At 37.4% G+C, this 60,312-nt stretch overlaps 9 protein-coding genes and 1 pseudogene across 9 annotated transcripts in view; all 10 read right to left on the bottom strand.

Annotated features, from left to right (window-relative positions):
* Positions 1-92, bottom strand: part of LOC128383902 (uncharacterized) — a 1,666-nt gene extending 1,574 nt beyond the window's left edge. Inside the window, exon 1 of the mRNA XM_053343487.1 lies at positions 38-92. Coding sequence (XP_053199462.1) covers positions 38-92 — 55 coding nt within the window. The remainder of the gene's footprint in view (positions 1-37) is intronic.
* Positions 93-2,060: 1,968 nt separating this feature from the next.
* LOC128383846 (uncharacterized) lies at positions 2,061-3,604 on the bottom strand. The gene is made up of 5 exons (XM_053343435.1): positions 3,547-3,604; positions 2,700-3,407; positions 2,449-2,571; positions 2,316-2,359; positions 2,061-2,174 (listed from the first exon to the last, which is right to left on the bottom strand). Exons 1-5 carry the CDS (start codon positions 3,602-3,604, stop codon positions 2,061-2,063), a joined length of 1,047 nt encoding a protein of 348 aa, XP_053199410.1.
* A 2,025-nt stretch (positions 3,605-5,629) lies between these two features.
* On the bottom strand, positions 5,630-7,126 carry LOC128383790 (uncharacterized). The gene is made up of 5 exons (XM_053343375.1): positions 7,069-7,126; positions 6,242-6,952; positions 6,008-6,130; positions 5,885-5,928; positions 5,630-5,746 (listed from the first exon to the last, which is right to left on the bottom strand). The coding sequence occupies exons 1-5, from the start codon at positions 7,124-7,126 to the stop codon at positions 5,630-5,632; spliced, it is 1,053 nt and encodes a 350-aa protein (XP_053199350.1).
* Positions 7,127-16,548: 9,422 nt separating this feature from the next.
* Positions 16,549-17,999, bottom strand: LOC128383423 (uncharacterized). The gene is made up of 5 exons (XM_053343048.1): positions 17,945-17,999; positions 17,166-17,861; positions 16,929-17,048; positions 16,794-16,837; positions 16,549-16,668 (listed from the first exon to the last, which is right to left on the bottom strand). Exons 1-5 carry the CDS (start codon positions 17,997-17,999, stop codon positions 16,549-16,551), a joined length of 1,035 nt encoding a protein of 344 aa, XP_053199023.1.
* Positions 18,000-19,956: 1,957 nt separating this feature from the next.
* On the bottom strand, positions 19,957-21,501 carry LOC128383855 (uncharacterized). Its single transcript, XM_053343443.1, has 5 exons — positions 21,444-21,501; positions 20,597-21,304; positions 20,346-20,468; positions 20,215-20,258; positions 19,957-20,073 (listed from the first exon to the last, which is right to left on the bottom strand). The coding sequence occupies exons 1-5, from the start codon at positions 21,499-21,501 to the stop codon at positions 19,957-19,959; spliced, it is 1,050 nt and encodes a 349-aa protein (XP_053199418.1).
* Positions 21,502-23,598: 2,097 nt separating this feature from the next.
* On the bottom strand, positions 23,599-25,104 carry LOC128383777 (uncharacterized). The gene is made up of 5 exons (XM_053343364.1): positions 25,047-25,104; positions 24,220-24,930; positions 23,968-24,090; positions 23,845-23,888; positions 23,599-23,715 (listed from the first exon to the last, which is right to left on the bottom strand). The coding sequence occupies exons 1-5, from the start codon at positions 25,102-25,104 to the stop codon at positions 23,599-23,601; spliced, it is 1,053 nt and encodes a 350-aa protein (XP_053199339.1).
* A 4,079-nt stretch (positions 25,105-29,183) lies between these two features.
* LOC128383363 (uncharacterized) lies at positions 29,184-30,701 on the bottom strand. The gene is made up of 5 exons (XM_053342990.1): positions 30,647-30,701; positions 29,808-30,518; positions 29,578-29,700; positions 29,458-29,498; positions 29,184-29,294 (listed from the first exon to the last, which is right to left on the bottom strand). Exons 1-5 carry the CDS (start codon positions 30,699-30,701, stop codon positions 29,184-29,186), a joined length of 1,041 nt encoding a protein of 346 aa, XP_053198965.1.
* Positions 30,702-45,199: 14,498 nt separating this feature from the next.
* LOC128383361 (uncharacterized) lies at positions 45,200-46,704 on the bottom strand (annotated as a pseudogene).
* Positions 46,705-50,373: 3,669 nt separating this feature from the next.
* LOC128383787 (uncharacterized) lies at positions 50,374-51,922 on the bottom strand. Its single transcript, XM_053343372.1, has 5 exons — positions 51,865-51,922; positions 51,007-51,717; positions 50,756-50,878; positions 50,633-50,676; positions 50,374-50,490 (listed from the first exon to the last, which is right to left on the bottom strand). The coding sequence occupies exons 1-5, from the start codon at positions 51,920-51,922 to the stop codon at positions 50,374-50,376; spliced, it is 1,053 nt and encodes a 350-aa protein (XP_053199347.1).
* Positions 51,923-54,113: 2,191 nt separating this feature from the next.
* Positions 54,114-55,634, bottom strand: LOC128383425 (uncharacterized). Its single transcript, XM_053343049.1, has 5 exons — positions 55,580-55,634; positions 54,747-55,445; positions 54,504-54,623; positions 54,368-54,411; positions 54,114-54,230 (listed from the first exon to the last, which is right to left on the bottom strand). Exons 1-5 carry the CDS (start codon positions 55,632-55,634, stop codon positions 54,114-54,116), a joined length of 1,035 nt encoding a protein of 344 aa, XP_053199024.1.
* Between the last annotated feature and the right edge of the window lie 4,678 nt (positions 55,635-60,312).

A 60,312-nucleotide genomic window follows, 5' to 3' on the forward strand; every position in this document is an offset into this window, starting at 1 on the left:
TTCAGTTTAATCAGTGAATATTTCAAAAGCGACTCACCCATTCTCCCCACAAACAGACATGTGAGATAGAGAACAAACACTGGAGATGTCATCGTGTTCAACTTGCCGTGTGAAGTGAAAAGATCATTTACTGTTCTCCACTGCTCATAGACAAGACTGCTTTTGATTGGCCAACTTGAAGTGACACTGTATAGGAAACATGCTCACATGTTCATTACCATCGCTGGTTTTTTTTTTGGTCCTTTGTTTTTTTAAGAAGATTAACAGTGGGGAGAGATTTACAGTATGAATAACATACTGAACATGAAGAACATGCTTCATATCTTTGCGTTAGATTTAATATCACTGAAAAATAAACAACCACAATATCCAACATAAATACACCAGTAACAAGACACAGTGGAATCTCTTCATGTTCAGTATACATATTAACATTTGGTAATGAACAGGAAACCATTTTTAATCTAGAATTGATAATTTCTTTAAAGCTGTAATGTGGAGAAACAACATTGCACTCTGTGTTGTTTTGAAGAGATGTTTTTCTACAATATACATACAAGGTATGAAGCTTTGATCATCAAGGGCTGCGTGATTATTCTAAATAAGATCATAATGTTGATTCAGACATTATGCAGTCTGCATAGTGAGGAGATCCAGTGCATCAGGATTTCACTGATAACAATAAAAATGTGTTTAGACTTGTTTCAACCCAGAAATGGTCAGGAAAGACAAAGACATGTGTCTCCCCCTAGTAGTGACAAACATGCTGTGCTTGTAGTGTAAGAAGTTTTGCAGTTAGTTTTGTGGAAATGAATTCAAAGACAGTGATGAAGGTCAAAAGCGCCTACATTACAACCACAGGAAACACTGAAACACCCGTAGCTGGAGCCGTAAAAAGACTGTGGCGGATATGACTCATTATCTAACGTGAACTTAAGATGTGATTCTGCTCAACATTACAAAAATATATCTATATTTATAAGTATTTGTAAAAAAAAAAAAGATCACTCACTGACTTCATGCTACTGTCCTTCATGCTGTGCTACCTGCTGTGACTTTACACTGCTGGAGGCAGAAATGCAACAACAACAGATTTATGATCAAGATGAACTATGGAACCAAATGTGAGACTGGCAGTTTGTTTATTATTAATTTGTTTTGATAGTGCTTTTAAGTTCAGTTTTTACTGAACATATGTGCACTTTATGATGGTTAAAGATGGGCAGTGTGAAATGTGTTGGTTGATAGCAGTGTGTTTATGTGGTATAGGTATTGTGTGTGTACGGGTGACAGTCTGTATGTATGTAGTATGTGATATGTAATTCTAACATCACATATTACTGTGTGCAAGACAATTAGCATCAGGACAATTGTATCTTAACTCTTACCATATTTGTTTGTTTCTGCTGTGATATGACACACACATATGCATGAGTTACACCACTGGGAGGCAGGTGCGCACACACACACTCTTTCCAATATTAATTTAACCCAAACAGTTACACTGACAACTAACAGAGCTTCAGATCATTAGAAAAAACCTTCTTGTTCCACTTTACTTTGTAGTCCTAGAACAACTGACTCTGTATCTGGATTTAATACATGCAAACATCATCTCATGCTCACAGTCTTCACAATTTAAATGTTTATTTGATTATTTACAAAAAAATGTTCACACAATACAAAAACACATACATGCCAAATGAATAAAATCAATGCAGATAAAAGAAAAAAGTCTAATACAATCTTGATCCTAAAAAAACACAAATACATTCTGCACTATAGATCAAACCATTTACTGGTAAAGACACAACAATCATTATATTCACACAGTATTAATAAAAATAGCTTGAGATATAGTTTATTTGAATGTTAAAAAATGTTATAAAATGTTGTGGTACAGATATTCTGCTTCAGATCACACACACAAAAAATAGTATCCTAAAAAAATACAAAAGTACAGCAAGAAATGAAAGAAGCTGTTAAAACTTTTTTTTCAAACCTAAAAGTAAATCTATGTCACACCTCCAAAGAGACACTACACAAAAGAAACAGTTCTACTACTTTACGCTGTAGTACACACATTCACTCCAGGTTTGGTCCTTCTGTCTTCGTCTGTTGGTCAGGTTTACACTTACAGCAGCATAATACAGCTTGTCTCCATCTTTGTAACCCTGGTAACAAAGTATATATCAGTACATTATGAATGATATTGACACAAAAACACTGTCCAAAAACAGTTCAATGTTGCACTGGATGTTAAAAAATTACATCAGCAGAAATTAAACAAGTAATTAATACATTTAATTTTTTACCTTTGCATTGACTGTGAAGGGAGCTGAATTTCTTGCTTGAGATCCTGGTTGTGAAACACAATTTTTTTTTTATTCCAATGCCATGTTCAATTGAATGCAAGGGTAATGAATGCAAGCAGATATAAATATTTACCTGTAGATTGCAAGCTGTTTCTCTTCATCTTGTACATTGAGAAAGCCAGTAAAACACTGAGGATGGTGGTGAAAGCCAAAGCTCCACTCACAAAATAGAACAAGACAGGAGAGTCTACCTCATCTGTAGAGAGTCACATATAATGAGATATTACACAACTCTCTGATTTATCTCTATTTTGATGTTAAGTTAAATTAGAGAGTAGTCATGTCTTTATCAGATGAAACAATTTATGCTAGAAAGTTACTTACTGCCAACTTCCAGCTTGGTCCCGTCTCCAAACAGTATCTGTCCACATGAGGCGACAGCACAGTAGTAGGTCCCAGCATGAGAAAGATTCAGACTCTTCATCGGCAAGTTGTAGACACAGGTGTGTGTTTGTGTGTTGGTGTTCCTCTCACACTGATCATTCCTGCCTCCATGTGTGTAAATGAGTCCTGGATGAGATTCTTCAGAGTTTTTGAACCAGTAAACACTGTGTTCTCCATCATCACAGGTCCCAGTGTGTACTGTACAGTTCAGAGTCACAGAGCCTCCTGGCTGGATGCTCTCAGATGCCGACTGATGCACCAAAGCTTGGATGTTCAAACCTGAACTCTTTACACTGACAATGATGTTCTTTGAAAATTCAAACGTGTATAAAAAGCAACAAATGCAGTAATATGTAGCTGAGTCTGAAATGTGTAAATCTGTGATCATCAAGTGATTTGTACCCTGTTCGGTGTCCAGTGTGAAGCGTGGATTATTCTTGAATTCATCATAGAAAGTGCCATTCATGTCAAATGTATAGAATGTGGAGATGAGCCTTGGTTTCTGTCCCAGAGTTTGCTTATACCAGTAAAGCCTTGCCGCTACATCACCTTTATCGGAACATTGCAACGTTACACTGTCGCCAACATTAGCTGATATAAAATCACTGTCTTGAGGAACAGTAGATGTGAGATTCAGAGCAGTCTGAGCTGAAATGAGAAATGAAGCAAATGTATTATTAGTAAGTTAGTGATATGATTTGTAATTAGTACATTCAAGATATTACAATAATTTGTATGAGAAGAGACCATGAAGACAGAAGTTTAAGTAAAAGAAAAAAAAACTCACCTGTTTCACCCAAAAACAGACATGTGAGATAGAGAGCAAACATTGTAGATGTCATCATGTTCAACTTGCTGACTGAAATGCAAAGAGCACTGATCTTTTCTTCACTCTTCTGAGACAAGAATGCATTCCATTGGCCAATCTGAAGTCATACCGCATGTCCTACTTAAGAAACATTACCACATGTGACCTAAAATGTCAAGTGCGCTTCTTGACTATATTCATATGATGACACAAATGTGTAACAGTTATCCATGTCAGCATTAAATGTAAAGTCACTTAAAATATAATATCCAGTACAAACATGTAGGAGAACACAGTGGACAGATTTGTTAAATACCTGCTGTACACTAGAAACACAGCACTCAGTAGCTAGATGTGATTGTAACTCAATGAGGAAGATTTTTAGAGTATATCGTTTCTTATACAACCCACATACAAATAGCCACATGCTTTCTTTTAAATGATCTAACTGTGGACAGCACTGTTTCTGAACAGAGATGTCTCTGTTTTTCTAATGTGTTTGTTTGATGCTTTGAGAATCATAATTTACATGTATCTCCATTTTAGTGGACTGGCAGCAGAAGTCAAATAAAGTCAGTTCAATCAGCAGAATGTGGACATAAAGTTAGACAGGTTTTTTCTTTTGTAACTGCAGCTTTTCATCTTTCAAAGTCAAAATAATAATTCGCTTGATAAGGACCTGCTGTTTTGAGTGTTGAATGGGTTTGGACTACTCTTCTGAGATTGCAAACACATTTATATCCTGTTCAAACTACAAGATGTGTTTCTTTTGACATACACTGATTTCACCAAAACATTAAAACCACTGACAGGTTAAGTGAACAACTTATGGGTCAAGGTATCCCCAAAATGGCAGGTATTGTGGGGTCTTCTCGGCATGCAGTGGTCAGTTCCTACTAAAAGCAGTCCAAGAAAGGAGAACTGGTGAACTGACAACAGGATCATTGGCACCCAGTGCTCACTGATACACATGGGAAGCAAAGGTTAGCCCATATGGTCCAATCCAACTGTCACACAGATTGCTGAAGAAGTTAATACTGACTGTGATAGACTGGTGTCAGAACACACAGTGCATAACAGCTTGCTGTGTACAGGGCTGCATAGACACACAGTCAGTGTTCCTATGCTGACATCTGTCCACTGCTGAAAGCAACTACAATGGGCATGTGTGCATCAGAACTGAACCATGGAGCAATGGAAGAAGGAGGCCTGGTTTGATAAATCATATTTTCTTGAACATCATTTTGATGGTGGGATTGAGTGCAACATTTACCTGAAGAAGAGATGGCAGCAGGATGCACTATGGGAAGAAGGCAAGCAGGTGGAGGCAGTGTGATGGTCTGAGCGATTCTGATACCAGTCATGTGGATTTCACTTTGACACCAAGGACGTGCACAAGTATGGGCTATTGTTGCCCATACTTGTGCCCATTTGCCCTCTTTGGCTGAACTGCCCCCCCCCCTCCCCTCCCCGGATGGAAAAAAAAAAAATAAAACATATTAATTTAACTGTTGCAAAAATGTATAACCACTGTATTTCCCAAAAGCCTTTCCCCTCTTAAACCTGATTTGACATCACTGTGAAAGCAAAACAGCAGCAGCAGCAGCTTCAGTCCTCCATCAGTGTGTAACTGGATGTGTTCAGTCACAGTGCTGCTGTTCACGCCGATCATGATGAAGCGGCAATTAATGCTACATGGGAATGAATTCACACCCATAGACAATATCACAAGGACAAAGTGTTCCATAATCAATTTATTTATTATTTGATCATGGTTGCATGAAATGTATATGAAAGTACTTATATTGTTAAACCATTACATGTGAAATAATCAGTTGGAAGACAAAGACATGAGTCAGTTGTGTAGCATTAATTAATCAGTTTAGACATACACTAGCTAAAGGACATTTTTTCAGTATATTTTCAAGTATTAAAATTGTCTCAGTATGTTAAATACATGTTGTTGTTTTCTTGTACACCTCAAAATCAACCGCTGAAACTACATTATACTTTGAAAAAAAGAATCTTACTTAAAAAGCAGAAAAGCTCCAGTGTAAAGCTACTACTTTACACTGGAGTACACACATTCATTGTTGGAGTTGTTCTTCACTCTTCTTGATCTGTTGGGCAGCTTCACACTTAAAGCAGCATAATGCATGTTGTCTGTGCCTTGGTGACCCTGCTAACATATGTAAAAGTTGATAATAGTATGGATCTCAACAAATATAAAACTAATGTCCAGAAAACTCCTCAATAATAACTGACAATGCAAAAATTGGGTTTAGGTATTAATTCCAATGTTTAAAATAAGTTTTACCTCGCCATTTGTTGTGGAGGGAGCAGAAAGTGTTGCTTCAGACTCTGTTTGTGAAAACAGAAAAAGTAATTTTATTCCAAAGCCATGTTCAGTTAACATAAACTGTTAGATATAAACAGTTACCTGTAGATTGAAAGCTGTTTCTCTTCATCTTGTACATTGAGAAAGCCAGTAAAACACTGAGGATGGTGGTGAACGCCAAAGCTCCACTCAAGAAATACACCAAGACAAGAGAGTCTACCTCATCTGTAGAGAGTCACATATAATGAGATATTACACAGCTCTCTGATTTATTTCTATTTTGATGCCAATTAGCGAGTAATCATCAGATGAAATGTCTGGTAGAAAGTTACTTACCACCAACATCCAGCTTGGTCCCGTTTCCAAACAGTATCTGTCCACATGAGGCGACAGCACAGTAGTAGGTCCCAGCATGAGAAAGATTCAGACTCTTCATCGGCAAGTTGTAGACACAGGTGTGTGTTTGTGTGTTGGCGTTCCTCTCACACCGATCATTCCTGCCTCCATGTGTGTAAATGAGTACTGGATGAGATTCTTCAGAGTTTTTGAACCAGTAAACACTGTGTTCTCCATCATCACAGGTCCCAGTGTGTACTGTACAGTTCAGAGTCACAGAGCCTCCTGGCTGGATGCTTTTAGATGCCGACTGATGCACTAAAGCTTGGATGTTTAAACCTGAACCCTTTACATTGAGAGGAGTTCCCTTCACAAATTTTAACATCATTGAATTACCACATGCACAGTAGTAAGTAGCCGAGTCTGAAATCTGCAAATCTGTGATTGTCAAGTGATTTTTACCATTTTCAGTGTCCAGTGTGAAGCGTGGATTGTTCTCGAATTCATTATAAAAAATGCCCTTCTTGTCAAATGTGTAGACAGTGGAGATGAGCCTTGGTCTCTGTCCGACAGTTTGCTTATACCAGTAAAGCCTTGTTGTATCATCATCTTCACAGTAACATTGTAAAGTTACACTGCCACCAACATTAGCTGATATAAAACCACTCTCTTGATGAACAGATGAGTTGAGTTTTAGAGCAGTTGTCTGAGCTGAAGCGAAATGAGAAATAAAGCAAAAGTTTTGTTGGAATACAATTCATTGTAATCAGTACAATATTACAATCACTCTTTAAGATACAATTTGGAGTCATAAAAACACAACTCACCCCATTTGCCCACGAACAGACATGTGAGATAAAGAGCAAACACTGGAGATGTCATCATGTTCAACTTGATGTGTGAAATGAAAAGAGCACTGATCTTTGCCTCACTCTTCAGAGACAAGACTGCATTTGATTGGCCAACATATTCTACTAAGGAAACACGGCCACATGTTAACTGCCATCTATAACGTGAAGTTTGTTTCTTGACTGTATTCACATGACGATATATACATGTAAAAACAAACCTAACAGCTCACCATCTTGGCATTAAAATGAAATTGAATAGTAATTAAATATCTAGTACAGACACTGTAGTACAGACATGCAGCAGAACACAAAGTACAAGCTTGAACATTTACTAAATCACCCGATGAAGTACACTAGAAACACGTGATGGTACAGATTATGATCTAACTGTGTTTTGTCCTGAATAAGCAGAACATTGTTTCTGAATTCCATTTACCTCCATTTTAGTGGTCTGGCAGTAGAAATAAAATAAAGTTGGTTCAGTCAGCAGAATATGGACAGAAAGTGAGACAGGTTTTTTCCTTTGTTACTGCAGCTTTTCATCTTTCTGTGTCAAAATAATCAGACAAATTTGGCTTGACAAGGATCTGCTGTTTGAGTGTTTAAGATGTTTTGGTTAAATGGATACTCTTCTGAAAGTGTGAACGTGCTTATATCCTGCTGAAAACCACAAACTGTTTTTCTCCTCTACATACATTTATAGTCAAAAAAGTGCCAAAGACAATTTAGAATTCATAACCATTGTATTTCATAAAAAGTTTTTCACTCTTAAACCTACAACACAACAGCAGCAGCAGCTTCAGTCCTCCATCAGTGTGTAACTGGATGTGTTCAGTCACAGTGCTGCTGTACACTCAGATGCAGTCCAGTATACAGTCAATGCAGTGATGTGTGGTGAGTCAGAGTAATGCACATAAAGCAGAGTGGGGCAGCCACCAATTGTGCAAGTTCTCCCATTTAAAAAGATGAGAGAGGCCTGTAATTTTCATCCAAGAATCCAAGGATCAAGAATCCAGGAAATCACATTGTAGGATTTTTAATGAATTAATTGGTAAATTCCTTGGCCTCAGCCTGAATCTGCAATAGGTAAGCAGCTTGGTGTGAAGAAATCAACTGTGGGAGCAATTATTAGAAAATGGAACACATACAAGACCACTGATAATCTCCCTCGATCTGGGGCTCCACGCAAGATCTCACCCCGTGGGGTCAAAATGATCACAAGAATGGTGAGCAAAAATCTCAGAACCACACGGGGGGACCTAGTGAATGACCTGCAGAGAGCTGGGACCAAAGTAACAAAGGCTACCATCAGTAACACACTACGCCACCAGGGACTCAAATCCTGCAGTGCCAGACGTGTCCCCTCGCTTAAGCCAGTACATGTCCAGGCCTGTCTGAAGTTTGCTAGAGAGCATTTGGATGATCCAGAAAAGGATTGGGAGAATGTCATATGGTCAGATGAAACCAAAATAGAACTTTTTGGTAAAAACTCAACTTGTTGTGTTTGGAGGAGAAAGAATGCTGAGTTGCATCCAAAGAACAAGCATGGGGGTGGAAACATCATGCTTTGGGGCTGTTTTTCTGCAAAGGGACCAGGACGACTGATCCGTGTAAAGGAAAGAATGAATGGGGCCATGTATCGTGAGATTTTGAGTGAAAACCTCCTTCCATCAGCAAGGTACGGTGGCCCTGAAGGGCAAACGACACCAACAAAAAGGAAAACACAACGACATTAACAAAAACACAACGACATTAACAAAAACACAACGACAAAAAGGAAAACACAACGACAAAAAGGAAAACACAACGACATTAACAAAAACACAACGACATTAACAAAAACACAACGACATTAACAAAAACACAACGACATTAACAAAAACACAACGACATTAACAAAAACACAACGACAAAAAGGAAAACACGACAAGAAAGAAAACACAACGACAAAAAGGAAAACACAACGACATTAACAAAAACACAACGACATTAACAAAAACACAACGACAAGAAGGAAAACACAACGACATTAACAAAAACACAACGACATTAACAAAAACACAACGACATTAACAAAAACACAACGACATTAACAAAAACACAACGACATTAACAAAAACACAACGACATTAACAAAAACACAACGACATTAACTCCTAACGGAAAGGGTAGGTACCTGCTATGACAAGGATAATTGCTGATTGGACAAAAGCACGTCCGTCTTTTTAACAGGTGGGAAAGGCTGCTTTACGCCATACCAGGTAGTTTAGTGAATGCACGTCCATATATATATATCTGATGATCTCCACCTGCTTAATCCAAGCATGATGCCTCATGTTGTGAAGTACAATTGTGGGATCCGAAATACTGGACACCATATTCTGTATACATGTTCAAATAAAAATAAATAAATAAAAAGTCACCCGACACGGGATTTGAACCAACTGCAAAAAATTCCCAGCCTAATGATTTACCATAAGGCCACGTAGCTATACAACAAGTATTTGTCATAAAGTGATATAATTACTGTTGAATTAAAAATCACGTTTGCATAGCCACGACTGTCAACACACCACGGCCAAATTAACTTGTGACCACTGTTATTGCAATGATAACACTCTAACACCTTACAGGTCCAGCTTGTTGCACCTCTGAAAAACATTTCACGATGATCAAAGATCACGTCTGGTAAAGATGGTCTAGGAAAATCACGCATTTGATGTTTTAGACACGTTTATGTCCATCAGTCCGTGTGTTGTAAATCATGTTGGAGCAACAGTGTGTAAAATAAAACAATTTGAGTCGAGCGGAGTAACGTGTGGCATATAGGATATCCACACATATTGGCATACTCAGTTATAAAATCATTCATCACATCACTTGTTGATATGAAGAAGTTTAGACTGAATGGATAGTGGGTAGTGGAGCGAGGAAAGCAATATGACCAAATATGAAATTGATTACCTGGTATGGCGTAAAGCAGCCTTTCCCACCTGTTAAAAAGACGGACGTGCTTTTGTCCAATCAGCAATTATCCTTGTCATAGCAGGTACCTACCCTTTCCGTTAGGAGTTAATGTCGTTGTGTTTTTCTTCTTGTCGTTGTGTTTTCCTTTTTGTCGTTGTGTTTTCCTTTTTGTCGTTGTGTTTTCCTTTTTGTCGTTGTGTTTTTGTTAATGTCGTTGTGTTTTCCTTTTTGTCGTTGTGTTTTTGTTAATGTCGTTGTGTTTTCCTTTTTGTCGTTGTGTTTTTGTTAATGTCGTTGTGTTTTTGTTAATGTCGTTGTGTTTTCCTTTTTGTCGTTGTGTTTTTGTTAATGTCGTTGTGTTTTTGTTAATGTCGTTGTGTTTTTGTTAATGTCGTTGTGTTTTTCTTTTTGTCGTTGTGTTTTTGTTAATGTCGTTGTGTTTTCCTTTTTGTCGTTGTGTTTTTGTTAATGTCGTTGTGTTTTCCTTTTTGTTGGTGTCGTTTGCCCTTCAGGGCCACCGTAGCAAGGGCATTGAAGATGAAACGTGGCTGGGTCTTTCAGCACGACGATGATCCCAAACACACACCGCCCGGGCAACGAAGGAGTGGCTTCGAAGCATTTCAAGGTCCTGGTGTTCTCCATCATCACAGGTCCCAGTGTGTACTGTACAGTTCAGAGTCACAGAGCCTCCTGGCTGGATGCTCTCAGATGCCGACTGATGCACCAAAGCTCGGATGTTTAAACCTGAACCCTTGACACTTAGAGTCATGCCCCCTACAAATTCGAACATTAATGAAGCCCTTCTTGCACAGTAGTAAGTAGCTGAGTCTGAGAAGTGCAAATCTGAGATCATCAAGTGATTTTTACCAATTGCAGTATCCAGTTTGAAGCGTGGATTTTGCCCAAATTCATCATGAAAAGTGCCATTTCTATTAAACACATATAGGGTGGACATGAGCCTTGGTATCTGTCCAAGAGTTTGCTTATACCAGTAAACCCTTGTTGCAGAGTCATCTTTGTAGAAACATTGTAAAGTCACACTTTCACCAACATTAGCAGATATAAAACTGCTTTCTTGTTGAGATGAGGAAGATTTCTCATTAGTTGCTTGAGCTGATGTGAAATAAAAGACAAAGCAAATTAAGAATTAATTTAAAGTGACAAAATTCAGAAAAACTGGCACATTAAGAAATATGTACAACATTTGTACAAGTTCTTGTTACAAAACACCACTCACCCATTGTCCCCAAGAACAGAAATGCCAGATACAGAACAAGGTTTGTAGATGTCATCGTGTTCAAATCGCTGTGTTGAATGGAAAGAATCTCTATACTTCTCCTCTCTTTAGAGACAAGGCTGCAGTTGATTGGCCAGACAAGTCACATTGCATGTCCTTATTAGGAAACATAAACACATGCTTACTGAAACCTGCACTGTACACTTTTTCTTTAAATAGAATCACATGTTGAGAGGTATAGCAAGAACATAATGGTTCCTAATGTTGGCATATGTTTTTGAATCTCATAAAAATTGATGATCTTTATATACAGTAAACACACTAGTAACATAATAGTGTAAAGATATAATCAAACCCATTTCTGCTCAAACTGAAAGTACTCATCATGTTGAGCACATTAACAGGCTGGCATGATACTTTTCTAACTACAGTACTATTTGCCAGTTGTAGTCAGTATTTAACAAGAAAAAGTAATTTTATTTTTTATGACTTGTGACCTGTGAATAGGAAACATGTTCATTGCCTACCCAGATAGCATGCGAATGTGGGCCACTTGAGGCAATGATCCGGCACTGTAGGCATTCTTCTGGCCCGGACAAAACAGACGTGAACCTAAACTGGCCCATACATTTGGGCCAAATATCACAAAACGAATATGGCCCATCTTTGGCCGAAATATGGCAAGTATGGCAATGACTAATCCGGATGTGAGCCTAAAGAGGCCCACATATAAGGAAACATACTTGGCCCACCTTTGTTGAAACATATTTGGGCCAGTCTTGGCTGAACTGGTTTATTTGGTGTGTTTTTGGTTGACATCTGGCATTGTGATGGCTTGGTTATGGCCCACTGTTGGCAAACATGAGCGGACCGCCCAAGTGCCATCATTCCATGCTGTATGTGGGCCGGATGAACATGTCTGGTGTGGGCCAGATATGGGCCAAAAGAATTTTGCTATCTGGGTAGTAGGTTTGCATATAAAATAATTTGCCTTGGTGTTGTGCATAACAACCATAAATTGATTTGAGTAGGTTTTGTATCATGCTTGTGGTTACTAGTTGTGGAACGGTTCACAAAATCCACATTTCGGTTCATATCACGGCCTTGTGATCACGGTTTTCGGTTGGATTGGGTTTATGTTGTTCTTTTCTGGATGACATCATCAAGACAAGAGTGCAATACAGATTAATAAAACAAATCCTTAGTAGTTTAATACTAACCATATAACTTATAAATTAGTGCCTCAGAAGAATTAACATTATTTTACACACACTGACAGTGTGAACACAGACGGGGGTCCGGGATCCCCCCGGAGGAACACATCATCAGGAGAGATTCCCACCTGACCAGCCCTAACTGACAAAGGAAAATATTATAACAATATAAAGAGCTGTCACATGAAGACCATCGTGCATGCATGGTCCATAATACATGCATTAGTTAGATGAAGTTACTAGAAATGTCCTGTGCTACTTTGTTTTTCTCCATATTTTTAATATACGCATTGATTTATTTACAGCCGCTGCACGTCTCCTGATCAAACGGACCAATTTGCCTCACAATACTATAATACAACAAGCCAACTCTAAAATAAAATGTTTAACTTATCCCAGGCTACATTATATAGCCTATTTTTCAATTAGCACATTGCAGGATAAAAGAGAAAAACACAGAAGGAAACTGTTTTATTGATGCTGCTCAAATCCGCTTGTGGCACGTGAAATAATAATAATAATAATAATAATAATAATAATGATGATATTCTTCTTAGGAGATCAAGGTCACACGTCAACATGAAATGGGATCATTTATTCGTAACGCATCAACCGTCATGCTAATAATAAAAGTATATAGAGATTTACTTTGTAGAGATATTTTAGGTCCACACATGTTTGTGTATCCTACCATTTGTGTTATTGTGTAGTTTGGCTGCTTTGCTTTAATCAATCTGCATCTGGAGATGGTGAAGCTCTTTCAGGTCAGTAGCTACCGGTGCTCTGTTGGAAAGCTTGGCACAGAGCCAAAGCCTCCATCCTCCATAGGTCCCACGTATAATAATGTAACACCTCCGCATCATGCCAAACATCACTGGGTTACTGTGGCAAGGCTTATGTTGCACGTTTCATGAACCGAACAAACTGAACAATACATGCATGCCCCGAACCGTGACAGGTGTACCAAACGGGATGGATTTTTTTAATGAACCGTTCCACCCCTAGTGGTTACTGTAGAAGTCCACAGCAAAGCCCTACCGATACTGGAGTTTTGGGGCGGATGCGAAAACCGATATTAGGGAGTAAAACAATTACGATAACGAAATGTTGGCAGATCATTTTATGAATAATAAACATAATAAACATATTTTCAGTCATTAACCCTCAGTGTGTGTAATGACGGGTATAATATTCTACAGCTTATCATTTAACTTGACAATACATTTTCATTGTAATGTGGACAATACTCAGTTATATCAATCAATAAAGCCAGATGAAAGCAACCAGCTAACTAAACTACAAACATGCCTTAAGGACATAAAGGCCTGGATGACCTGCAACTTTCTGCTATTAAACTCTGAAAAAACTGAAGTTATTGTACTTGGCCCCAAACACCTTAGAAAAATATTGTCTAATCATTTAACTACTCTGGATGGCCTCCAGCACCACTGTAAGGAACCTAGGAGTTATATTTGACAAGGATTTGTTCTTCAATTTCCATATAAAACACATTTCAAGGACTGCATGATTTCATCTATAACATTGCAAAAATGAGACACATCCTGTTTCAAAATTATGCTGAAAAACTAGTCCATGCATTTATTACTTCTAGACTGGATTATTTTAATTCATTATTTTCAGTCTGCCCTAACAAGTCTCAAAAGACTCTCCAGCTGGTCCAGAATGCAGCTTGCACACATACTGACAAAAACTTTGAAGAGAGATCATATTACTCCCATCTTGGCTTCACTGCATTGGCTTCCTGTAAAATCCAGAATATAATTTAAAGTCCTTCTCCTAATGGTCAGGCTCCATCATATCTGAAAGAGCTCATGGTACCTTATATGTACCTACTAGAACACTGCGCTCCCAGGATTACTTGTGGTTCCTTGTATCTCTAAAACTAGAATGAGTGGCAGAGCCTTCAATTATCAGGCTCCTCTTCTGTGGAACCATCTACATTTAAGAGTAGGCTTAAAACTTTCCTTTTTGATAAAACATAAAGTTAAGGCTGGCCAGGCATGTCCTGGACCAGCTGCTGGTTTATGCTGCTATAGGCTTAGACTGCCGGGGGACTCCCATGATGCACTGAGCTCCTTTTAAAAACATAACCCAGTTGCAGTTGACACTAACTTTACATTGGGGGTTGCTGGAGCTCAATTGCTATTAATCACAAGATTGCTTCAGCCAATGTAAACAAGTCTTCCACGTTGAACAACTATTTATGTTGTTTGACCGTGTATGACGCATAAGAGCATTTTCTAATCTGGCACTATATATCCCCAGGAATCTGCAGGTCAACATCATGTATGAGGGCTTCCCAAAATGGTTACAAATTATTGTAAAAATGTTTAATGATATGAATGATCTAATGTTCCAAACATGAACATTGTCTCAAGGTCAAAGTATTCCATAATTACATTTATTTCACCATTACTGACAAATTATTCATGGAAATGCACAACACACATAATCAGGTTAAAACATTCAAGATCACTTTTTTCCATCATGATCCTCATACAATAGCTTCAGATTTAACCGATCTAAATATAGTTTTATGATCACAAAAATAAAGTTATATTAAAAGAAAACAGTATCAGCAGATACGTCATGTTAGGGCTGAACGATTTTAGGAAAAGATCTAATTGCGATTTTTCTGGCAGATATTGCGATTTCGATTTGATTCACGATTTCCTTCAAATCAAGCTTCAGTGCAATATTCACAATGTACAGTAACATTAAAACATTAAATGCTATTACTCCAATGCAAGGATAAAAACTAAAGACCAATGGCAGTTATTACAAATGAAGAACTAGAATAGTACTTAAAAAAAGTATGGCAAAAAATCCTTAATTGTATTAATTAAAAAAAAAAAAAGCTAAATAGAATACAACACAATTCCAAAAAAACTAAACAATGTTAAATAAGTAATAAGAAAAACTAAATTCAACAACTCTTTACTTTATTCAACCCTACTGTATATTAAGAAACCTGGACTATCTTTTTAAGTGAATTTGACAAGTAATGGTAATAAAATAAAACTCAAATATCTTTTTTTAAACAAAGGCTGACACCACACGTCAGGGTGAAGTGCAGAACAAATAAAATCCCAAAAATACTTAAATCAACAATAATACTCGCTTCCCTGACATCTTTACATCACTCAGCATTTACACTCTGCGTACAGCTGTGGGATGGCAACCTGGTTGAAGTAGGTGCGGGAGGGAATCATATATCTTCTGTCCAGCGTGCGGAGGAGGTTTTTAAATCTCTCTGTGTCTCCGCTGCTCTTATCATACGGAGTTACACTGGCAGAACATGCTGTAATTGTAGTCTGTTTGCTACAGTGGGCCTGAGTATCATTTTCACCGGACTTTTTCGTCATGCAAATGCTTGTGTTGATTTTTGAAATGCCGGTACAAATTGGTTGTATTTCCGCTGGATGTTGCAACTTTAGCGCGACAGGTTTTGCACAGTACCTGTTTCAGGTGCACGTCTGCAGCCTCAAACCCGAAACACTCCCAAATGACCGACGTGCTGGTTTTCTTGGGGATTAAATCCCCTAACTCCGCTTCAGGTCCAGCTAAAGCTATTTCTGAATAATTATAATTAAGGAGCCGGTTAATACTGATTGGTTAGCGTGACCTGTCCACGAGTAGCATGCCGCTTCTGATTGGTGAGCTTGGCAGGATGGTAGGGAGACGGCATGTATGTGTAAAATAGTTGACACAACAGATCCTGGGTCAGTCAGGAGCGCTGCAAAAACCGCAGCTTTGGCGATCACATGATCGCGCTGTCTGAAATCGCAATTTCGATCAGAAAACGATAAATCGTTCAGCCCTACGTCATGTATATTAAAGCACAATGACAAGCAACAAAGAGAGCGGATGGTCCTGATTGTTCCAATTACTAAAAATCACAGAGTTCACAACTTTTGAATGCAGATCATGAGGCACATATTGATCTCAAGACCTATATGTAAGACTAAAGTACATGATGAAATATATTCTAATAAAGTGTCATCTTACTCACAAGTTCTACATCTTTACACTAGAGTACACACATTCACTGTTGGTGTTGTTCCTTGATTTTCTTGATCTGTTGGCCACACTGGCATTGAAAGCAGCATAGTGAAGGTTGTCTGTGTCTTGGTGACCCTGCAAACAAAATATAGAAAATTAATTTACAGTGTGATTCAAACAATGTCCACAACACAAAAAATTATTGTGCTATGCAAATGTGTTTAAAAGGCAATGCAACAGTAAATTAAACCTGCATTCACCTCTGCATCTGCTGTGGATGGAGCTGCAAATCCATGTTGAGGCTCTGATCATGAAACAGAGAATAATCTTTTATTCAAAAGACAAAATTCCATGAATACAAGCTGTCATAAACAAGTGGTATCAATTGTCTGTACCTGACTGGCAGCTGTTTCTCTTCATCTTGTACATTGAGAAAGCCAGTAAAACACTGAGGATGGTGGTGAACGCCAAAGCTCCACTCAAGAAATACACCAAGACAAGAGAGTCTACCTCATCTGTAGAGAGTCAGATACCAGAAAATTAACTTTCAGCATGTTTTCAGTTTTATCCAAAGCTTGATGAGAGAGTAATACTATATCTGATGAGACAACATCTCCTAAAATATTACTTACCACCAACGTCCAGCTTGGTCCCGTCTCCAAACAGTATCTGTCCACATGAGGCGACAGCACAGTAGTAGGTCCCAGCATGAGAAAGATTCAGACTCTTCATCGGCAAGTTGTAGACACAGGTGTGTGTATGTGTGTTGGTGTTCCTCTCACACTGATCATTCCTGCCTCCATGTGTGTAAATGAGTCCTGGATGAGAGTCTTCAGAGTATTTGAACCAGTAAACACTGTGTTCTCCATCATCACAGGTCCCAGTGTGTACTGTACAGTTCAGAGTCACAGAGCCTCCTGGCTGGATGCTCTCAGATGCTGACTGATGTACCGAAGCTGAACGCTTTACATTGAGAGTAGTGCCCACCAAAACGTGGAACACACTTAAAGAGCAACTAAAACAGTAGTAAGTAGCTGAGTCTGAAATGTTCAAATCTGTGATCTTCAAGTGATTTTGACCATTTGTAGTATCCAGTGTGAAGCGTGAATTGTTCTTGAATTCATCATGCATAGTGCTTTTTAATTCATATTTATAGAAAGTAGAAATGAGCTTCATTTTCTGTCCCAGAGTTTGCTTATACCAGTAAAGTCTTGCAGCAACATTACCTTGATATAAACATTGCAAAGTTATCTCTTCACCAACATTAGCTGATATAAAACCACTGTCACGATGAACAGATGAGGACGATTTCAGATCAGTCAGCTGAGCTGAAGTGAAATAAGAGACCAAGTTAATTATTTGAATGTGATATAATTCAGTGTAATCAGTCAATATTTCAAAAGCGACTCACCCATTCTCCCCATGAACAGACATGTGAGATAGAGAACAAACACTGGAGATGTCATCGTGTTCAACTTGCCGTGTGAAGTGAAAAGATCATTTACTGTTCTCCACTGCTCATAGACAAGACTGCTTTTGATTGGCCAACCTGAAGTGACACTGTATAGGAAACATGCTCATTACCATCGCTGTTTTTTTTTTTGGTCCTTTGTTTTTTTAAGAAGATTAACAGTGGGGAGAGATTTACAGTATGAAGAACATACTGAACATGAAGAACATGCTTCATATCTTTGCATTAGATTTAATATCACTGAAAAATAAACAACCACAATATCCAACATAAATACACCAGTAACAAGACACAGTGGAATCTCTTCATGTTCAGTATACATATTAACATTTGGTAATGAACAGGAAACCATTTTTAATCTAGAATTGATAATTTCTTTAAAGCTGTAATGTGGAGAAACAACATTGCACTCTGTGTTGTTTTGAAGAGATGTTTTTCTACAATATACATACAAGGTATGAAGCTTTGATCATCAAGGGCTGCGTGATTATTCTAAATAAGATCATAATGTTGATTCAGACATTATGCAGTCTGCATAGTGAGGAGATCTAGTGCATCAGGATTTCACTGATAACAATAAAAATGTGTTTAGACTTGTTTCAACCCAGAAATGGTCAGGAAAGACAAAGACATGTGTCTCCCCCTAGTAGTGACAAACATGCTGTGCTTGTAGTGTAAGACGTTTTGCAGTTAGTTTTGTGGAAATGAATTCAAAGACAGTGATGAAGGTCAAAAGCGCCTACATTACAACCACAGGAAACACTGAAACACCCGTAGCTGGAGCCGTAAAAAGACTGTGGCGGATATGACTCATTATCTAACGTGAACTTAAGATATGATTCTGTTCAACATTACAAAAATATATCTATATTTATAAGTATTTGTAAAAAAAAATGATCACTCACTGACTTCATGCTACTGTCCTTCATGCTGTGCTACCTGCTGTGACTTTACACTGCTGGAGGCAGAAATGCAACAACAACTGATTTATGATCAAGATGAACTATGGAACAAAATGTGAGACTGACAGTTTGTTTATTATTAATTTGTTTTGATAGTGCTTTTAAGTTCAGTTTTTACTGAACATATGTGCACTTTATGATGGTTAAAGATTGGCAGTGTGAAATATGTTGGTTGATAGCAGTGTGTTTATGTGGTATAGGTATTGTGTGTGTACGGGTGACAGTCTGTATGTATGTAGTATGTGATATGTAATTCTAACATCACATATTACTGTGTGCAAGACAATTAGCATCAGGACAATTGTATCTTAACTCTTATCATATTTTTTTGTTTCTGCTGTGATATGACACACACATATGCATGAGTTACACCACTGGGAGGCAGGTGCGCACACACACTCTTTCCAATATTAATTTAACCCAAACAGTTACACTGACAACTAACAGAGCTTCAAATCATTAGAAGAAACCTTCTTGTTCCACTTTACTTTGTAGTCCTAGAACAACTGACTCTGTATCTGGATTTAATACACGCAAACATATCATCTCATGCTCACAGTCTTCACAATTTAAATGTTTATTTGATTATTTACAAAAAAATGTTCACACAATACAAAAACACATACATGCCAAATGAATAAAATCAATGCAGATAAAAGAAAAAAGTCTAATACAATCTTGATCCTAAAAAAACACAAATATATTCTGCACTATAGATCAAGCCATTTACTGGTAAAGACACAAAAACCATTATATTCACAGAGTATTAATAAAAATAGCTTGAGATAAACAGTTTATTTGAATGTTAAAAAATGTTATAAAATGTTATGGTACAGATATTCTGCTTCAGATCACACACACAAAAAATAGTATCCTAAAAAAATACAAAAGTACAGCAAGAAATGAAAGAAGCTATTAAAACTTTTTTTTCAAACCTAAAAGTAAATCTATGTTACACCTCCAAAGAGACACTACACAAAAGAAACAGTTCTACTGCTTTACGCTGTAGTACACACATTCACTCCAGGTTTGGTCCTTCTGTCTTCGTCTGTTGGTCAGGTTCACACTTACAGCAGCATAATACAGCTTGTCTCCATCTTTGTAACCCTGGTAACAAAGTATATATCAGTACATTATGAATGATATTGACACAAAAACACTGTCCAAAAACAGTTAAATGTTGCACTGGATGTTAAAAAATTACATCAGCAGAAATTAAACAAGTAATTAATACATTTAATTTTTTACCTTTGCATTGACTGTGAAGGGAGCTGAATTTCTTGCTTGAGATCCTGGTTGTGAAACACATTTTTTTTTATTCCAATGCCATGTTCAATTGAATGCAAGGGTAATGAATGCAAGCAGATATAAACAGTTACCTGTAGATTGCAAGCTGTTTATCTTCATCTTGTACATTGAGAAAGCCAGTAAAACACTGAGGATGGTGGTGAAAGCCAAAGCTCCACTCACAAAATAGAACAAGACAGGAGAGTCTACCTCATCTGTAGAGAGTCACATATAATGAGATATTACACAACTCTCTGATTTATCTCTATTTTGATGTTAAGTTAAATTAGCGAGTAATCATGTCTTTATCAGATGAAACAATTTATGCTAGAAAGTTACTTACTGCCAACATCCAGCTTGGTCCCGTTTCCAAACAGTATGTGTCCACATGAGGCGACAGCACAGTAGTAGGTCCCAGCATGAGAAAGATTCAGACTCTTCATCGGCAAGTTGTAGACACAGGTGTGTGTTTGTGTGTTGGTGTTCCTCTCACACTGATCATTCCTGCCTCCATGTGTGTAAATGAGTCCTGGATTAGATTCTTCAGAGTTTTTGAACCAGTAAACACTGTGTTCTCCATCATCACAGGTCCCAGTGTGTACTGTACAGTTCAGAGTCACAGAGCCTCCTGGCTGGATGCTCTCAGATGCCGACTGATGCACCAAAGCTTGGATGTTCAAACCTGAACTCTTTACACTGACAATGATGTTCTTTGAAAATTCAAACGTGTATAAAAAGCAACAAATGCAGTAATATGTAGCTGAGTCTGAAATGTGTAAATCTGTGATCATCAAGTGATTTGTACCCTGTTCGGTGTCCAGTGTGAAGCGTGGATTATTCTTGAATTCATCATAGAAAGTGCCATTCATGTCAAATGTATAGAATGTGGAGATGAGCCTTGGTTTCTGTCCCAGAGTTTGCTTATACCAGTAAAGCCTTGCCGCTACATCACCTTTATCGGAACATTGCAACGTTACACTGTCGCCAACATTAGCTGATATAAAATCACTGTCTTGAGGAACAGTAGATGTGAGTTTCAGAGCAGTCTGAGCTGAAATGAGAAATGAAGCAAATGTATCATTAGTAAGTTAGTGATATGATTTGTAATTAGTACATTCAAGATATTACAATAATTTGTATGAGAAGTGACCATGAAGACAGAAGTTTAAGTAAAAGGAAAAAAACCTCACCTGTTTCACCCAAAAACAGACATGTGAGATAGAGAGCAAACATTGTAGATGTCATCATGTTCAACTTGCTGACTGAAATGCAAAGAGCACTGATCTTTTCTTCACTCTTCTGAGACAAGAATGCATTCCATTGGCCAATCTGAAGTCATACCGCATGTCCTACTTAAGAAACATTACCACATGTGACCTAAAATGTCAAGTGCGCTTCTTGACTATATTCATATGATGACACAAATGTGTAACAGTTACCAATGTCAGCATTAAATGTAAAATCACTTAAAATGTAATATCCAGTACAAACATGTAGGAGAACACAGTGGACAGATTTGAATATTTGTTAAATACCTTCTGTACACTAGAAACACAGCACTCAGTAGCTTGATGTGATTGTAACTCAATGAAGAAGATTTTTAGAGTATATCGTTGTTATAAAACCCACATACAAATAGCCACATGCTTTCTTTTAAATGATCTAAGTGTGTTCAGCACTGTTTCTGAACAGAGATGTCTCTATTTTTCTAATGTGTTTGTTTGATGCTTTGAGAATCATAATTTACATGTATCTCCATTTTAGTGGACTGGCAGCAGAAGTCAAATAAAGTCAGTTCAATCAGCAGAATGTGGACATAAATTTAGACAGGTTTTTTCCTTTGTAACTGCAGCTTTTCATCTTTCAAAGTCAAAATAATAATTCGCTTGATAAGGACCTGCTGTTTTGAGTGTTGAATGGGTTTGGACTACTCTTCTGAGATTGCAAACACATCTATATCCTGTTGAAACTACAAGATGTTTTTCTTTTGACATACACTGATTTCACCAAAACATTAAAACCACTGACAGGTTAAGTGAACAACTTATGAGTCAAGGTATCTCCAAAATGGCAGGTATTGTGGGGTCTTCTCTGCATGCAGGGGTCAGTTCCTACTAAAAGCAGTCCAAGAAAGGAGAACTGGTGAACTGACAACAGGATCATTGGCACCCAGTGCTCACTGATATACATGGGAAGCAAAGGTTAGCCCATCTGGTCCAATCCTACTGTCACACAGATTGCTGAAGAAGTTAATACTGACTGTGATAGACAGGTGTCAGAACACACAGTGCATAACAGCTTGCTGTGTACAGGGCTGCAAAGACACACAGTCAGTGTTACTATGCTGACATCTGTCCACTGCTGAAAGCAACTACAATCAGCATGTGTGCATCAGAACTGAACCATGGAGCAATGGAAGAAGGAGGCCTGGTTTGATAAATCATATTTTCTTGAACATCATTTTGATGGTGGGATTGAGTGCAACATTTACCTGAAGAAGAGATGGCAGCAGGATGCACTATGGGAAGAAGGCAAGCAGGTGGAGGCAGTGTGATGGTCTGAGCGATTCTGATACCATTCATGTGGATTTCACTTTGACACCAAGGACGTGCACAAGTATGGGCTATTGTTGCCCATACTTGTGCCCATTTGCCCTCTTTGGCTGAGCTGCCCCTCCTCGCCCCTCCCCCAGATGGAAAAAAATGAAATAAAATGTATTAATTTAGCTGTTGTAAAAATGTATAACCACTGTACTTCCCAAAAGCCTTTCCCCTCTTAAACCTCATTTGACATCACTGTGAAAGCAAAACACTGGCAGCAGCAGCTTCAGTCCTCCATCAGTGTGTAACTGGATGTGTTCAGTCACAGTGCTGCTGTTCACGCCGATCATGATGAAGCGGCAATTAATGCTACATGGGAATGAATTCACACCCATAGACAATATCACAAGGACAAAGTTTTCCATAATCAACTTATATTATTTATTATTTGATCATGGTTGCATAAAATGTATATGAAAGTACTTATATTGTTAAACCATTACATGTGAAATAATCAGTTGGAATACAAAGCCATGAGTCAGTTGTGTAGCATTAATTGATCAGTTTAAACATACACTAGCTAAAGGACATTTTTTCAGTATATTTTCAAGTATTAAAATTGTCTCAGTATGTTAAATACATGTTGTTGTTTTCTTGTACACCTAAAACATATATCTTATATTTTGACTACACACCACAAGGAAGATATGAAAACATATTTATCTCAAAATCAACCGCTGAAAATACATTATACTTTGAAAAAAATAATCTTACTTAAAAAGCAGAAATGTAACATATAATTGTACTACTTTACACTGGAGTACACACATTCATTGTTGGAGTTGTTCTTCACTCTTCTTGATCTGTTGGGCAGCTTCACACTTAAAGCAGCATAATGCAGGTTGTCTGTGCCTTGGTGACCCTGCTAACAACATATGTAAAAGTTGATAATAGTATGGATCTTAACAAATATAAAACTAATTGTGAACTAAAACTGATAATACAAAAATTGGGTTTAGGTATTAACTCCGATGTTTAAAATAAGTTTTACCTCGCCATTTGTTGTGGAGGGAGCAGAAAGTGTTGCTTGAGACTCTGGTTGTGAAAACAGAAAAAGTAATTTTATTCCAAAGCCATGTTCAGTTAACATAAACTCTCAGATATAAACTGTTACCTGTAGATTGAAAGCTGTTTCTCTTCATCTTGTACATTGAGAAAGTCAGTAAAACACTGAGGATGGTGGTGAACGCCAAAGCTCCACTCAAGAAATACACCAAGACAAGAGAGTCTACCTCATCTGTAGAGAGTCACATATAATGAGATATTACACAACTCTCTGATTTATCTCTATTTTGATGTTAAGTTTCAATTAGATAGTAATCATATCTTTATCAGATGAGATATTGTCTGCTAGAAAGTTACTTACGCTCAACATCCAGCTTGGTCCCGTCTCCAAACAGTATGTGTCCACATGAGGCGACAGCACAGTAGTAGGTCCCAGCATGAGAAAGATTCAGACTCTTCATCGGCAAGTTGTAGACACAGGTGTGTGTTTGTGTGTTGGTGTTCCTCTCACACTGATCATTCCTGCCTCCATGTGTGTAAATGAGTCCTGGATGAGATTCTTCAGAGTTTTTGAACCAGTAAACACTGTGTTCTCCATCATCACAGGTCCCAGTGTGTACTGTACAGTTCAGAGTCACAGAGCCTCCTGGCTGGATGCTCTCAGATGCTGACTGATGCACCAAAGCTTGGATGTTAGAACCTGAACCCTTTATATTGAGAGGAGTTCCCTTCACAAATTTTAACATCATTGAATTACCACATGCACAGTAGTAGGTAGCCGAGTCTGAAATCTGCAAATCTGTCATTGTCAAGTGATTTTTACCATTTTCAGTGTCCAGTGTGAAGCGTGGATTGTTCTCGAATTCATTATAAAAAATGCCCTTCTTGTCAAATGTGTAGACAGTGGAGATGAGCCTCGGTCTCTGTCCGACAGTTTGCTTATACCAGTAAAGCCTTGTTGTATCATCATCTTCACAGTAACATTGTAAAGTTACACTGCCACCAACATTAGCTGATATAAAACCACTGTCTTGATGAACAGGTGAGTTGAGTTTTAGAGCAGTTGTCTGAGCTGAAGCGAAATGAGAAATAAATCAAAAGTTTTGTTGGAATACAATTCATTGTAATCAGTACAATATTACAATCACTCTTTAAGATACAATTTGGAGTCATAAAAACACAACTCACCCCATTTGCCCACGAACAGACATGTGAGATAAAGAGCAAACACTGGAGATGTCATCATGTTCAACTTGCTGTGTGAAATGAAAAGAGCACTGATCTTTGCCTCACTCTTCAGAGACAAGACTGCATTTGATTGGCCAACATATTCTACTAAGGAAACACGGCCACATGTTAACTGCCATCTATAACGTGAAGTTTGTTTCTTGACTGTATTCACATGAGGATATATATATGTAAAAACAAACCTAACAGCTCACCATCTTGGCATTAAAATGAAATTGAATAGTAATTAAATATCTAGTACAGACACTGTAGTACAGACATGCAGCAGAACACAAAGTACAAGCTTGAACATTTGCTAAATCACCCGATGAAGTACACCAGAAACACGTGATGGTACAGATTATGATCTAACTGTGTATTGTCCTGAATAAGCAGAACATTGTTTCTGAATTCCATTTACCTCCATTTTAGTGGTCTGGCAGTAGAAATAAAATAAAGTTGGTTCAGTCAGCAGAATATGGACAGAAAGTGAGACAGGTTTTTTCCTTTGTTACTGCAGCTTTTCATCTTTCTGTGTCAAAATAATCAGACAAATTTGGCTTGACAAGGATCTGCTGTTTGAGTGTTTAAGATGTTTTGGTTAAATGGATACTCTTCTGAAAGTGTGAACGTGCTTATATCCTGCTGAAAACCACAAACTGTTTTTCTCCTCTACATACATTTATAGTAAAAAAAGTGCCAAAGACAATTAAGAATTCATGACCATTGTATTTCCCAGAAAGGTTTTTCACTCTTAAACCTACAACACAACACAACAGCAGCAGCAGCTTCAGTCCTCCATCAGTGTGTAACTGGATGTGTTCAGTCACAGTGCTGCTGTGCACTCTGATGCAGTTCATTATACAGTCAATGCAGTGATGTGTGGTGAGTCAGAGTAATGCACATAAAGCACCTACAGTGGGGCAAAAAAGTATTTAGTCAGCCACCAATTGTGCAAGTTCTCCCACTTACAAAGATGAGAGAGGCCTGTAATTTTCATCATAGGTACACTTCAACTATGAGAGACAGAATGGGTGGAATGAATCCAGGAAATCACATTGTAGGATTTTTAATGAATTAATTGGTAAATTCCTTGGCCTCAGCCTGAATCTGCAATAGGTAAGCAGCTTGGTGTGAAGAAATCAACTGTGGGAGCAATTATTAGAAAATGGAACACATACAAGACCACTGATAATCTCCCTCGATCTGGGGCTCCACGCAAGATCTCACCCCGTGGGGTCAAAATGATCACAAGAATGGTGAGCAAAAATCCCAGAACCACACGGGGGACCTAGTGAATGACCTGCAGAGAGCTGGGACCAAAGTAACAAAGGCTACCATCAGTAACACACTACGCCACCAGGGACTCAAATCCTGCAGTGCCAGACGTGTCCCCTCGCTTAAGCCAGTACATGTCCAGGCCTGTCAGAAGTTTGCTAGAGAGCATTTGGATGATCCAGAAGAGGATTGGGAGAATGTCATATGGTCAGATGAAACCAAAATAGAACTTTTTGGTAAAAACTCAACTTCTTGTGTTTGGAGGAGAAAGAATGCTGAGTTGCATCCAAAGAACAAGCATGGGGGTGGAAACATCATGCTTTGGGGCTGTTTTTCTGCAAAGGGACCAGAACGACTGATCCGTGTAAAGGAAAGAATGAATGGGGCCATGTATCGTGAGATTTTGAGTGAAAACCTCCTTCCATCAGCAAGGGCATTGAAGATGAAACGTGGCTGGGTCTTTCAGCACGACGATGATCCCAAACACACCGCCCAGGCAACGAAGGAGTGGCTTCGAAGCATTTCAAGGTCCTGGGGTGGCCTAGCCAGTCTCCAGATCTCAACCCCATAGAAAATCTTTGGAGGGAGTTGAAAGTCCGTGTTGCCCAGCGACAGCCCCAAAACATCACTGCTCTAGAGGAGATCTGCATGGAGGAATGGGCCAAAATACCAGCAACAGTGTGTGAAAACCTTGTGAAGACTTACAGAAAACGTTTGACCTCTGTCATTGCCAACAAAGGGTATATAACAAAGTATTGAGATGAACTTTTGTTATTGACCAAATACTTATTTTCCACCATAATTTGCAAATAAATCCTTTAAATATCAGACAGTGTGATTTTCTGGATTTTTTATTTTTCTCATTTTGTCTCTCATAGTTGAGGTATACCTATGATGAAAATTACAGGCCTCATCTTTTTAAGTGGGAGAACTTGCACAATTGGTGGCTGACTAAATACTTTTTTGCCCCACTGTATATGTTACTGATGTTGTTTGGCATGGATCCTCACGTCCTTTAATTTTTATAACAATGCTGGTGAGTGTTAATGACTACAATATATCAGGTTTAAATATATCGTAATTGTCATTTAACTAATCAATCAAGTCACTGGTTACTCAGTCATATTTACATCCAAATCTGCACACACCTGGCACAAAGTCTGTATGAGCTCATTTTGTGAGAACAGACAATACTTATGTCAGCAGTAACTAATCAAACAGTGGCCACATGTTGGGTCTACAGTAGGACACAGTACACAATAGGAAGAAACAACACAATGATAACCTGGTGAGGTAATAATCTCCTGGATTGGGTTTTTACTTTAAGTCACTGAGTGGGATCATCTTCCAATCTGTGTTTTTGTCCTTTTTTATACTTTCTATATTTCTCCTGACTTGGTCACATGCTTTTTGGGATTAACATAATAACACCAGCAGAGCTTGTATGATGAAGCCGCAGTTCATGCTATGAGGGACTGAACTCACTCACAGACATTATATCTCTAGGTCAGAGTATATCATAATCAATTCATAGTTTCTTTATTATTTGATCAATATTGGCACAAAATGTATGTATAGAATCACTTATTTAGTTAAAAACAGTTACATGTAAAATAATCAGATCTAAAGTATGTATTCAGATATATTAAAATTGTCTCATTATGGTTAAATACATATTCATCACAACAAGGGAGGAAAACTTAGGAAGAGGAACAAAAAGTAGAGTAAAAGTAAATATGTGTGTAACTGTTAAGTTGTTACTTAGATTTAGGTTGTAACTGTCTTTTTTTGCTGTCTGATCTTTGCGTGTGTGTGCGTAGGTGTGTGTGTGTCCATAGTAGAGTCGCTCTGGTGAAATTGAACCTATCCGCTGTTGAGCAGAGTTGCGGTATAACAGCTGTGGTTTCACTGCAATTCAGCATTTCAGGGTAATTTTTAACCAGATGACAACTACAGGAACACACAGCCAGAGAGGTAAATGGCTGCAGGGCGAGATGACGAAGATTTCTGTTGTTTTGTGGCTGGCAGTTCTGACATCTGGCTCATTCAAATGCTGTTGCACTGTTTCTCTTCTTCTCTTTATAATTATTATTATTATATGTCACCAAGCTACTTCTGCCCTCCTCCTTCACGAAGCTACTCTGCCTCTTCCACCCAAATTTAGCCACATTTATGATATAGTAGTTCTCATCTGCAGTTTCCCTTTTCTCTTGTAAGATAATAAAATGATTGTGAAATTTGATGAGAACATTTCACTCCTACATTTATGCATGATATATGTTATATATATATGTTGTAGCACAGGGAGGCAGGTACTCACGCACACTCTTGGCAAGATTAGTTTTACCCGAACACTGACAACTAACAGAGCTTCAGATCAGTAGAAGAAACCTTGCTGTGCCACTTTACTTTGTAGCCCTAGAACATTAGTTCTGTGTGGATTTAATACATGCAAACATATCATCTCATGCTCAACATCTTCAAAATGTAAATGTTTATTTGATTCACATAAAATGTACACATAATAGAAAAACATATACATGTCAAACTAATAAAATCAATCATATAAAACATACAATATAATCTTGATACTAAAAAACAAGAAGGACATTCTGCAGTACAGATCAAACCATTTACTGGTAACACAAAAATCATTATATGTACTAAAATTGAATTGAGATACGCAGCTTATTTGCAACAACTAAATTATATAGATATTCTGTTTCAGATCACACAGACAGAAAAACTCCTAAAATGACCAAAGCATAGCAAGAAACAAATTTATTTCATAATAAATCCATGTTACACCTCCAAAGAGTTCTACTTCTTTACGCTGTAGTACACACATTCACTCCAGATTCGGTCCTTCTGTCTGTTGGTCAGGTTCTTACTTACAGCAGCATAATACAGCTTGTCTGCATCTTTGTAGCCCTGGTAACAAAGTATATATCAATACATTATGAATGATATTGACACAATGTCCAAAAACAGTTAAATGTTGCACTGGATGTTAAAAAATTACATTATAATATTATTCTAAAACAAATTCTAAAATCAACATATTAATGTGCTGGATGTTAAAAAATGTATTCACCTTTGCGTTTGTGTACGGAGCTGAACTTCTTACTTGAGACTCTGGTTGTGAAACACAAACAAGTAATTTTACTCAAAAGCCATGTTCAGTGATTACATGATGTCAGATATAAACAATTACCTGTAATTTGGCCACTGTTGCTCTTGTTCATCTTGTACATTGAGAAAGCCAGTAAAACACTGAGGTTGGTGAACACCAAAGCTCCACTCAAGATATACACCAAGACAAGAGAGTCTACTTCATCTGCATAGAGTCAGACACCAGAGAAAGAGTTTCAGCATTTTTTCATTTTAATGTTAGTTATGATTAGATTATAACTAGGATTACTTGCCGATAATGTTACTTACCACCACCAACATCCAGCTTGGTCCCGTTTCCAAACAGTATCTGTCCACATGAGGCAACAGCACAGTAGTAGGTCCCAGTATGAGAAAGATTCAGACTCTTCATCGGCAAGTTGTAGACACAGGTGTGTGTTTGTGTGTTGGTGTTCCTCTCACACTGATTTTTCCTGTCTCCATGTGTGTAAATGAGTCCTGGATGAGATTCTTCAAAGTTTTTGAACCAGTAAACACTGTGTTCTCCATCATCACAGGTCCCAGTGTGTACTGTACAGTTCAGAGTCACAGAGCCTCCTGGCTGGATGCTCTCAGATGCCGACTGATGCACCAAAGCCTGGATGTTTAAACCTGAAGTCTTTACATTGAGAGTCGTGACCTCCAAAAAATGTACAATATTTAAATAAGAACTAACACAGGAGTAAGTAGCTGAGTCTGAAATGTGCAAATCTGTGATTGTCACGTGATTTTTACTGTTTCCAGTGTCCAGTGTGAAGCGTGGATTGTTCTGAAATTCATCATAAAAAGTGTAATTTTTGTCAAACTCATAGAAAGTGGAGATGAGCCTTGGTTTCTGTCCCAGAGTTTGCTTATACCAGTAAAGCCTTGCACTAACATGACCTTTATCAGAACATTTTAAAGTTACGCTGTCACCAACATTAGCTGATATAAAACCACTGTCTTGATGAACAGATGAGGAGGATTTCAGATCAGTCAGCTGAGCTGAAATGAAATAAGAGACAAAGCAATTGTATAGTTAATTGAAAGAGACAGAATTCAGTGTAATCAATAAATATTTTAAAAGGAAACACTCTAACAGATAAAAGTTAGAATCACAAAAAACAACTCACCCATATTGCCCCAAAACTGACATGTGAGATAGAGAACAAACACTGCAGACGTCATCATGTTCAACTTGCTGTGTGAAATGAAAGCAGCACAGATCTTTTCTTCACTCTTCAGAGATGAGGCTGCATTGGATTGGCCAACGTGAAGACATACCACGTGTCCTACTTACGAAACATGACCACATGTTAACTGCGATCTATTAGGTGAAGTTTGTTCATTGACAGAAAACAAAAAACAGCTTCCCTACTTAGCATTACATTTATTATCACTAAATATTAAATTTACAGTGCTAAAATGTAGGATAACAGTGGACAGGCTTGAATATTCTTTAAATACCTGTTGAAGTACACTGAACACAGCATGGTACATATCAGTTAGGGTTAGACATTTATTTTCCTTTGTAATTGCAAATTCTTCATCTTATAGAGTTTATATGATCAGTGTGGCTTGACAGGGACCTGCTGTTTTGAGTGTTGTTGGGCAAGTCTTCTGAGATTGCATACACTGTTATATCCTGTTAAAACCACAGGTTTGTTTTTCTTTCGACATACTGATTTCACCAAAACATTAAAACCACTGACAGGTGAAGTGGATAACATTGATTATCTCTCTAAAATGAGATCTGTAAAGCAGTGGGATATATTAGGCAGTGAATAGTCAGTTCTTGAATTTGATGTGTTTGAAGCAGGAAAATGAGAAAGGGTAAAAATCTGACTGATTTTGACAAGGGCCAAATTATGATGGTTAGATAACTGGGTCAGAGTATCTCCAAAGTGGCAGGTCTTGTGGGGTCCTGTTAGTATGCATTGGTCAGTTCCTACCAAAAGTGGTCAAATGAAGACAACTGATGAACATGACAACAGGGTCATAGGCACCCAATGCTCACTGATACACATGGGGAACAAAAGTGAGCCCATATGGTCCAATCCCTCAGAAGAGCTACTGTCACACAAATTGCTGAAGAAATTCATGCTGGCTGTGATATACAGGTGTCAGAACACACAGTGCATCACAGCTGCATAGACACAGACACTCTATGCTGACCCCTGTCCACTGCTGAAAGCAACTACAATCAGCATGTGTGCATCAGAACTGAACCATGGAGCAATGGAAAAAGGAGGCCTGGTCTGAATCACATTTTATTTTACATTATGTTGATGACGGCCAGGTGTGTGTACATTGTTTACCTGAGGAATAGATGGCATCAGGATGCACTATGAAGGCAAGTCAGTGTAGGTAATGTGATGCTGAGCAATGTTCTGCTGTGGATGTTACTTTGACACACACCACTGGCAACAGTATTCCCTGATAGCAGTTGGCATTTTTGAGCAGGATAATGTACCCTGCTACACTCCAAAAAATGTTCAGGAATATTTTGAGGAACATGAAACAGGTTCAAAGTGTTGCCTTGACCTTAAAATTTAACAGATGTCAATCTGATTGTGCATCCGTGGGATGTGCTGGAAAGACAAGTCTGATCCATGTAGGACCCACCTCACAACTTCAAAGATCTTACTTAGAGGATCTGATGTTGCATGATACCAGAGGACAACTTCAGAAGTTTTTTGGAGTCCATGCATCAACAGATCCGAGCTGTTTATGGTGGCACGAGGGAGACTTACACAATATTAGGCAAGTGTTTTTAATGCTATGGCTGATCAGTGTAAGTTCATAATCAAAAAAGTGCAAAAAAGTGTAACCACTGTGTTTCACAAAAGCCTTTCCCCTCTTTAACCTACTCAACTTTTGCTGCATAGTGAAAGCAAAACAACAGCAGCAACAGCTTCAGTCCTCCATCAGTGTGTAACTGGATGTGTTCAGTCACAGTGCTGCTGTGCACTCAGTATGCAGCTCATAGTACAGTCAATGCAGTGATGTGTAGTGTGTCAGTGTCATGCACATAAGGCACCAATAATAACCTGATATATGTTGTTTTGTGTGAGTTTTCATGTCCCTGACTCTCTATGATGATGAGAGAAAAGTTAGTTGGATTCATTGAGTCAAAATTGACCACATTTATGGGAAATACAATACAACACTTGCCTTTATTTTCAGTACTAACTGTTTCAACAATGGGTACTGTACATGTTGGATGTACAGTAGAACACAGTACACAATGGGAAGACACAACACAATGATAACCTGCTCGGATAATAGCAACTGAGTTACAAATCAATTACATTTGGTTTTCACATGAAGTCACTGAATGAAAGTGGGATCATCCTCCATCTTGTCACATTGTTACATTTCCATACTTTATATATTTCTCCTAACTTGGTCACATGCCTTTTCTGATTAACATAATAACACGAGCAGCACTGTTATGATGAAGATACAGTTAATGCTACATGGGACTGAACTCACGCACAATACATCAAGTTCAATGTGTTCCATAATCAACCTATATTGTTTATTATTTGATCATTGCTGCATAAAATGTACAAATAAAAGCATAATAGATAAAAACATTAAATGTACAAAGCAGTGAGTCAGTTGTGTAGCATCAATCAACAATACATATTTGTTCGATCAAAAGGAAATTCATTGAAATTCATTTAAAATGACCTCAGTATGGTAAAGATATGTTTTTTCATACTATAAGAAATTCTAGTTAAAACAATGAAAATGAAAGTAGCAAAGTCAATAAATAGATAGATGTTTGTTAAATGTGCACGTAAACTAATCTGACAGAAAAAAGGTCTTATCTTATGACTGCAGACCACAAGAAAGATATAAATATATATATATATCTCAAGATGAACTTCTATATCTACTTCATACTGTGAAAATCAATAAGGAAGAAAAATGATAATTAAAAATCAGAAATGTAACATATAATTGTACTACTTTACACTGGAGTACACACATTCATTGTTGGAGTTGTTCTTCACTCTTCTTGATCTGTTGGGCAGCTTCACACTTAAAGCAGCATAATGCATGTTGTCTGTGTCTTGGTGACCCTGCTAACAAAATATGAAAAAGTTGATAATAGTATGGACAAGAATCTAAAAATGTCAAAGAAAATTCCCCAATAACAACCAGTTATGCAAAAACTGTGTTTAAATATTGGTTCAACCATGAAAAAAAAAGTTTTACCTCGCCATTTGTCACATGCGAAGTGGAAAATGTTGCTGGAGACTCTGTTTGTGAAAACAGAGAAAGTAATTTTATTCAATATCCATATTCAATGAATATAAATTTATATATAACAGTTATAACAGATATAAACATTTACCTGCAGATTGAAAGCTGTTTCTCTTCATCTTGTACATTGAGAAAGCCAGTAAAACACTGAGGATGGTGGTGAACACCAAAGCTCCACTCAAGAAATACACCAAGACAAAAGAGTCTACCTCATCTGTAGAGAGTCACATATAATGAGATATTACACAACTCTCTGATTTATCTCTATTTTGAAGGTAAGTTCAATTAGTTCACTTATTCATTCCTTTATCAGATGAAATAATGTCTGGTAGAAAGTTACTTACTGTCAACATTCAGCTTGGTCCCGTTTCCAAACACTATCTGTCCACAGTAGGCGACAGCACAGTAGTAGGTCCCAGTGTGTACTGTACAGTTCAGAGTCACAGAGCCTCCTGGCTGGATGCTCTCAGATGCCGACTGATGGACCAAAGCTTGGATGTTCAAACCTGAGCCCTTTACATAGAGAGTAGTGCCCTCCAAAACTTCTAAGATGTTTAAATAGCAGCTAATACAGTAGTAAGTAGCTGAGTCTGAAATCTGCAAATCTGTGATCTTTAATTGATTTTTACCCTTTTCAGTATGCACTGTGAAGCGTGGATTATTCTTGAATTCATCATGAAATGTGCTGCTTACATCATACATGAAGAAGGTAGAAATGAGCTTCATTTTTTGTCCCAGAGTTTGCTTATACCAGTAATACTTAGCAGGAACATCATCTTTATATAAACATTGCAAAGTCTTGTCTTCACCAACATTAGCTGATATAAAACCACTGTCACGATGAACAGATGAGGACGATTTCAGAGAAGTTGTCTGAGCTGAAATGAAATAAGAAACAAAGCAAATGTATAGTTAATAGAATGTGATATAATTCAGTGTAATCAGTAAATATTTGAAAAACGACCACTCTAATAGATCAAAGTTAGAATCACAAAAAACACAACTCACACATTTTCCCCACAAATAGACATGTGAGATAGAGAACAAACACTGGAGATGTCATCGTGTTCAACTTGCCGTGTGAAGTGAAAAGATCATTTACTTTTCTCCACTGCTCATAGACAAGACTGCTTTTGATTGGCCAACCTGAAGTGACACTGTATAGGAAACATGGTCACATGTTCACTACCAACGCTGTTTGCTTTTTTAGAAGTTTCATATTGTGAGAGATATATAAAGAACATAAAGGCTCTTTATCTTTGTGTTAGATGTATTATCAGTGGAAAATAAGCAACCACAATATACAACATAAACACACCACTAACAAGACACAGTGGAATCTCTTTATGCTCAATACACATTAATATTAATATCTGGTAATACAAAGGAAATAACAATCTTTCTTCTTTTTTTTTAAATCCATAAAACTTTTTTAAAGCTGTAATGTGGAGAAACAACACTGCTCTCTGTGCTGTATTGAAGAGACATTTTTACAAGGTATGAAGCTTTGATCATTACGATCAACGTTTCATTCATCAAGGGCTACATGATTCTATTCTATGTATTCTAAATAAAATCACAATGTTGATTTAGATGTTATGCATTCTCATTTTAATGTGACAATGAATCGAACATGTCTGCATTAATAGGGAGATCCAGTACATCAGGATTGTGGTGAAAAGAACAACACAAATATGTTAAGAGTTAAGAGTGCCAAAACTGCAGTTCCTTGAATGACCACTAGATGCTGGCTCCAAAAATCAGTCAATCCCCACAAACTCCCCTGAAAATGCTACAATGTTACAGCAGAAATAAACAGCCTAGTACAAAAACAAATTTGGTCTCAATAGCTAACAGTCCTGTTCATGACAACTGTACAGGTTTTAATTTTCATATAACTGACTTGTTACTTTATTAAGGCTATTAAAGTAATGCATAATTAACATTGGTTAGTTAATATAACTATAACATAACCCCATATTTACAGTTTATAGCTGTAGTTGTGGTGATTTCAGTGTGTTTCAGTTCATGAAAGTAAATTGTAACATTTTGGCCACCTAAAAGTCTGGTGTAGTGTTATTTTGTACTAAAAACCATATAAGGATACAGATGATGAGTCTTTTCCGCTAAGTATGTTTATTTTTATTGTGATAAGTCTGTTTTTTGCATGCAAAATTTAACATTTGCATTTGGATTACCACAGTTAACCATAGGCTGTAAGTGCAATGTGCAAACCAAGCTAGCAGCTAGAATTATGGTCAGCTCCACCCTCTCATCCAAATATGGTCACTTCTGGCTCCAAAATTCCAAGATGGCGAAGGTCTAAATGCAAACACAAGAGTTCACAAACCAAAGTGGCTAAATGGCTACATCCATTATGTTTCACAGTCATTGATATTCTGACACAACCACATATCTGAAATCTATAAGGTGAAGGTTTTTTCTTGACTATATCCACATGATTGAAGAAATAAAAAATAAATGCACAGCTCCCCTTCTTAGCATTACATTTATAATCACAAATACTAAAATGTAGCAGAGCATTGTGGACAGGCCCCACCTCACAACTTAAAAGACTTAAAGTATCTGCTGTTGCCAGATACCAGAGGAGACCATCAGAGGTCCTTTGGAGTCCATGCATGAGCAGATCAGAGCTGTTTTGGTGGAATGAGTAGGACCTACACTGTATTAGGCAGGTCTTTTTCATGTTGTGGCTGATCATTGTAAGTTCACAATCAAAGAATTGCACTGTGTTTCACAAAAGCTTTTCCCCACTTGAACCTGCAGCACAGCAGCAGCAGCATCAGGGAGCCGCTATCAATATGTGGGAGATGGGATGTCTGTTTGTATTTCCAACACAGGAACGTAGTCTTCCGTGCCTCCGACATGTTGCTGAGTCTGACTGAATGGCACATGACCAAAGACAGCATCAGGATCCAACTTGCGACTTTGAAAGAAGGTTGATATGAAAAAAACGATTTGATAAATCCGAGCTTTTGCAGCGATTTTTCAAATGTTACTAAAATTGTAATCATGGAAATTTCCAAAAGCAACTGTAATTTAATTACGCATTTTCTTACAGTAATGTAACGGATTACAATTATGTAAATTTTGTAATTAAATTACGTAACCTCGTTACATGTAATTCGTTACTCCCCAACACTGTCAGTCACAGTGCTGCTGTGCACTCAGACAGAGTTCACTATACAGTCAATGCAATGATGTGTGCTGTGTCAGTGAAATAAAATCCAACACAAACACTTATTTTTTATTTTCAGTTCAGTTTAAACAGTGACTACATGTACTGTATCCCACAGTAAACAGTGAGAAGACACAACACAGTAATAACCTGGTTGGATAATAGCAACTGTGTGAGAAACAAATCTACTAGATCTAGATTTCACATGAAGTCACGGAATAAAAGTTAGATCATTCTCCATCTTGTCACATTGTTACATTTCCATACTTTGTGTATTTCTCCGGACTTGGTCAGATGTTTTTTTCTGATTAACATCATGTCACCAGCAGCACTTGTATGATGAAGCTGCAGTTAACGTGACAAGGGACTGCACTCACACCCACACATAAAATCTCAAGGCCAAAGTGTTCCATAATCATTGTATTTATTATTTGATCATTGTGGCATAAAATGTACATATAAAAGCACTTATACAGATACAATCATTTCATGTAAAATAATCAGGTGTAAGACAAAGACATGAGTCAGTTATGTAGCATTAATTCATCTGGCCTTATGCAATACACATACTTGTTCAATTGAAAGGGAATTTATTCATATATATTTAAAATTCTCTCAGTATCTTGTATATGTTTAGTTCATACTATAAGACATTCTGCTTAAAACCACAAAGACAAAAGTAACAAAGAGATGTTTGTTAAATGTTTACTCAAACTAACCTCACAGAAAAACAATCTTATCTTTTGACTGCAGACAACAAAGACGATATTAAAAGACATTTATCTCAAGATGAACTTCTAAATCTACGTTATACTGTGAAAATCAAAAAGAAAGACAGAATATTACTTAAAGAAATGTAACATGTAATTCTACTACTTTACACTGGAGTACACACATTCATTGTTGGAGTTGTTCTTCACTCTTCTTGATCTGTTGGGCAGCTTCACACTTAAAGCAGCATAATGCAGGTTGTCTGTGTCTTGGTGACCCTGCTAACAAAATATGTAAAAGTTGATAACAATATGGATCCTGACAAATATCAAAACAATGTCCAGACACCCCAATAATAACTGGTTATGTAAAAATGTGTTTAGATATTAATTCCACTGTTCCAAAGTATGTTTTACCTCGCCATTTGTCACAGAGGGAGCGGAAAATGTCGCTTGAGACTCTGGTTGTGAAAACAGAAAAGGGTATTTTATTCCAAAGCCATGTTCAATGAATACATGCTGTCAGATGAGGTTTATATTAATAATTAGATTCTTGATGTGTTAATGAAGAAGGAAACCACCGCTGACACGTCTCACTTGTATATTTGAAAGGTTTTATTACAAAAGAGAACAGTGTCAAACATCCAATCTTGAGAGATTCCTGGTCCCAATCTGAATCTCTCTCCCTACTCCAATTCTCACAACACTATATATGGTCCCTAAAAAACTCCACCTTCTAAACAAATGGTCAATCTGGAAAAACAGCCCCTGTCCTATCATTTATGACTTGTTTTAACACATGGTCAGTCTAAGGAAATAGCCTTTGTCCCATCCTTTATGGCTAGCTGTAAACTTTAACTTAAGTAAACGTCTGTTCAAGTGACACAGGATGTCTTAAAATGTCACAGAACCGACGACCAAGGCAGAACAGACACCTCACAGATTTACCTGTAGATTGAAAGCTGTTTCTCTTCATCTTGTACATTGAGAAAGCCAGTAAAACACTGAGGATGGTGGTGAACGCCAAAGCTCCACTCAAGAAATACACCAAGACGAGAGAGTCTGCAGAGAGTCACATGTAATGAGATATTACACAACTCTCTGATTTATATCTATTTTGATGTTAAGTTCAATTCTCAAGAAATCATGTCTGGATGAAACGTCTGGTAAAAAAATCACTTACCACCAACATTCAGCTTGGTCCCATTTCCACATGAGGTGACAGCACAGTAGTAGGTCCCAGTGTGTACTGTACAGTTCAGAGTCACGGAGTCTCCACGCTGGATACACTCAGATGCCGATGGCTGCACTAAAGCTTGGATGTTCAAACCTGAACCCTTTATATAGAGAGTAGTGTCCTCCAAAACCTCTAGGAGGTTTAAATAACAACTAATACAGTAGTAAGTAGCTGAGTCTGAAATGTGCAAATCTTTGATCTTTAAGTGAATTTTACCGTTTTCAGTTTTCAGTGTGAAGCGTGAATTGTTCTTGAATTCATCAGAAAACATGCTGATTGCATCATATTTATGGTAGGTATAAATGAGCTTCATTTTCTGTCCCAGAGTTTGCTTATACCAGTAATACTTTGCAGGAGCATCACCTTTGTACAAACATTGCAAAGTTATCTCTTCACCAACATTAAGTGATATAAAACCACTGTCATGATGAACAGATGAGGACGATTTCAGATCAGTCAGCTGAGCTGAAGTGAAATAAGAAACAAAGCAAATGTAGTTAATTGAATGTGATAGAATTCAATGTTATCAGTAAATATTTGAAAAACAACTACTCTAACAGATAAAAGTTGGAATCACAAAAACACAACTCACCCATTTTCCCCATGAACAGACATGTGAGATAGAGAACAAACACTGGAGATGTCATCATGTTCAACTTGCCGTGTGAAGTGAAAAGATCATTCACTTTGATACACTGCTCATAGACAAGACTCCTTTTGATTGGCCAACCTGAAGTGACACTGTATAGGAAACATGGTCACATGTTCACTACCAACGGTGTTTGCTTTTTTTAGAAGTTTCACATGATGAGAGATATATAAAGAACATAAATGCTCTTTATCTTTGTGTAAGATTTTATCACTGAAAAATAAACAACCACAATATCCAACATAAACACACCAGTAACAAGACACAGTGGAATCTCTTCATGCTCAATATACTTAGTCATATTTGGTAATGAACCAGGAAACCAAAAGGTCACCTAAAAAAGTCTTGTTCAGCATTTGTTTCTACTAAAAACCATTAAAGCACATTTTTAGTTTGATTATTTTTTGGATTACCACAGTTAACCACAAGCTGTAAGTGCAATGTGCCATCCAAGCTACAAGCTAGTGTTATGGTCAGCTCCATATTCTCTTCTAAATATGATCACTTCTGGCTCCAAAATTCTAAGATGTCAACAGTCAAAATGCAAACACAAGGCTTCAAAATGGGAGTCCACTAACCAAAGTGTGACATCACAGTGGCTACGTCCATTATGTTTTACAGTCAATGATAATCTGAGCAGTACTACTCTCTTAAAGAGGTACTTGTTAAACTCTTGTTTTAAAGGTATAGTGTTTAAAAACTGGCCAGAAGTTTAGTAATCATTCCCATACTAACTGAAATCATCAATATAATATGACAAAATAACAGTTTTCACATCACATCAAAACCCATGTTCATGTATTGAGTTACAGAAATATCTACTGTGGGTAGCATGCTAACCGGCTAGCTTTGGCTTGTCCTGTCTTGCAATGCCACTTTGTACCACAGGGGTGATAGTGAGTCACTGTATCAGTTCAACATGAGAGGAAGAAAAGTAATGCTGCCCAGTAATGATGGAGCCAGGCTGAATGCTGTTGAAAGTTTATTTCCTTTTTGTGTGTGTGTGTGTGTGTGTGTGTGTGTGTGTGTGTGTGTGTGAGAGAGAGTGAACAGGATGGAATAGGGTAAAGGTGGGCTGGGGGCGGGGATGTTGTCTGTCAACTGAACCTGTCCACTGCAGAGTATAGCTTCACTAAAATTGAACCTGTCCGCTGTGGAGCAGAGCTGTGGTGTAACAGCTGTGGTTTCACTACTATTAAAAGTTTCAAAGTAAGATTTAACCAGCTGATAACTGCAGGAACACATAGTCAGAGAGGTGAATGGCTGCAGGTCGAGATATGGAAGATTTCTGTTGTTTTGTGGCTGGCAGTTCTGATGTTTGGCTCGTTTAAATGTTGCACTGTTTCTCTTCCTCTCATTATTATTATATTTCACTGAGCAAATTCGGCCCCCCTGCTTCACACAACCATTATCCCTCCACCCCCCAAATTCAGCCAAATTTATGATATAGTGGTTCTCATCTGCTTAGTTAATTGTTTCTGTTTTAAGATAATGAAATATTGTGAATTAGATCAGAACATTGCACTCTTATACACATATGTATGAGTTACAGCACTGGGAGGCAGGTACTCACACATTCTTGCCAATGTTAGTTTAACCTGAACACTGAAACCTAACTGAGCTTCAGATCATTATAAGAAACCTTGCTGTGTCACTTTACTTTGTATTCCCAGAACAACTGACTCTGTATCTAGATTTAATACTTGCTACTGTAACATACCATCTTGTGCTCAAAGTTTTCAAAATGTAAATGTTTAATTGATTATTTACATAAAATGTGAAGATAATAGAAAAACACATACATGCCAAGCCAATGAAACCAATGTGGATAAAACACACATATCCAATACAGTCTTGATCCTAAAATACAATGAGTACATTCTGCAATATAGATCAAACCGTTTACTGCTAAAGACACGAAAATCATTATATTCATAGAGTATGTAATAAAAAGAAAAACTTGAGATACACAGTTTATTTGCAATAAACAAAGTTATGTTGATATTCTGCTTCAAAACAGATGGATAAAAAGTACAGTATCCTAAAATTACTAAAGCATAGCAACAAATTTAAGAGGCTGTAAAAACATATTTCTTTCAAACTTAAAACACACTACAATTTCATGTATTCTGCTCAAAGTACAAATGAAACATGTCCAGTTCTACTGCTTTACGCTGTAGTACACACATTCACTCCAGATTTGGTCCTTCTGTCTTCTTCGTCTGTTGGTCAGGTTCTCACTTACAGCAGCATAATACAGGTTGTCTGCATCTTCGTAACCCTGGTAACAAAGTATATATCAGTACATTATGATATTATTCGAAAACAACATCCAAAAATCAATTTAGGAATGTGCTGCATGTTAAAAAGAAGGATTCACCTTTGCACCGGCGAAGGGAGCTGAATTTCTTACTTGAGACTCTGCTTGTAGAACACATAAAAAATAATTTTACTCAAAAGCCATGTTCAGTGAATACATGATATCAGCTATAAACAGTTACCTGTAAATCGGCCACTGTTGCTCTTGTTCATCTTGTACATTGAGAAAGCCAGTAAAACACTGAGGATGGTGAACGCCAAAGCTCCACTCAAGAAATACACCAAGACAAGAGAGTCTACTTCATCTGTAGAGAGTCACATATAATGAGATATGACACAGCTCTCTAATTTGCCTCTATTTTGAAGGTAAGTTCAATTAGTTCACTTATTCATTCCTTTATCAGATGAAATAATGTCTGGTAGAAAGTTACTTACTGTCAACATTCAGCTTGGTCCCGTTTCCAAACACTATCTGTCCACATGAGGCGACAGCACAGTAGTAGGTCCCAGTGTGTACTGTACAGTTCAGAGTCACAGAGCCTCCTGGCTGGATGCTCTCAGATGCCGACTGATGGACCAAAGCTTGGATGTTCAAACCTGAGCCCTTTACATAGAGAGTAGTGCCCTCCAAAACTTCTAAGATGTTTAAATAGCAGCTAATACAGTAGTAAGTAGCTGAGTCTGAAATCTGCAAATCTGTGATCTTTAATTGATTTTTACCCTTTTCAGTATGCACTGTGAAGCGTGGATTATTCTTGAATTCATCATGAAATGTGCTGCTTACATCGTACATGAAGAAGGTAGAAATGAGCTTCATTTTTTGTCCCAGAGTTTGCTTATACCAGTAATACTTAGCAGGAACATCATCTTTATATAAACATTGCAAAGTCTTGTCTTCACCAACATTAGCTGATATAAAACCACTGTCACGATGAACAGATGAGGACGATTTCAGAGAAGTTGTCTGAGCTGAAATGAAATAAGAAACAAAGCAAATGTATAGTTAATAGAATATGATATAATTCAGTGTAATCAGTAAATATTTGAAAAACGACCACTCTAATAGATCAAAGTTAGAATCACAAAAAACACAACTCACACATTTTCCCCACGACCAGACATGTGAGATAGAGAACAAACACTGGCGATGTCATCGTGTTCAACTTGCCGTGTGAAGTGAAAAGATCATTTACTGTTCTCCACTGCTCATAGACAAGACTCCTTTTGATTGGCCAACCTGAAGTGACACTGTATAGGAAACATGATCACATGTTCACTACTAACGGTGTTTGCTTTTTTAGAAGTTTCACATTGTGAGAGATATATAAAGAACATAAAGGCTCTTTATCTTTGTGTTAGATTTATTATCAATGGAAAATAAACAACCACAATATGCAACATAAACACACCAGTAACAAGACACTGTGGAATCTCTTTATGCTCAATATACTTAGTCATATTTGGTAATGAACCAGGAAACCAATTGGTCTCTTAAATAAGTCTTGTTCAGCATTTGTTTCTAATAAAAACCATCACAGTACATTTTTAGTTTGATTATTTTTTGGATTACCACAGTTAACCACAGGCTGTAAGTGCAATGTGCCAACCAAGCTACAAGCTAGTGTTATGGTCAGCTCCAAATTCTCTTCCAAATATGGTCACTCCTGGCTCCAAAATTCTAAGATGTCAACAGTCAAAATGCAAACACAAGGCTTCAAAATGGGAGTCCACTAACAAAAGTGTGACATCACAGTGGCTAGGTCCATTATGTTTTACAGTCAATGATAATCTGAGCAGTCCTCCTCTATTAGAGAGGTACTTGTTTTACTCTTGTTTTAAAGGTATAGTGTTTAAAAACTGACCAGAAGTTTAGTAATCATTCCCATACTAACTGAAATTATCAATATAATATGACAAAATAACAGTTTTCACATCACATCAAAGCCCATGTTCATGTATTGAGTTATAGAAATATCTACTGTGGTTAACATGCTAACCAGCTAGCTTTGGCTTGTCCTGTCTTGCAATGCCACTTTGTACCACAGGGGTGATAGTGAGTCACTGTATCAGTTCAACATGAGAGGAAGAAAAGTAATGCTGCCCAGTAATGACGGAGCCAGGCTGAATGCTGTTGAAAGTTTTTTTCTTTTTGTGTGTGTGTGTGTGTGTGTGTGTGTGTATGTGTGTGTGTGTGTGTGTGTGTGTGTGTGTGTGTGTGTGTGTGAGTGAACAGGATGGAACAAGGTAAAGGCGGGCAGGGGGCGGGGATGTTGTTTGTCTACTGAACCTGTCCACTGCAGAGTAACTTCACTGAAATTGAACCTGTCCGCTGTGGAGCAGAGCTGTGGTGTAACAGCTGTGGTTTCACTACTATTAAAAGTTTCAAAGTAAGATTTAACCCACTGATAACTGCAGGAGCACACAGTCAGAGAGGTGAATGGCTGCAAGTTGAGATAAGGAAGATTTCTGTTGGTTTGTGGCTGGCAGTTCTGATGTTTGGCTCATTTAAATGTTGCACTGTTTCTCTTCCTCTCATTATTATTATATTTCACTGAGCAACTTCTGCCCCCCTGCTTCACACAGCCATTGTCCCTCCACCCCCCAAATTCAGCCAAATGTATGATATAGTGGTTCTCATCTGCTTAGTTAATTGTTTCTGTTTTTTGTGAATTAGATCAGAACAATGCACTCTTATACATTTATGAGTTACAGCACTGGGAGGCAGGTACTCACACATTCTTGCCAATGTTAGTTTAACCTGAACACTGAAACCTAACTGAGCTTCAGATCATTATAAGAAACCTTGCTGTGTCACTTTACTTTGTATTCCCAGAACAACTGACTCTGTATCTAGATTTAATACATGCAAACATACCATATTGTGCTTTTCAAAATGTAAATGTTTAATTGATTATTTACATAAAATGTGAAGATAATAGAAAAACTCATACATGCCAAACCAATGAAACCAATGTGGATAAAACACACATATCCAATACAGTCTTGATCCTAAAATACAATGAGTACATTCTGCAATATAGATCAAACCATTTACTGCTAAAGACACAAAAATCATTATATTCATAGAGTATGTAATAAAAAATAACTAGAGATACACAGTTTATTTGCAATAAACAAAGTTATGTTGATATTCTGCTTCAAATCACATGGATAAAAAGTACAGTATCCTAAAATTACTAAAGAATAGCAACACATTCAAGAGGCTGTAAAAACAAACTTAAAACACACTACAATTTCATGTATTCTGCTCAAAGTACAAATGAAATATTTCCAGTTCTACTGCTTTACACTGTAGTACACACATTCACTCCAGATTCGGTCCTTCTGCCTTCTTCGCCTGTTGGTCAGGTTCTCACTTACAGCAGCATAATACAGGTTGTCTGCATCTTCGTAATCCTGGTAACAAAGTATATATCAGTACATTATGATATTATTCGAAAACAACATCCAAAAATCAATTTATGAATGTGCTGCATGTTAAAAAGAAGGATTCACCTTTGCATCAGTGGAGGGAGCTGAATTTCTTACTTGAGACTCTGATTGTACAACACATAAAAAATAATTTTACTCAAAAGTCATGTTCAGTGAATACATGATATCAGTTACAAACAGTTACCTGTAAATCGGCCACTGTTGCTCTTTTTCATCTTGTACATTGAGAAAGCCAGTAAAACACTGAGGATGGTGGTGAACGCCAAAGCTCCACTCAAGAAATACACCAAGACAAGAGAGTCTACCTCATCTGTAGAGAGTCACATATAATGAGATATTACACAACTCTCTGATTTATCTCTATTTTAATGTTAAGTTCGATTAGATAGTAATCATGTGTTTATCAGATTAAATGTCTGCTAGAAAGTTACTTACTGCAAACATCCAGCTTGGTCCCGTCTCCAAACAGTATCTGTCCACATGAGGCGACAGCACAGTAGTAGGTCCCAGCATGAGAAAGATTCAGACTCTTCATCGGCAAGTTGTAGACACAGGTGTGTGTTTGTGTGCTGGTGTTCCTCTCACACTGATCATTCCTGCCTCCATGTGTGTAAATGAGTCCTGGATGAGATTCTTCAGAGTATTTGAACCAGTAAACACTGTGTTCTCCATCATCACAGGTCCCAGTGTGTACTGTACAGTTCAGAGTCACAGAGCCTCCTGGCTGGATGCTCTCAGATGTCGACTGATGCACCAAGGCTTGGATGTTCAAATCTGAACCCTTTACATCGACAATAGCTCCCTTCACAAATTCAAATGTCAATGAATTACCACCTGCACAGTAGTAAGTAGCCGAGTCTGAAATCTGCAAATGTGTGATCGTCAAGTGATTATTTCCATTATCAGTCTCCAGTGTGAAACGTGGTTTGTTCTTGAATTCATTATGAAAAGTACTATTTGTGTTAAACTTGTAGACGGAGGAGATGAGCCTCGGTTTCTGTCCCAGAGTTTGCTTATACCAGTAAAGCCTCGCTGCAACATCACCTCCATAATAACATTGTAAAGTTACGCTGTCACCAACATTAGCTGATATAAAACCACTGTCTTGATGAACAGGTGAGGTGAATTTCAGAACAAGTTGTTTGAGCTGAAGTGAAATGAGAAATAAAGCAAATGTTTTGTTAAGTCACTGTGATAGAATTCAGTGTAATAATTCAAGATATTAAAATCATTTGTATGAGTAACCATGCACACTAAATATATAAGTTTTAGTCACAAAATCACAACTCACCTATTTTGCCCAAAAACAGACATGTGAGATAGAGAACAAACACTGGAGATGTCATCATGTTCAACTTGATGTGTGAAATGAGAACAGCACTGATCGTTTCCTCCTTCCGACACCAGACTGCATTTGATTGGCTAAGCTGAAGTCATACTGCTATGGGTTTGCCCTTGATGTTTTTGCGACAAGGGTTACAAAAGCTCTGGAACATGCATGCTGCATTGTACACAGCTTGTGCATGCATCTTTAGAGTTGTGTGTTGTTTAAGTTAAAACAATATTGTTTTGATTGACAAATATTTTCAAAAGGACTTACATTTTATACCAAGATGGAACAAAAGGTTATGACACATGACAGTGTTTATATTATAGGCTTGGGACAATATACTCATCTCCTAATTCAATACTATCACAATACCTGGGTGCAGATGTGATTTACAATCAATAAGAAATGGGGGCACTATTTCAGTCTCTTGCTCCAGACTATGTGCCAAACCATTCACTGGTGTCCTTAGTCTGATCATATATTCACTCTACAAAGACAAGACTGCATTTGATTGTCCAACCTGAAGTCATACTACGTCTTCGACTATGGAAACATAACCACATGTTATCTGCAATTTTTTAAGTGAAGTTTGTTTCTTTTTCTTTTTTTTATTTCTTTTTATTAAGGTTCAACAGGCCATATATTGTCCTTTACATGTGGTTTCCACAGAACCATACATTTTTCTATAGCATAAGCTACTCAGTAGTTATGAATAAACATAAAACAAGTAACAGATTACAAACATAAACACACCACCAGAGTCATCTATGTTAGTGAGGAATGTTGAAGCTCAGTCCAGAGGGATCCACAGCGTCAAAAACTGGTTGCCATACTCTTGTAAAGCCCTCCATGTTATCATGAAGGCTATAAGTCAGTTTTTCCAAGGGGATTATACTCAGTACCTCCTTATACCAATCGTTCAATGTAGGAGTGTCTTTATGAATCCAAAGCTTAAGAATAGTTTTTCGTGCCATGTACAAGAGTATTCCGATGAGTTTTGCGTTGTGGTTGCTCCTTGCGCTTGAGACCTTAGCCGCCAGGATACACTGAAGAGGTGATAGGTCCAAGTTATGTCCAATCAGAGTGTCCAGTTCTTTCTTAACCTCATTCCAAAACACTTGTATCTTCGAGCATTCCCAAAACATATGTGCATAGGTACCGATTTCGCTATCACATTTGTTACAGTTAGAGGAGCTGAGACCAAGCCTGCCTCTCATCAGAGGTGTATAGTGGAGTCTGTGTAAGATTTTAAATTGCCTCTCTCTGTCATTATTACAGCTCAAGATGGTTAATGTGTTTTTTATGATTGTTGTCCAAGTATCCTCTTCTATCTGACATTCCAAATCGATTTGCCACTGTCTTCGTATGTGGTCAGTGGAATAGTTTGAATTTACATCAAATGCTTCATACATGCAGGAGATGAATCTTTTTGGAAGAGGTTGAACAAGTAGGTTTTCCAAGAAAGATGAGTTAGAGGTTTGCATATTCTTATTTACATAATGACGGATTTGTAGGAATCGAAAGAAGTGGGACTGTTGCAGAGAGTATTTACTTTTCAAACTCTCAAATGACTCCATTGTTCCTCCTGTAAATAGTTTAGCAAGCTGGTCTAGCCCCTTTTCCTGCCATACCTTAAATACTGGGTCCTGACATGAGGGTAAAAAATCTGGATTTCTCCATATAGGTGCCAGAAGTGAAAAGTTGTTTTTAAGTTTGAAATGGACCTTGATTTTGCTCCATGTATTCAGTGTATTCAAAACAATGAAATTATTAGGAACCTCCTGTTTTGCTTTTTTATGATTCACAAAGGGGCAGTCCTTCAGCATCAACATACCACAGTTTCTAGATTCAATATCAATCCACGTATTAGTTACATCTGGGTTTACCCATTCATATATATACCTCATTTGTGATGCCCAGTAATAAAAGCATATGCTTGGGACCCCCTGAAGTTTGTTTCTTGACTATATTGACATAATGACAAAAATATAAAAAAAACTAACTGCTACCCATCTTTGCAAGTGATTTAAAATCACTAAAAATTAAATATCCAGTACAAACATGTAGCAGGACAGTGGACAGGTTTGAATATATGTTACATACCTGTGAAGTACACTAGAAACACAGCATGGTACAGATCCATTGCTGGAGGTCAGTGTGACTTCATGCCACTTTTATACTACATGTTACATTCACACACACATTCATACACCATTGGTGCAGACATCGGGACCAATGGGTGTATGTATCTTGCCCAGAACACATCAACATGCAGACTGGAGGAGCCGATAATCAAACCACCAACCTTATGATTAGTGGACGACCTGCTCTTCCTCCTGAGCCACAGTCACTCACTTTTACAATATATAACTTTTATAAAAAGCACATAGAAATAGCTACATGCTTTCATTTAAATGATCTAACTGTGGATTGTCCTCAACCTCCATTTTACTGGACTGGTAGCAGATGTCAAATAAAGTAAGTTCAATCAGCAGACAAGGACCTGCTGTTTTGTGTGTTAAAGTGCTTTAAGCTGAATGGATACTTTTCTAAAGGTGTGAACATGGTTATATTCTGCTGAAAACCACAAACAGTTTTTCTCTTCTACATCCGTGCATTGTCAAAAAAGTGCCACTATACAGTCAATGCAGTGATGTGTGGTAGGTCTGAGTTACACACATAAAGCACCAATACATACCCTGATATATGTTGTTTTACATGCGTCCTCATGTCCTTCGATCTTTATAACAAGTGCAAAGTTGACATGACTCATTGAATCACAATGACAATATATCACGTTTGAATATATCATTATTGTCATTTAAGTAATCAATTACCTCACCGATTACACAGTCTAATATTTACATCCAAATCTGCACACACCTGGCACAAAGTCTGTATGAGCTTGTTAGTTATTAGTATTTTAGCAGTAAATAATCAAAGAGTGGCCACATGTTGGATCTACAGTAGAACACAGTACACATTGAGAAGACAACACAATGATAACCTGATTGGGAGTAACACATCTACTAAATCCAGATTCCAAATGAAGTCACTGAATGAAAGTGGGATCATCTATGTTTTTGTCCTTTTTCATACGCTATATATATATATATTGCTCCTGACTTGGTCACATGATTTTTCTGATACACAAGATAACACCAGCAGTGGTTGTATGATGAAGCTGCAGTCAATGCAACAAGGGACTGAACTCACACCATCACATCTCAAGGCCAAAGTATATCGTAATTAATGTATATTGTTTATTATTTGATCTTAGTTGCATAAAAGGTACAAATACAATGATTACATGGGAAGTAATCCAGTGGAAGACAAAGCCTATGAGTCAGTTGTGTAGCATTAATTAATCTGAGCTTAAACATGCAATATAATACATACACTAGTTTGATGAAAAGGGCATTTATTCAAATGTCTTAAAAAATGTCACAGTATGTTAATTTTTTTTTCCATTTTTGAAATATACGAAATTCTGCTTAAAACCACAAAGACAAAAGCAATACAGAGATGTTTTCTGAATGTGCACATGAACTAATCTCACCAGAAAAATGACCATAAGGAATATATAACAAGATCTTCATCTCAATATCAACTTCTAAAACTATATTATACGTATATTACACAAAAAGAAATATTACTTAAAAATGCAGATGTGTAACATGTAATTGTACTACTTTACACTGGAGTACACACATTCATTGTTGGAGTTGTTCTTCACTCTTCTTGATCTGTTGGGCAGCTTCACACTTAAAGCAGCATAATGCAGGTTGTCTGTGTCTTGGTGACCCTGCTAACAACATATGTAAAAGTTGATAATAGTATGGATCCTGACAAACATCAAGACAATTTCCATAGAACTCCCCAATAATAACTGGTTATGTAAAAAAATGTGTTTAGATATTAATTCCAATGTTTAAAATATGTTTTACCTCGCCATTTGTTGCAGACAGAGCTGAACATGTCGCTTCAGACTCTGTTTGTGAAAACAGAAACAGTTATTTTCTTCCAAAGCCATGTTCAATGAATACATACTGTCAGATATAAACATTTACCTGTAGATTGGAAGCTGTTTCTCTTCATCTTGTACATTGAGAAAGCCAGTAAAACACTGAGGATGGTGGTGAACGCCAAAGCTCCACTCAAGAAATACACCAAGACAAGAGAGTCTACCTCATCTGTAGAGAGTCACATATAATGAGATATTACACAACTCTCTGATTTATCTCTATTTTGAAGTGAAGTTCATTTTGAGAGTAATCATGTCTTTATCAGATGTAATCACATCTACTAGAAAGTTACTTACGCTCAACATCCAGCTTGGTCCCGTCTCCAAACAGTATGTGTCCACATGAGGCGACAGCACAGTAGTAGGTCCCAGCATGAGAAAGATTCAGACTCTTCATCGGCAAGTTGTAGACACAGGTGTGTGTTTGTGTGTTGGTGTTCCTCTCACACTGATCATTCCTGCCTCCATGTGTGTAAATGAGTCCTGGATGAGATTCTTCAGAGTTTTTGAACCAGTAAACACTGTGTTCTCCATCATCACAGGTCCCAGTGTGTACTGTACAGTTCAGAGTCACAGAGCCTCCTGGCCGGATGCTCTCAGATGTCGACTGATGCACCAAAGCTTGGATGTTCAAATCTGAACCCTTTACATTAACAATAGCTCCCTTCACAAATTCGAATGTCAATGAATTACCACCTGCACAGAAGTAAGTAGCCGAGTCTGAAATCTGCAAATGTGTGATCGTCAAGTGATTATTTCCATTATCAGTCTCCAGTGTGAAACGTGGTTTGTTCTTGAATTCATTATGAAAAGTACTATTTGTGTTAAACTTGTAGACGGAGGAGATGAGCTTCGGTTTCTGTCCCAGAGTTTGCTTATACCAGTAAAGCCTCGCTGCAACATCACCTCCATAATAACATTGTAAAGTTACGCTGTCACCAACATTAGCTGATATAAAACCACTGTCTTGATGAACAGGTGAGGTGAATTTCAGAGCAGTTGTTTGAGCTGAAGTGAAATGAGAAATAAAGCATTTTTTTTGTTAAGTCACTGTGATAGAAGTCAGTGTAATAATTCAAGATATTAAAATCATTTTGTATGAGGAGTAATCACACTCTTAAAGATATAAGTTTGAATCACAAAATCACAACTCACCTGTTTTGCCCAAAAACAGACATGTGAGATAGAGAACAAACACTGGAGATGTCATCATGTTCAACTTGATGTGTGAAATGAGAACAGCACTGATCTTTTCCTCATTCTTCAGAGACAAGACTGCATTTGATTGGCTAAGCTGAAGTCATACTGTATATGGGTTTGCCCTTGATGTTTTTGCGACAAAGGTTAAAAAAGCTCTGGAAGTTTGTGCATCTTTATCATTTTTAAGTTGTTAAGTTAAAGAAATATGTTTTGATCGACAAAGATTTTCAAGATTTTCAAAGGGAGTTACATTTTATACCAAGATAGAAAATAAAGGTTATGACACATGGCAGTGTTTATATTATAGGCTTGGGACAATACACTCATCTCCTAATTCAATACTATCACAATACCTGGGTGCAGATGTGATTTACAATCAATGAGAAATGGGGGCACCATTTCAGTCTCTTGCGCAGTAGTAGTGTGTCCCAAACTATTCACTGGTGTCCTTAGTCCACTGAAATACAATATGAAACATAACTGGTTATTAAGATAAATGGTCCAAAGTAGAGAACACAATAGGCAGAGTGAAACTGAAGAATGTACTTTATTTTTGCCAACACAGGGGAAACTCAACATGAAGGCAAGTAACACAGGAAATCGGAAAATGACTGAATTGAAAACAAAAACCTATATAGATGGGGGGTGGCGGGGTGGTAAAACAGGACATGACACAGGTAAGTGTAACAAGATACAGGTGAAACACAAGAGGAAATCAACTAAAGCTGGAAAACACAGGAAGTAAGAACAACCACACAGATAAGGAGAAAAACTTTCAAAATAAGACAAACTAAAACAAAGCAGAAACAACAGACAGGATGTCACACAGCAGGTCTAGTTTGTTAATGCTCAACTAAAGTTAGTCTCTGAGTGACAGTAAAGGATATATATATACAATATATTTTGGATTTGTCTTGTAAAGACAATTATTTAGTCATTACATTTAAAAAAAAATCTTGTATCTGCTGCCGTTTTTCTAGATGAACTACAAAATGTGGTGTGTGTGCACTGTAGAGTGTTGGAGGGCTGCACTGCCTTTGCAGTTGAGTACCGCCTTTTTAGTTCTGTCAACATCACGTGCCGTACATTACAACAAAAGGCAGCAGCCAGTAATATAAAGGCAGCCTGTCTTTTAGTTTGATAGGCAGAGAAAACCCTGCTACCGTATGTACGTTTTGATCATCCAGTGTTACAGTGCATGCTGCGTGTACCTTGTCATTACAACTTAGTAGTTTTGTGTTACTGGGTGTACTAGTGACCCTGCATGCATTATAGTTTCCTCTCAGTCCACTATAATGCAGGATGCAGACTCAAGTGCAGAGAGTGTGAACATCCTTACATCTAGCTAAAAACCACAAATGGCTTTTCTTCTTCTCTCTATATATGATCACCACTGTATTTCATAAAAGCTTTTTCGCCTGCTCTTCTTTGACTGCATAATGAAAGCGGTTATTTAGTAGGACAAAGCAACAGCTGCAGTCCTCATTTAGTGTGTAACTGGATGTGTTCAGGCACAGTGCTGCTGTGTACTCAGATGCAGCACAGTATAGAGTTGATGTAGTAATGTGTGGTGGGTCAGTGTCATGCACATTAGGCACCATATCATCATAGAGGAAACCTACTACCTGTTGTCTTGACCCTGTCCCCAGTACTAAAATTCCCTTCGTTGGTCTGCAAGCTAAGAGACATTGACTTTGTCTCAAACTTGAGCATCTGGCTCCTGAGATTAAAGCATACGAAAGTGTTCCATAATCAATGTATATTATTTATTGTTTGATCATTAATAACACAAGATGCATAAAAGTATTTACATTGTTAAAAACCATTACATATAAAGTGATCAAGTACAAATCCCACGAATCAGTTGCATAGTATCAATTAATCTGAGTTTATACATACAATACAATACATATACGAGTTAGATCTAAAGGCAATGCATTCAAATGTATTCAAAATTGTCTCTTTATGTTAAATTCATGTTTTTTGTACTATAAAAATTCTGCTTAAAACCACAAAGACAAAAGCAACAAAGAGATGTTCACATGACCTAGTCTCAGCTAAAAAGAGATCTTATCTGTTGACCGCAGAACTCAAGGACGATATAAAAAGATATTCATCTCAAGATCAACTTCTAAAACTACATTGCGATATCAAAAAGAAAACAATGCTTTACTTAAAAAGCAGAAATGTAACATGTAATTGTACTACTTTACACTGGAGTACACACATTCATCATTGGAGTTGTTCCTCAGTCTTCTTGATCTGTTGGGCAGCTTCACAGTGAAAGCAGCATATTGCATGTTGTCTGCGTCTTGGTGACTCTGCTAACAACATATGTAAAAGTTGATATAGATATAGATCCTGACAAATATGAAAAAATGTCCCAAAAACTCCCCAATATCAGCTGGTTATACAAGAAAATGTTTAAATATTAATCACTATTAAGAGTAAGTTTTACCTCGCCATTTGTCACAGAAGGAGCTGAAAATGTTGCTTGAGACTCTGGTTGTGAAAACAGAAAGAAATGTTTTATTCAATGTAATGTTCATTGAATAGGAATCAAATATAAGAGTTATAAAGAGAAATAAAGTTACCTGTACACTGGCCAATTCTTTTCATCTTGTACATTGAGAAAGCCAGTAAAACACTGAGGATGGTGGTTAACGCCAAAGCTCCACTCAAGAAATACACCAAGACAAGAGAGTCTACCTCATCTGTAGAGAGTCACATATAATGAGATATTACACAACTCTCTGATTTATCTCTATTTTGATGACAATTTTGACAGTAATCATGTCTTTATCAGATGAAACAACGTTTGGTCGAAAGTTACTTACTGCAAACATTCAGCTTGGTCCCGTCTCCAAACAGTATCTGTCCACATGAGGCGACAGCACAGTAGTAGGTCCCAGCATGAGAAAGATTCAGACTCTTCATCGGCAAGTTGTAGACACAGGTGTGTGTTTGTGTGTTGGTGTTCCTCTCACACTGATCATTCCTGCCTCCATGTATGTAAATGAGTCCTGGATGAGATTCTTCAGAGTATTTGAACCAGTAAACACTGTGTTCTCCATCATCACAGGTCCCAGTGTGTACTGTACAGTTCAGAGTCACAGAGCCTCCTGGCTGGATGCTCTCAGATGCCGACTGATGCACCAAAGCTTGGATGTTCAAACTTGAACTCTTCACATTGACTATAGCTAGGTTTGCTATTTCTAACGTCAATGAATTACCAACTGCACAGTAGTACGTAGCTGAGTCTGAAATCTGCAAATCTGTGATCGTCAAATTATTTTTGTCCAGTGTTAAGTGTGGATTGTTCTTGAATTCATCATGAAAAGTGTATTTTCCTTCATACTCATAGGAGGTGGAGATGAGCCTTGGTTTCTGTCCCAGAGTTTGCTTATACCAATCAAATCTCATTGCAAAATCACCTTCATAGTAACATTGCAGCGTTACGTTGTCACCAACATCAGCTGATATAAAACCACTGTCTTGATGAACAGATGAGGAGGATTTCAGAGAAGTTGTCTGAGCTGAAGTGAAATAAGAGATGAAGCGAGATTTTAAAATTACTGTGATAGAAGTGTAATCAGTACATTCAAGATATTACAATCATTTCTATGAGGAGTAAACATTACACTCTTAAAGACACAAAATCACAACTCACCTGTTTTGCCCACAAACAGACATGTGAGATAGAGAACAAACACTGGAGATGTCATCATGTTCAACTTGATGTGTGAAATGAGAACAGCACTGATTTTGTCTTCATTCTTCAGAGACAAGACTGCATTTGATTGGCCAGCCTGAACTCATACTACGTGGCCTACATGTCCTACTTACGAAACATGACCACATGTTATCTGTGATCTTTAAGGTTTACTTTGCTTCTTGACTGTAAAAAAGGGAAAAAAAAGAAAAGAAGAACAGTTTCCCATGTTGGTGTTAAAATTAAAAATGAATGTCCAGTACAAGTATGTAGTAGAACACAGTGGACAAGTTTAATATGTGTGAACGCTGTGACGTACATGAGCAACACACCGTGGTACAAATGAGTTTCTAGATGTAGTTATAACTTCATTAGGACAATGTTTGCACATGTACTGTATAGAACTGTTATATAACTCTTATATATAGAAAATGTCCCAATGGACATGAAGTAAGACAGGTTTTTATTTTCCGTTGGAAGTGGTTTTAGCTGAAGGGAAACTCTTCTGAAAGTTTGGACATCCTTATATGCTGCTGAAAACCACAAACTGTTTTTTCTCTTCTACATCCACAGTCAAAACAGTGTCAAGACAATTAAGAATGCATAACCACTTCATTTCACAAAAACTTCCCCTCTTTAATCTGTCCTACTTTTGCTGCATAGTGAAAGCCGCACAACAGCAGCAGCAGCTTCAGTCCTCCATCAGTGTGTAACTGGATGTGTTCAGTCACAGTGCTGCTGTGCACTCAGATGCAGTTCACTATACAGTCAATGCAGTGATGTGTGTTGGGTCAGTGTCATGCATATAAGGCACCAATATATAACCTGATATATGTTAGTTTGCATGGATCCTCATGTCTTTGAATCTTTATAACAATGCTGGTGAGTGCTAAGTTAGCATGACTAACTGAGTCACAATGACTACATTTATGGGAAAATATATCTAATTTAATACATTGTAATTGTCATTTAGTAATCATTCACCTCAGTGTAATATTGACATCCAAATCAGCACCCACTTGGCACAAAGTCTGTATAAACTTGTTTTCTAAGAACAAACACTAAGTAGTTCCATGAATGTCAGTAGCTGCATTGTGAATGTACAGTAAGACACAGTACACAATGGGAAGAGACAACACAATGATAACCTGGTGAGGTAATAGCAACTGAGTGGGTCTTTTTCTCCTGACTTGGTCTCATGCTTTTTCTGATTAACATGATGCCACCATCATTGCTTGTATGATGAAACTTCAGTTAATGCTACAAGGGACTGAACTCACACCAACATATGTATACTGAGATCAAAGGCTTCTATAATCAACTTATATTGTTTATTATTTGATCATTATTGCATAAAATGTACATACAAAAGCACTTGTACAGATAAAACCAAAGCTCATGAGGCAATTGTGTAGCATCAATCCATCTCAGCCTATATTATCCATGAATTAGTTTGATCTAGAGGAAATATATTAAAAATTGTCTCAAGTTTAATACATGTTGTTTTTTGTATTGTAAGACATTCTGCTTAAAACCACAAAAGGAAATGCAACCAGCTGATAACAACCATACAGCCGGAGAGCTAAAGAGCTACAAATCAAAATGAGGAGGATTTCTGTTGTGTTGTGTCCACAAGCTCCAACTTCTGGCTCATTTAAATGTTGTTGCACTGTTCATCTTCCTCTCATCATCATCATTATTATTATTATGATATGTCAATAAGCAATGTCTGCCCTCCTTCTTCACACAGCTACTCTTCCTCCACCCTCAAAATTCAGCCAAATTCATGATACAGTAGTTCTCATCTGCATAGTTTCCTGTTTCTGGTGTAAGATAAGGAAATGATTGTGAAATTTGATAATAACTTGGTACTCTTACACACATATGCATGAGTTACAGCACTGGGAGGTAGGTACTCACATACAATTTTGCCAACATTAGTTTTACCCAAACAGTAACACTGAAAACTAACAGAGCTTCAAATCATTAGAAGAAACCGTTCTGTTCCACTTTACTTTGTAGTCCCAGAACAACTGACTCTGTATCTAGATTTAATGCATGCAAACATCATCTCAAACAGCCAAAGCATAGCAAGAAATTTAAGAAGCTATAAAAACATATTTCTTTCAAACTTAAAAGTAAATCCATGTTACACCTCTACAGAGGGACACTACAATAAAATATATTCTACACAAAGTACAAATGAAACATGTCCAGTTCTACTGCTTTACTCTGTAGTACACACATTCACTCCAGATTTGGTCCTTCTGTCTGTTGGTCAGGTTCTTACTTGAAGTGCAGTAATACAGGTTGTCTGTATCTTTGTAGCCCTGGTAACAATATATATATTAGTACATTATAATATTATTCTAAAACACAACCCAAAAATCATATTATTACACTGGATGTTGAAAAAAAAGGATTCACCTTTGCACCGGTGGAGAGAGCTGAACTTCTTACTTGAGACTCTGCTTGTGAAACACAAAAAAGTGGTTTTACTCAAAATCAATGTTCAGTGAATGCATTATGTCAGATATAAACTGTTACCTGTTAATTGTCCACTGTTTCTCTTGTTCATCTTGTACATTGAGAAAGCCAGTAAAACACTGAGGATGGTGAACGCCAAAGCTCCACTCAAGAAATACACCAAGACAAGAGAGTCTACCTCATCTGTAGAGAGTCAGACACCAGAATAGAGCTTCAACATTTTTTAGTTTTCATTCTAATTCTGATTAAACAGTAACAAGGAATACCTTTCTGATGCAACAAGCTTGGCTAGAAAGTTACTTACTGTAAACATCCAGCTTGGTCCCGTTTCCAAACAGTATCTGTCCAAATGAGGCGATGTCACAGTAGTAGGTCCCAGCTCGGATTTTCAAACTTGAACTCTTCACATTGACGATAGCTATGTTTGCTAATTTTAACATCAATGAATTACCAACTGTACAGTAGTAATTAGCTGAGTCTGAAATCTGCAAATCTGTGATCGTCAAGTGATTTTTACTCTTTCCAGTCTCCAGTGTAAAGCGTGAATTGTTCTTGAATTCATTATGAAGATTGTGTTTTATTTCATACTCATGGATAGTGGAGATGAGCCTTGGTTTCTGTCCCAGAGTTTGCTTATACCAATCAAATCTCACTTCAAAATCACCTTCATAGTAACATTGCAAAGTTACGTTGCCACCAACATTAGCTGATATAAAACCACTGTCTGGATGAACAGATGAGGAGGATTTCAGAGAAGTTGTCTGAGCTGAAGTGAAATAAGAGATGAAGCGACATTTTAAAATAATTGTGATAGAAGTGTAATCAGTACATTCAATATATTACAATCATTTCTATGAGGAGTAAACATTACACTCTTAAAGACACAAAATCATAACTCACCTGTTTTGCCCAAAAACAGACATGTGAGATAGAGAACAAACACTGGAGATGTCATCATGTTCAACTTGCTGTGTGAAATGAAAGCAGCACTGATTTTGTCTTCATTCTTCAGAGACAAGACTGCATTTGATTGGCCAACCGGAAGTCATACTATGTGTCCTACTTTTGAAACATGACCACATTATCTGTGATCTATTAGGTGAAGTTTTTTTTATTGACTGTATTCACATGATGACAGAATTATCATTTAAAAAAGAACAGTTTCCCATCTTGGTGTTAAAATAAATTAAAAGCACTTTGAGTGGTAGAAAAAACAATATATAAGTTCAGTCAGTTTATTATAATGAATTCCATTCACCTCTATTTTAGTGGACTGGCAAAAAAGTCAAATAAAGTCAGTTCACACAGTAGAAAATGTCTTAATGGACATAAAGTGAGACAGTTTTGTTTCCTTTGTTACTGCAGCTTTTCATCTTTCAGAGTCAAAATTATCAGACAAGTCTGGTTTGACAAGGATCTGCTGTTTGAGTGTTGAAGTGTTTTTAGTTGAATGGATACTCTTCTGAAAGTTTGAACACGCTTATATCCTGCTGAAAACCACAAACTGTTTTTCTCTTCTACATACATTCATAGTCAAAAAAGTGCCAAAGACAATTAAGAATGTATAACCACTGTATTTCACCAAAGCTTTTCCCACTTTAACCTGTCTTGCATAGTGAAAGCAAAACAACAGCAGCAGCAGCTTCAGTCCTCCATCAGTGTGTAACTGGATGTGTTCAGTCACAGTGCTGCTGTGCACTCAGATACAGCTTAGTATACAGTCAATGCAGTGATGTGTGATGGATCAGAGTAATGCACATATATAGCCTGATATATATTGTTTTGCATGGATCCTCATGTCCTTGAATCTTCATAACAATGCTGGTGAGTGCAGAATCCAACTTTTGGCTCATTTAAATGTTGTTGCACTGTTTTTCTTCTTCTTCTTCTTCTTCTTCTTCTTCTTCACCCTCAAAATTCAGCCAAATTCATAATACAATAGTTCTCATCTGCATAGTTTCCTGTTTCTGTTGTAAGATAACAAAATTATTGTGAAATTTGATAGTAACTTGGTAGTCTTACACACATATGCATGAGTTACAGCACTGGGAGGCAGATGCTCACATACATTTTTTTCCAACTTTAGTTTTACCCAAACAGTAACACTGAAAACTAACAGAGCTTCAGGTCATGAGAAGAAACCTTTCTGTTCCACTTTACTTTGTTTTCCTAGAACAACTCACTCTGTATCTAGATTTAATACA

This window comes from Scomber japonicus, chromosome 22 (assembly GCF_027409825.1).
Source record: "Scomber japonicus isolate fScoJap1 chromosome 22, fScoJap1.pri, whole genome shotgun sequence".
Taxonomy (NCBI): Eukaryota; Metazoa; Chordata; class Actinopteri; order Scombriformes; family Scombridae; genus Scomber; species Scomber japonicus.

Coding starts and splice junctions, on each gene's coding strand:
- LOC128383846 (XM_053343435.1), bottom strand. CDS start 3,604: ATGATGACATCTACAATGTTTGCTCTCTATCTCACATGTCTGTTTTTG. Junction 2,572..2,699: donor GACCAAGCTGGAAGTTGGCA/GTAAGTAACTTT, acceptor GACTCTCTACAG/ATGAGGTAGACTCTCCTGTC. Junction 2,360..2,448: donor AAACAGCTTGCAATCTACAG/GTAAATATTTAT, acceptor TTTCACAACCAG/GATCTCAAGCAAGAAATTCA.
- LOC128383790 (XM_053343375.1), bottom strand. CDS start 7,126: ATGATGACATCTCCAGTGTTTGCTCTTTATCTCACATGTCTGTTCGTG. Junction 6,131..6,241: donor GACCAAGCTGGATGTTGGTG/GTAAGTAACTTT, acceptor GACTCTCTACAG/ATGAGGTAGACTCTCTTGTC. Junction 5,929..6,007: donor AAACAGCTTTCAATCTACAG/GTAACTGTTTAT, acceptor TTTCACAAACAG/AGTCTGAAGCAACACTTTCT.
- LOC128383423 (XM_053343048.1), bottom strand. CDS start 17,999: ATGACATCTCCAGTGTTTGTTCTCTATCTCACATGTCTGTTCATGGGG. Junction 17,862..17,944: donor TCTGTTCATGGGGAGAATGG/GTGAGTCGCTTT, acceptor ATTTCACTTCAG/CTCAGCTGACTGATCTGAAA. Junction 17,049..17,165: donor GACCAAGCTGGACGTTGGTG/GTAAGTAATATT, acceptor GACTCTCTACAG/ATGAGGTAGACTCTCTTGTC.
- LOC128383855 (XM_053343443.1), bottom strand. CDS start 21,501: ATGATGACATCTACAATGTTTGCTCTCTATCTCACATGTCTGTTTTTG. Junction 20,259..20,345: donor AAACAGCTTGCAATCTACAG/GTAACTGTTTAT, acceptor TTTCACAACCAG/GATCTCAAGCAAGAAATTCA. Junction 20,074..20,214: donor CCTTCACAGTCAATGCAAAG/GTAAAAAATTAA, acceptor CTTTGTTACCAG/GGTTACAAAGATGGAGACAA.
- LOC128383777 (XM_053343364.1), bottom strand. CDS start 25,104: ATGATGACATCTCCAGTGTTTGCTCTTTATCTCACATGTCTGTTCGTG. Junction 24,091..24,219: donor GACCAAGCTGGATGTTGAGC/GTAAGTAACTTT, acceptor GACTCTCTACAG/ATGAGGTAGACTCTCTTGTC. Junction 23,889..23,967: donor AAACAGCTTTCAATCTACAG/GTAACAGTTTAT, acceptor TTTCACAACCAG/AGTCTCAAGCAACACTTTCT.
- LOC128383363 (XM_053342990.1), bottom strand. CDS start 30,701: ATGACGTCTGCAGTGTTTGTTCTCTATCTCACATGTCAGTTTTGGGGC. Junction 29,701..29,807: donor GACCAAGCTGGATGTTGGTG/GTGGTAAGTAAC, acceptor GACTCTATGCAG/ATGAAGTAGACTCTCTTGTC. Junction 29,499..29,577: donor CAACAGTGGCCAAATTACAG/GTAATTGTTTAT, acceptor TTTCACAACCAG/AGTCTCAAGTAAGAAGTTCA.
- LOC128383787 (XM_053343372.1), bottom strand. CDS start 51,922: ATGATGACATCTCCAGTGTTTGTTCTCTATCTCACATGTCTGTTTTTG. Junction 51,718..51,864: donor TCTGTTTTTGGGCAAAACAG/GTGAGTTGTGAT, acceptor ATTTCACTTCAG/CTCAAACAACTGCTCTGAAA. Junction 50,677..50,755: donor AAACAGCTTCCAATCTACAG/GTAAATGTTTAT, acceptor TTTCACAAACAG/AGTCTGAAGCGACATGTTCA.
- LOC128383425 (XM_053343049.1), bottom strand. CDS start 55,634: ATGACATCTCCAGTGTTTGTTCTCTATCTCACATGTCTGTTTGTGGGC. Junction 55,446..55,579: donor TCTGTTTGTGGGCAAAACAG/GTGAGTTGTGAT, acceptor ATTTCACTTCAG/CTCAGACAACTTCTCTGAAA. Junction 54,412..54,503: donor AAGAATTGGCCAGTGTACAG/GTAACTTTATTT, acceptor TTTCACAACCAG/AGTCTCAAGCAACATTTTCA.